Source organism: Neopsephotus bourkii, unplaced genomic scaffold (assembly GCF_033783945.1).
Source record: "Neopsephotus bourkii isolate Nb327-2 ecotype Australia unplaced genomic scaffold, CSIRO-AGI_Nbou_v1 NB_988, whole genome shotgun sequence".
Classification (NCBI taxonomy): Eukaryota; Metazoa; Chordata; class Aves; order Psittaciformes; family Psittacidae; genus Neopsephotus; species Neopsephotus bourkii.
Genome location: NW_026901480.1, coordinates 1 through 72,089, shown reverse-complemented (window position 1 = coordinate 72,089; position 72,089 = coordinate 1). Strand labels below are relative to the sequence as shown.

At 42.8% G+C, this 72,089-nt stretch overlaps 1 protein-coding gene and 1 long non-coding RNA gene across 2 annotated transcripts; one reads left to right on the top strand and one right to left on the bottom strand.

Annotated features, from left to right (window-relative positions):
* Window positions 1–13,807: 13,807 nt before the first annotated feature.
* On the bottom strand, window positions 13,808–67,495 carry LOC133215437 (terminal nucleotidyltransferase 4B-like). The gene is made up of 12 exons (XM_061359466.1): window positions 66,781–67,495; window positions 42,908–43,031; window positions 36,721–36,767; window positions 31,305–31,425; window positions 30,196–30,303; window positions 23,118–23,246; window positions 21,617–21,830; window positions 20,815–20,941; window positions 20,615–20,718; window positions 19,046–19,230; window positions 18,351–18,515; window positions 13,808–17,160 (listed from the first exon to the last, which is right to left on the bottom strand). The coding sequence occupies exons 1-12, from the start codon at window positions 67,287–67,289 to the stop codon at window positions 16,984–16,986; spliced, it is 2,010 nt and encodes a 669-aa protein (XP_061215450.1). The 5' UTR covers window positions 67,290–67,495; the 3' UTR covers window positions 13,808–16,983.
* On the top strand, window positions 36,783–69,104 carry LOC133215438 (uncharacterized). Its single transcript, XR_009726408.1, has 2 exons — window positions 36,783–36,827; window positions 68,040–69,104. It is a non-coding gene; the product is annotated as an uncharacterized LOC133215438 (long non-coding RNA).
* Window positions 69,105–72,089: the final 2,985 nt, after the last annotated feature.

The window sequence follows — 72,089 nt, the reverse complement described above, 5'->3', positions numbered from 1 at the left end:
CAAATTGATGGATGAACCACTCGGTGGATAAAGAATTGGCTGGATGGCCGCATGCAGAGTTGTGGTCAATGGCTCAATGTCCAGCTGGAGACCAGTAATGAGTGGTGTCCCTCAGGGATCAGCGTTGGGACCGGTCTTGTTTAACATCTTTGTCGCTGACATGGACAGTGGGATTCAGTGTGCCCTCAGCAATTTTGCTGATGACACCAAGCTCTGTGGCTCGGCTGAAATGCTGGAGGGAAGGGATGCCATCCAGAGGGACCTTGACACACTTGTGAGGTGGGCAGATGGCAACTTCATGGAGTTTAACTATGTCAAGTGCAAGGTCCTACACCTGGGTCAGAGCAATCCCAGGCACAGGTACAGGTTGGGCAGAGAAGAGATTCAGAGCAGCCCTGTGGAGAAGGACTTGGTGGTGCTGGTCGATGAGAAAATGAACATGAGCCAGATTCAGTGTGCACTCGCAGCCCAGAAAGCCAGCCGTATCCTGGGTTGCATCAGGAGTGTGACCAGCAGGTCAAAGAAGGTGATACTGCCCCTCTACTCTGCTCTTGTGAGACCTCGCTTAGAGTATTGTGTACAGTTCTGGTGTCCTCAGCATTAAAAGGACATGGAACTGTTGGAACAAGTCCAGAAGAGGGCCATGAGGTTGACCAGGGGAGTGGAGCACTTCCCGTATGAGGATAGGCTGAGAAAGTTGGGGCTGTTCAGCCTGGAGAAGAGAAGGGTGCGTGGAGACCTCATAGACCTTCCAGTATCTGAAGGGGGCCTATAGGGATGCTGGGGATGGACTGTTCATTATGGACTGTAGTGACAGGACAAGGGGTAAGTTTAGATTGGATATAAGGAGGAAATTCTTTCCTGTTAGGGTGGTGAGGCACTGGAATGGGTTGTCCAGGTGTCCTGGGTTCAGCAGTAGCAGTCATTTTTTCTCCTTCTTGGTAGCTGTGCAGAGCTGTGTTTTGACTTTCAGACTGGTAAAAGTGGTGGTAACAGCAATAGTTTTAGTTACTGCTCAGATGTTTTAGTCTGACCAAGGACTTTGTGAGTCTCATGCTCTGCCAGGGAGGAGGGGAAGCCGGGAGGAAGCAGAGACAGGACACCTGACCCAAACTAGCCAAAGAGGTATTCCATACCACAGCACGTCATGCCCAGGATGTAACTGAGGGTTACCTGGAAGGGATAGGGAACTGCTGGGTGGGACTAGGTATCAGTCGGTGCTCGGTTGGGCAGCATGGGGTGAGTTATCAGTAGGCGGGTGATGAGGTGTTGTACTTTCTTCCCTTGTTATTTCCTTTATCATTATTATTATTGGTGGTATCAGTAGTGATTTGTGTTTTACTTTAGTTACTAAACTGTTCTTATCTCAATCCGTGGGATTTGCATTCTTTTGATTCTCCTCCCCATCCCTCCGGGAGCAGGGGGAGGGCAAGAAACGGGGGGAGTGAGAGAGCGACTGCATGATTTATGGCTGACTGGGTTTAAACCACTATACCAGGCAAGTTGTGAATGCTCCATCCCTGGCAGTGTTCAGGGTTGGGTTGGACAGAGCTTTGGGTGACATGGTTTAATGTGAGTTATCCCTGCCCATGTGTGTCAGGGACAATAGACAGTGGTCTGTGGTGAAACATGCAAAGATAGATATGTATTGTTTGTCTGCTTTGGCTCCTCTCCACAGAGTCCTGCTTTGGCTGCTCCCTGGAAAGTCCAGCTTTTGTTCCTCCCTGGAAAGTTCCGCTTTAAAATTCCCCAGAAAAGTCCCAGCCCTTGGAGATCTTTCTAGATATTGCTGGCCACTTCTTCCAATGTAGGCTGGCCCCCTATGTCAGAATGAGTGTGTATTTTTGTCAGTATAATAGTCTGAGCCTCACGCAATGAGGGGGAAACAGAACTTCATACCACCCAGGTCAATGTTACCTCCACAGGGACGTGCACTAAGATTGAGCCTGCCACCTTGCACTGCTATGATAATTCTTGGAGTTGGTTTCCTGATTGCCTTCACAGGGCCCTTGGGTCAGTTGCAGGCAGAGCATGTGGAGGGTCTGTTGAAGCTACTTCATCCCACTTTCCTTCTCATCTCAAGAATAACATCAATTGTAACAAAATATTATACTTAATTGTGCTGTTCACTGCCACAGAAAATATATGGACCCAGTCAGAGATCAATATGATCAGACAAAAGCTGTTTATTGCAAAGCCTTAACTCCTTATATACTATTTCTTACATGCACTTACAGTGATTTGGCATATGATGATTGGATACATATCTTGAAGACCCTTAGTGACTAACATATAATTGGTTAAGCACAGGTGTGAGAACTTGACCTCGAAAGCTTGCCAACGTCAACAGTTCTCATAACTCGGTGAATTCCAGCTTCTTATCTTGCTTGCTTAAGCTTCCTCGGGCCTCTCATGGCCTTGCTGTGTCTTTCAGTATTATTCAGAGTTTATGTACCAATTATCCATTCTCCTGTGAGAACTGTCTCCACAGTTCACAGGCCACTTTTCCCCAGAATCCAGTTACTACAATGGGCACCACTGATTGCAATATTTTACCAAAGTCTCCTGAGTAATCAAACCACCCAGGGATCCACCACTTTATTCCAAAGTCTTCCAAGTGACCAAGCCACCCGGGGGTTCACCTATTTGTTTCCAGAGTGTTGCAAAATGCAACAAAGCAGGGACCTTTTCAGGACTCCCTCTTTGGAGGCAGTGGTACCCATAATCCTGACCTCCACCCATATACCAGAACCAGACTAACTTTACCTACCGTGCAGGGCATCCCCTGTGACTAATGTGGTAAGGGACCAGAAAGAATGCTTTTTTAAAGAAATAAAATCAGGGATCTTTACCAAGGTCTCAAGTTATGTTAGATGTTAGAGAATGATTGACTTATTGGTTTATTCTGCAGTTTTAGTTTCCTTGTAGACCCACAAGGGTACTGCTGTATCTGCTGTATATACTACCTAACTCATCACCTGTGACATAGGGATATAATCTAATGTCAAGTCTGTAATTTGTGGGATTTTCTAACTACTGTTTTGATATGCCCTAGCTCAGGAAGTGGGAATCTTTTCCCCTGATGAGGTGCTAACTGAAAGGAATTTGTATCTATGTCATCCTACAATTGCAAACTGCTTCTTGTCTCTTTGGTATGAAACTCAAAATCTGATGTGGGTTTTGTGGATGAATTTCTGCTATTACTCATGGTGTTAAATGTGTACACAGATCTAAGAAGGTATCTGTGCAACACTTACTTCCGTCAGTACTTATCAGTATTCAAACTCAGCCAATCTCTAGCATGATATACTCATAGTAAACCTTCAAAGTAAAACTTTGAAACTCTTTCTTTCTTTTTTTTTTTCCCTGACGTTTTTCTGTCTTCAGGCCCTGTTCACTCACTACATCTGCTGAAAACTTAGTGTTGAGGGCTCATGATCCATTGTGTGCAGTTACTGCCGATGCATTACCTGGGCAAGCTGATTTTGGTGTCAATGTTGCACAAGCCAGGATTTGCCAGGCGGGCTTGCAGCAAGTTAAACAACTGGCACTTCGTGCTTTGAAAACTGTCCCTGAAGCCAGTAAACAGCGACAGCTTTTTGTCCAAATCAAACAAGAGGCAAACGAGCCATTTATGAAGTTTTTAGACAGACTTAATGAGGCTCTGGAAAAACAGGTTGATAATGAGAAAGCACGCAAATATATTTTCAAGCAACTTGCTATTGAAAATGCTAACTCTGACTGTCAGAAATTATTGCAACCTTTATGAGATCCTAGCATAGATGATATGTTAAATGCTTGTATGAATGTCGAGTCTAGACAACACTATCTGTCTCTGACTGCAGAAGCATTTGTGGCATTGTTGGGTAAGTCACAGAAGTGCTTTCTGTGTGGTCAGTATGGCCATTTGAGAATGGACTGTCCAAAGTAAAAGCAAATAATAAAAGGGGAGCACCTAGAATTTGCTTGTGCTGTTAAAGGGTGCCCAGCCTCTAACTTTACTGGGAAACAACAAGGAGAGCATGGGGAGGGGCCACGCCATGACAACAAATTACCCCTCCAATTGGCACACTTGGGGAGCTGCCGCAGTAAGCAGCAGCACCGGAGTGGACCAGGCCACATCAGGAGAGATTATAATTAAAGACACATCAGTTGTGCTTAATCCAACTGGCACATATGGCCCCCTTGGGCATGGAAAGGCAGCATTGTTAATTAGACGATCCTCTACAGCGATAAGGGGTCTTTTCATGCTGCCAGGGGTCATAGATGCTGACTTTGAAGGAGAAATTAAAATAAGGGCATGGACTCCAGTGCCACCATGTGCCATACCAGCAGGAAGCTGAATCGCACAATTAATATATTTTTCACCCCAGTCACCAGGTGTCATCTACACTGTGTGGGGCTCAGGATGTTTTGGATATATGGGGATGCCTGAAATTTATTGGACCCAACAATGAACTATGGATTGACCCCAATTGTCCTGTACTTTAAAATCAGGAGGGACAAAAATTACTTTGTGAGGAATTGTTGATAGTGGAGCAGATGCTACAGTCAATTCTGCATCTCAGTGGCCTGATCATTGTCCTTTAATGGACGCTCAGGCTTCCTTTATTGAGCATTGGTGGTCAAACCTCTCCAAAACACAGCAAAAAACTTTTCCTTAGTTTTGGGCCAGAAGGAAGATCTGCTTTGATCAGACCCAATGTGTTACCTGGATCTCTTACCCTATGGGGCAGAGACTGTCTAGGACAATGGAGAATGCATTTAAGCACAGATTTTTCCTAGGGGTCACTGTTCTGCAGCAGGTCCCAGCTTAAACCTGGTGTCATGGTTTAAACCCAGCCAAACAGCTCGTTCACTCATGCCCCCCCTTGTTTCCCACCCCCTACTCCCGGAGGGACAGAGAGGAGAATCAAAAAGAATGCAACTCCCATGGGTTGAGATAAGAACAGTCCAGTAACTAAGGTATAATACAAAACCAATGCTGCTACCACAAATAATAATAATGATAAGGGAAATAACAAAGGAAGAGAATACAACCACTCACCACCCGTTGATCAATACCCAGCCCAACCCAAGTAGTGACAGAACCCTTCCGGCTAACTGCCCCCAGTTTATATACTGGCCATGACATGCTGTGGTATGGAAAACCTCTTGGCTAGTTTGAGTCAGGTGTCCTGTCTCTGCCCATCCTGGGCACCTGCAGTTCCCAGATACTCCTTATCCCTGTGTCCTGTTCTTCTAGACTGTTTTCCTTAAAACTATGTCAACTATAATGATTTATCTTGTGAGAATTCTCAGTATGTTCTCTAGCTGTACTCTTTTTTTTCTCTATGTATCATGCACCTCAGTAATTTTCCATTGCTACTGTTACAAAGCCATCAAACTTAACATTACTTAAAACTAATTCTAAAGGGTTCTATATTCCATTTTGTGATTTTGTGCCCCTGGAAATCATTTCTGGAAAATGATGTAATCCATACGTAGCCTCATGAATATGTATGTATGCCCAGGGACTATAAAAGGACGGCTTGTGTGGCAACTGGGGGACACAAGTTAGGAGGAGCTATCCCCTGTGTCTCCTGGCACCTTAATAAAGAATACCTGCTTGTCAGCTTGAAAACTTTGTTGGCAAGTTTGTTCCTGGAGTTTTCTCCGAATCAATACTATCTCACACACCATGTCATTCATGACTGTCCAACCTCGGGGAAAACGTCTTGGTCCTCCTATACAGTTGTTTTATACTACACAAGATCCAAACCCGACTCTGCTCAGCTTCTGAGATCAGACAAAATGGTCATGGGTAAAACACACTCTGTATGAATGCCAACATAGTAATCTGGGCAGTAGTGTCATTGTTAAATCCACCCCTTGATCATCAGCCCATCAATATGTTGCATCACTGCCTTGATGTTCTGAGGTGTCGTGGGCCCACTGGGCCAAAAATAATTCACCCTTATGTTGCAAATCTAAGTCCATCCTATAAACTTTAAGCAGCTTTATCCACTTGTTGATTGTTCTGATGTCCCTCACTGGCCTGACTCTTGGGTACATGTCCGGTGGTTTTGTGATATACCTTAGTTACTCGACTGTTTTTATCTCAGCTCGTGAGAATTACATTCTTTTGATTCTCCTCCCCATCACTCTGGGAGCAGGGGGAGGAAGTGGGGGCATTGAGGGAGAGGCTGCATGGTTCTGAGTTACTGGCTGGGCTTAAACCACAACAGTTCTTTGTGCAACATGGAGCACAATGCGTTGAGATAATGATAGATCTGACCAGAGTGTGTCAAATCATACTTGTGATAACTATTTATTGTTTCAGATTAACAGTCACTCGTCACAATGCTGATTTACTGGCTCTCAAAGTTTTTGCTCTTGAAACTCTCTCAGAGTTCCAGCATGTCATACCTTACTTACAGCCGGTATTTGTTGTTTTAGTGTTTATTGGCTGGAGGGCCTGGGCTGAGGTTCTTGTTTCACTGTACTTTACAGTAATGACTTGTAATACAATAGACTCATTGATCATGAAACTGATATGTCTTGCATCCCCAGTGTGGTCCTCACCTCTATACTTTGGGAGGTATATAATGGAAATGTTTAGCAATTACACATCTTTTTTTTCCTCCTTGGGTGGTCAACCTATGAAAGAGACATTCTTTTACACTCCCAGCTCCCCACCAGACTATTTACAGCATCATTTGAGAGTTCTGAAGGTTTTCAATGGCCTTTGGATACCCTTGAGACCTGCCTGCTGATTGTGATGGGGATCACTATGTTGGCACACATAGAATGTGTTTTTCCCACAACCATTTTGTCTGATCTCAAAAGTTAAACAAATTGGATTTGGGTCTGGTCTAGTATTAGGTGACAATATAGGGGGACCACCAAGAGATTTTCCCTGAGGCTGGACACCTATGAGTGGTAGGGTGTGTGGGACAGTATGGGCAAGTATCTAGGCCAGTGGGCCCCTCCAGTGCTTTGGAACTTCACCACTGAACAACTGCAAAATCCAGAAGAATTAATAAAACACTCAAACGAGGTGTGTTGTCATCCTGATCATACCAGAGAGGGACAAATCATGGCAACATGCTGGGGCTAGGCCTACACTTACAGAGCCCTGTTCAACACTATCCAGCACCTTCAAAGGGAAAAAAATGTCTCTGGATCTGATGGCAAAGCAACAGATAACGCAGCTACTCCTACTCCAAATACAGGAACTACACCAACCCCAATGACAAGTACAGCAGCTACTCAAACTCCAACAGCAACAGACATCGCAGCTACTCCAGCTCCAAGCACAGCAGCTACACCAGTCCCAGCGACAAGCACAGCAGCTACTCAAACTCTGACTACAAAAGACAACACAGCTAATCCAGTCCCAAGCACAGTGGCTGCACCAATCCTGACAACAGATAGTGCAGCCACTCCAACCACAGTGATATTCACTGCAGCTAAACCAGAGGACCAATTCGTGCCAATATCGGTTGCCCCTGTACGCAAGGGTAAAAGCAAACAAGAGGCACAAAGAGCAACACGTACAGTGAAGAAAGATGAAGAACCAACACACTTACTGCACGGGACTGCATCTGAACAAGATCTATTATTACGTGAATCAGAGGAAGAGGAAGAAGAAGAGGTGACTTCTCGACCCCAGACCACAACCGAGCTATGAAATATGCGAAAAGATTTTACCCGCCATCCAGGGGAGCACATAACCACCTGGTTGCTCCTATGCTGGGACAATGGGACCAACGGTCACGAACTAGAAGGTACAAAAGCCAAGCAGCTGGGATCACTTGCTAGGGAAGGGGCAATTGAAAAAGCAATGGCAAAAGAGAAATGGTCTCTCAGCCTCTGAAGGCAACTGTTGGCAGCTGTGAAAGAAAGATTTCTGTACAAGGACGATGTTATGAGCTGTTCGGCCAAGTGGACTACACTAGAGAAAAGCATCCAGTCTCTGAGGGAATCAGCCATTGTAGAGATGATCTATCACAGGCTGGATGCCGGGAATGCACCCAGAGATCCAGATGAAGTCAAATGTACATGACCCATGCGGCACAAATTTACACAAAATACACTGTCATCATATGCCCACTCATTGGCATCAATAACCTGGCATGATGTAGCACCACCAAGAGTGGATGAAGTGATTCTTCAACTCCAACAGTTCAAAGATAATCTCACCCCTTCCATCATTTCACCTGTGGAAACTGTCTCAGGAATTCAAACAATTGAGAGATGATTTATCCAATCTATCCAGCTCCCCACGTGGACCAACACATATCTCAGCTATTAACAAAAGGCATCTTAGTGCTCGAGAGAGAAGATATGAGGTACAAGTCACAGGCTACCCCATGACTGTCCAGCCTCAGGGGAAAACTCTTGGTGGTACTCCTGTATGGTCGCCTAATGCAAGACCAGACCCAAACCCCAACCTGTTTAACTTTTGAGATCAGAAGAAATGAGCCATGCCCAGCGTGCTATGGGCGTGGGTAAAACACACTCTGTATGTATGCCAATATGCTGATCCCCATCACAATCAGCAGGCAGGTCTCAAGGGTATTCAAAGGCCATCCAAAACATTTAGAACTCTCAAATGCTGCTGTAAATACTCTGGTGGGGAGCAGGGGGAGTAAGGGAATGTCTCTTTCATAGGTTGACCATCTGAGGAGAAAAAAAAAGATGTGTAATTGCTAAAAAAATTCACTAAATACTCAGGGGGAACCTTATGGCTCCTTACAACTACCTGACATTACAAGTACCTTATCATTATTACTATTGGTGGTAGCAGTAGTGATTTGTGTTATACCTTAGTTACTGGGCTGTTTTTATCTCAACCTGTGGGAGTTACATTCTTTTGAGTCTCCTCCCTATCCCTCCAGGAGTGGGGGGGTTGTGGAAGAAAGGGCAGGGGGGGTGGGGGGGTAGACTGCTTGGTTTGGATTTACGGCTTGGGCTTAAACCATGACAGGTTGGCACTGGCCCATATCACAAGTGTGTCAAGGTCAATTAAAAGCAAGGGGCTTCCTAAATCTGTTGTCCCCAAGCAGAACCGCTTTGCTGTCCTGCAGGGGGCTAATGAGAAAACACACTCGCACCAGAAACAGCTGACTGATGCACTGTTAAAGAAGACCTCTACTGGTGCTGCCAGGGAAAAGCGGTGGGTTGTAGTAGTAGGGGAATCTACTTTGAAAGGGACAGAACCACTCATCTGTCGGCCTGACCCGGTTTCAAGGAAGGTGTGTTGTCTACCAGGGGCATGGATCAGGGATGTGGCAGAGAGGCTGCCTGCTCTGGTAAGCCCCACGGACTATTACCCACTTCTGGTGATACATGTGGGTGCTAGGGATATAGATAGTAGTAGCCTGAGGAACATAAAGAAGGACTACAGAGCCCTGGGAGAGGTGGTTAGGTGCTCTGGAGCTCAGATAGTCTTTTCGTCTATTCTCCAGGATACAGGGGAGGACCTAAAAAAAGCTAGGAGGATTAGCCAGATTAATAAATGGTTAAAAGGGTGGTGTCATAGTCAGGGGTTTGGGTGTCTTGAACACGGGACCAAAGTTTGTAGGCCAGGTCTAGCGGGGGCTGGTGGAGCTGGTCAAAGAAGGGGAAGGGCAGTTTTGGTAGGACGCTTGCCAGACTGGTGAAGGAGGCTTTAAACTAGATGTGTTGGGGGAGGGGGGCATCATTCCATCCCAACACTCCCAGTCAGTTGCCAGCACCTATAATAAATGCTCGGAGCAATGCAGATATATTCCAGCCGCTCCAGCCAATGAGCCGGCTTCATTTGGAGCTCAGCTCAGATGCCTCTATACAAATGCCCGTAGCATGGGGAACAAAACAAGAGGAATTAGAGATGTGTGCACGTCTACGGTGGTATGATATTATAGGCATCGCAGAAACATGGTGGGATGGCTCCTATGACTGGAGTGTTGGAATGGAAGGTTAGAGGCTCTTTAGAAAAGACAGGCCCGGCACGTGGGGAGGGGGAGTTGCCCTTTATGTTAGGGATAGGCTGGAGAGTATGGAACTCTGTCTGGGGACAGGTGAGCAGTTAAAAGAGAGTTTGTGGGTTAGGGGTAAAGGGAAAATAGCTATGGGAGACATTACTGAGGGGATTTGCTACAGACCGCCTGACCAATAGCAATCTGTGGATGAAGCACTCTACAGACAGATAGGAACAGCCTCACACTTGCAGGGACTTCTTCTCATGGGGGACTTCAACCACCCTGACATCTGTTGGAATGATGGTACGGCCCGGCACAAGCAATCCAGGAAGTTCCTTGATTGTGTGGAAGACAACTTCCTTCTGCAAGTAATAGAGGAGCCAACAAGGAGAGGTGCCATGCTTGACCTTGTGCTCACCAACAGAGAAAGGCTCATTGGAAATGTGACGTTCCAGGGCAGCCTTGGATGCAGCAATCACGAGATGGTCGAATTCGAGATCCTCAGGACAGTGAGAAGAGCGTGCAGCAAGCTCACTACCCTGGTCTTCAAAAGAACAGACTTTGGCCTCTTCAGGAATATACTTAGTAAGGTTTCATGGGATATAGCCCCAGAGGGCAGGGGGGCCCAAGACTCTTGGCTGATCTTCAAGGATCACCTGCTACAAGCTCAGGAGTGTTGCATCTCAACTAGAAGGAAGTGCAGCAGGAGGGCCAGGAGACCTCCTTGGATGGATAAGGAGCTGCTGAGAAAAATTCAAATGAAAAAAGAGTCTTATAAAAAGTGGAAGCAAGGAGAGGCTGTCTGGGAGGAGTACAGGGATGTTGTCTGGGAAGCTAGGGACCAGGTTAGGAAAGCTAAGGCCCAGTTAGAATTAAACTTGGCTAGGGAATTTAAGGGTAACAGGAAGGGATTCTACAGGTAAATAGCAAATAAAAAACAGATTAGGGAGAACGTAGGCCCCCTCAGGAAGCTCTCGGAAGAACTAGCTACCCAGGATTTGGAGAAGGCTGAGGTTCTGAATGACTTCTTTGTCTCAGTCTTTACTGGCAAAGGCTCTGACCGGACCACCCAAGTCTTGAAAGGCAGACACAGGGACTGTGAGAATGAAGACCTTGGGCTCACCGTAGGAGAGGAACTGCTTCGAGACCATATTAAAAATCTGAATATGCACAAGCCCATGGGTCCTGATGAAATCCATCTGCAGGTCCTGAAGGAGCTGGGTAAAGAAGTTGCTAAGCTGCTGGCCTACCACTACAGTCCCTAATGAAGAGTCCACCCCCAGCATCCCTATATGCCCCCTTCAGATACTGGAAGGCTGCTATGAGGTCTCCACGCAGCCTTCTCTTCTCCAGGCTGAACAGCCCCAACATTCTCAGCCGATCTTCATATGGGAGGTGCTCCAGTCCCCTGATCATTCTCGTGGCCCTCCTCTGGACTTGTTCCAACAGATCCATATCCTTTTTATGTTGAGAACACCAGAACTGTACACAATACTCCAAGCGAGGTCTCACGAGAGCAGAATAAAGGGGCATGATCACCTCCTTCGACCTGCTGGTCACGCTCCTTTTGATGCAGCCCAGGATACGATTGGCTTTCTGGGCTGCAAGCGCATACTGCTGGCTCTCGTTCATTTTCTCATCGACCAGCACCCCCAAGTCCTTCTCCGCAGGGCTGCTGTGAATCTCTTCTCTGCCCAGCCTGTAGCTGTGCCTGAGATTGCTCTGACCCAGGTGTAGGACCTTGCACTTGGCATGGTTAAACATCATGAGGTGTGTTGGGCTGATGCTCCTCACCTGGAGTATTGTATGCAGTTCGGGTGTCCTCAACATAAAAAGGACATGGAACTCTTGGAACAAATTCAGAGGGCCACAAGGATAATCAGGGGACTGTAGCACCTCCCATATGAAGATCGGCTGAGAAAGTTGGTGCTGTTCAGCCTGGAGAAGGCTGTGTGAAGACCTCATAGCAACCTTCCAGTATCTGAAGGGGGCCTATGAGGATGCTGAGGAGGGACTCTTTGTTAGGGACTGTGGTAATCGGACAAGGGGTAATGGGTTAAAACTTAAACAGGGGAAGGTTAGATTGGATATTAAGGAAGAAATTCTTTCCTGTTAGGGTGGTGAGACACTGGAATAGGTTGTCCAGGGAGGTTGTGAATGCTCCATCCCTGGCAGCGTTCAAGGCGAGGTTGGACTAGTCTTTGGGTGACATGGTTTAGTGCGAGGTGTCACTGCCCATGGCAGGGGGGTTGGAACTAGATTATCTTAAGTTCCTTTCCAACCCTAACTATTCTATGATTCTCATTCTATTTTTATGCAGAGGATCTCCAAGATTTCTTCATCTTCCTTTACATATTTGTGTATGTAAGTGATTTTCAGGATCCTATCAGCTGTTACCCATTAATTTACAACAAACTAAAGATTCACATTTCTTCCCCCCCCCCCATTTCAGACATATCCAACTTCTCCACTGGTTTCACTACTATAGGAAAGAGCAAATGGGAACAGGTATTTTTAAGCTAGCTACTGCCTACTGAACTGTATGATCAAGGTGTCTGCCAAAGGTACCCTATTTCTGTTACAAGTTTTTGGAGTCCACGAATCAATAAAATGGTCATGGTGAGGAAATCACTAAATAGACCAATAATTAAGATAAAAGCTGTTCAAAATTGACTGAATTTTAGAGTAATCTGAAATGTGGATTAATTTGGTTTAGCACTACTGTGCTCAAATGTGCAACAGCCACTTTCCAGCTTCTTGCATTCCTATTTCCTTCTGAAGTAGATACTTGACACAAACTTTGGACTTGTAAAGAGCCAGTAAGGCCATTTGAATTGTAATTCTTGTGTTACTCAGGACATTTTCCATTAAGTAACTTAAAAAGGATTCTTGGTGTTGGTTAAGTTCTCTGGGATAACCTCAAACATCCTAACAACCAACCTTTGAAGATAAGTTAATTAGGCTCAGAGCAAATTACTATGGAGAAGAGCCTAGTAACTTTGGTACAGGAAAAATCTACAACCGTGAGGCAACTGAGCACCATGAGAACTGCAAAGCTGGTTTCAACTTACAGATGAAACCATGAATATGTATCTGTCAGCTGCTGGTAAATGACTCATGGGAATATAGTCAAGACACATTTGCATTTAAGTCACTGCACCTGGAAAACATTTCTGAGGAAACCTTACGGAAACACTACACACACATTAGGTAGAAAATTAAGCACTCAAATTTTGCATTTTCAAGACAAACAGTTTGAAGACAGTAGACCTAATTCCTCAAAAATTATTTTGCATCATTAAGCAAAAGAATCAAGTTCTAGGAGTTGGCAGAATAAATAATGGCTACGTTTTTCACTTTAACAGGAAGTAAATGTTCTTTTTTGTTACAGGCCCTCAACAGATAAATATACTCCTTTCTTGAATAAGTACATACTTTGTAACCTCCTATAGCTTTTACTCTTCAGGAAATAAAGTTGGAGTCACACATTCAGTTTTAACATCTATCATGAGCTTTAACATCCATCAAGATGTCATAGAATCATAGAATGGTTCAGGTTGGAAAGGATTATCTAGTTGCAACCCCCCTGCCATGGGCAGGGACACCTCACCCTAGACCATGTCACCCAAGGCTCTGTCCAACCTGGCCTTGAACACTGCCAGGGATGGTGCATTTACCACTTCTTTGGGGCTGGCTGCTTTTATTTGCAATACATTTTCAAGATGACACTGCTTTCCAACCAGTTGCTCACATAATACTTAGGATGCATTCATGATGACTCCAGATGTAAAATGGGAAAAGTCCTGTTGAAAGTACATAAAAAAGTTGCCACTAGCCATTGGACTACTATTTTCTAAAGATTAAGTTCTAGGAAAACAAGTTTATTATAAACATTTAAAAACATGAGCTGTAAGTTCCGAGGAAGCTGCACAGAACATGGAGGTTAGAAAACAGGATCACATCACGTCTTACAAACAGGAAGATTTCCTTACATTTCAGTTTCTTTTCTGCCACAAGGTAGAAGACTGACAATTAAAAGAAATAGTAAGTAATACACATCTTTTAACTATAAACAACCTTTGAACTGTTCTTTAAGTAAAACCCCCAAACAAACAAATAAAAAAAAATCTTTACCAAATCAAGCTAATGTCAAATGGAAGATACATAAACATTTCAGCTTATTTATGTATTTCAGATGATCTTTGGTAGACTACCAGCAGCAAGACTGCAAAGGTAGCCTGCTCTTTCCACATACAGTGCTGTGAAGGAAAAAATAGGGTAAGCATCAAGAATGGTGATAAACTGCAGTAGTTAAACGTTTATTTTTCATATATTCACAAAATCTTCACAGAATTATTGAAACTCAAAAAGGAATTAGACTTGAGTCAAATACAGAGATGAAAACTACAAGACAAATGAGCAGGCAAAGTAAAAAGTCTTGAAAGTATTTTACTTCAGATTGAAAAATGAACAGTTCAACTGTTCTGTTTAAATAAAGATTTGCAAGACATACAGTATTTTATTAATACAATGCTGGTCACTTGAGGCAATGTAAAATACCTCAATTTTTTCTTCATATTTTTTTTTTTTAGAAAGATACTGTTTACCAAAAAGAAACTTGAACAGTTCAGGAAAAGCTATTTTCCATTAAATTTATGAAAACCATAAACTGAGGCAAAGCTAAGATTCTCAATGGAATCAAGATTACCTTCCCACTACCACCACTTTAAAATTATTACATGCTTAATGGAACACTAATATCTGCACCCTAAGAGTACATTTGCTTTCAACAATGAGGGCGATTCTTTTAAAAACACTTCAGTGTGGGAAATGCAATACAGATCTTTGCAAGTTTTAGAACAGGTTTGCTAATAGCAGCTAACAATACTGGATTAATATAATTTATAAATAATTTTTCCTTAAGCAGTGAATATAAGTCTACACATTCACAAGAATCTAAAATAATACTGTGATTATGCATAATGTAGTACAACTTTTACTAGTTTCTATAAACAAAAGCTGAGCATCTTGTTGATAAAATTATATGATCAAATTAAAATATTAATCAAAAATCTTTAAAAAAACACCAAACCATTGTCAAATTAATGTCACTTATAAGCTTAGTGTTTGACTAAATGTTATGATTTTCCATTTTTTTTAATACATATATTTTCCTTTTTGAAGTAAACCACTTTAACACATTGAAAATGTTTATTAAGTGATTACATCAGTTCTGGTCTTATTTTAGCATTATTTTATTTTAAAAATCACTGCACTCATTAGTGCCCATTAAGGGTCATGTTGGTCTGTAGTATTCTGTAAATGCATAATATAAAACATTTCTAAAAGCTAATAGTAATCATCTCCAGAACAGCTGCATTAAATACAGCCACATATGCTGAGTGCACACCTTCCTCTTTAAAGAAGTATGTGAAAGTAAATGCCACTTTCCTCTACTGAAGTATCCCAACTCCTGTGCCAAGCTATCTATGCCTGTGTGTGAGGGCAATTACACACTTCACATTCATGGCATCAGTTACTGCAACCTAGACTTGTAATGCAACTGAACCAGACAAATGCAGAGCTGAAATTAAATGATAACTAGCTCAACAAGAAATACTATGAGATATAAAAGGTTTGGGTCTTTAAGGCAATACAAAACATATTTTATTATTTGAAGTAGTTTTTTTTTTTTTTAATAATTAAGTGTAAATATGAAAATGCCTCAGAAGGGAGTGAGAAAAAATACTTTAATTGTAAAATTTACTTAATGTTTCAACAGTTATCTCCTACAGGAGTTAGCAAAAATACAAAACACAAAAAGCCCCATACCTGGAAGGGGGAGTGGAAGGCACAAAGAGGAATGGGATTAAAGCAGCCCAGGAATGCAAATGTCTAACAAATCTAGTTGTCCTTTGTGGGTTTTTTTAAACAAACAAACAAGAATAAAACAATCACCACCACCAACCAAACACCACCAACCCCCCAAGTGGCTTTATATTTCTTTAAAAAAAAAGAAAGGGTTGGGGAGAGACCAGTAAGGGGCGGAAGAGAAGGATGCAACTATAAAACCCCATTGCCTGATATCATAGAATAGTTAGGGTTGGAAAGGACCTTAAGATCATCTAGTTCCAACCCCCCACTGCCATAGGCAGGGACACCACACACTAAACCATGTCACCCAAGACTCCATCCAAATGACGGCATTCTAGAAAACAAGGTGAAGGTTACTTCTCCAAGATGACAAACTCAGCGTCTTCACAAAGTACATGTACACTTTATACAAATGAAAAACATCATTTGTCACCATAAGCCTTTCTTGCAAAGGAACAGCTTTTGCAGATCAAATGTTCTATTAAATGTTTTAAATGCCAAGAAAAGAAATTCTGAGCAATATAACAAGTAATGTTTCTTTATATGGATGTTAAGATAACAATTCAGATTATTTTCCAAACTAATCCTGAGAAAAAATTGTTTACAATTTAAACAGTAATGTTATATAAAAAGTATTAACAAATCCACTATTACAAATGTCAGTTTCCCTTTATGGTTATGTATACCTACACAATAAAAGGGTAAGTATATGCAAAAATAATAAGAAAATCATGCACAAATTACTTTCACCTTTAAAGGATGGGTTTCCCTCAAAATACAACTTTTTGACTTTTTTGCCCCCTATTTTGTGTGTTTTATTTGTTTGTTACCAACCCCTAGACACACTGAGTACTACCTCTACAGGTCAGCATGAGAAATAAATTTATTTTACATTCAAGCATTTATATCTTAAATGACCCTGTTGTAGCATATGACTTATTAAATGAGTAGCTTTTTCCTCTTTTTTGTTTTTGTTTCTCTTTTTTTAACATTTTTTGCAGTGATCAATCTTCATGATCTGTTCTGTGGTGAGCTGGGAAAAAAAATTGCAGTTGCTAATCAGTAACAGTCTGAAGCTCTGGAAGAGATCCAAGGAGTCACTATCAAACTATCCTGTAGCATGAGATCATTGCACACAGAAAGGCAGTCATAATATAGGCAACTATCTACAAAGGCCTGAAAGGGCCGTATCCCTCTTGTGCTTCCTCTTTTTGCCATGGAAGAAGTGATGGTGTGATTTGCTGCCTTGATGTTTGTTTGTGACTGAGGTACTGTGGCTTGAGTTTATTGGACCCTGGAAGTCTTTGTTAGAAGAGCAAAATAACCATGCAGATCCATGCTGTGAAATAAGGAGAACATGGTAAATCAGTTCTAAAAGGAAAAAAAGCGTGGCAACTACACAGCCCTATTTCTGGATAATGAGGATGTTAACTCATGAAAGCATTACACTTGAAACAACTGATACAGCAGCAGAAGCCAGGACAGCACAGTACCACAAATCTTTCCCTTTGGTGGTTGCAAACAAATGTTAATATCTAGACCCAAATCCGTGCAGGTCAAGAAAGAAGAGCAGAGCAGTCTGAATTTTGGAAAGGATCGAACTGTTCTGTTGCTCCCATTTTGCAAAGATATGGTTTACAGAAGCAGACCACCACAATCCAAGACAACAGATGAAGACTAATCAAATCTCATCTTCTGTGTAAAATTACGACAAGATTCTTTTAAGGCCAGGACTAATTTTATACCACATCTTTTTACAGATGTAGAGTACCTCAGATCGTGCATTTGCACATTCCAGCACCAGAATTAGCTCTGTGTAGTAACACAAACACACATTCATGGTATATCCAAGGCCTAGCTTGTAAACTCAGTATTAGCTAGAGAGAGACTGTCAGCAAGTACGAGGAAAGTCTCCAGCATTACTTTTCAGGAGTACTATTCCGGAAGATTCCAAACTATTTTCCATATATTAAAGAAGTCTTAAATTCTGAAAAATTATAAAAATATAAACTGCATGTATCCAAAGTATATTCTGTATAGAGGCATATAGTATTTCCATATCACTGATTTGTCACAGAAGCACAGAAAGACATAGAAGCATAGAAGCTGAAAGACAGTTCAGCAAGTACTAACAGCTAACAGCTGCCAGTCATGTTTGAAACATACAATTTTATTAACCGTCTTTCACTAAATGTAGGCAAGTCTCTTTGGTTCTCGAATTCTGCTGTCACGACTGGACTGATATGCTTTCTATACAAAGGAAATGGTTGCAGAACATCTGTATGCTTCTGGCAACTTTAGGTTTCCCAAAATAAAGTCAATCTTATTTCATCTAGTTTAAGGCTGGGAAAGCCCCTGCTGCAAAGTCCTCTGTGTAAACTAAACAGAGAACCCGTGCTCAAAGCTTTTTAGTGGAATGAAGGGGAGGTCAAAAACAGTGTTTCCTTTCCAGAACAAGCTACTCTTCCATGAAGGATGTGCAATATTCAAATGATCTATACAGCTGTTGTCTCCAAACATTTCACAAACCTGAGATTTGTTCATGTTGCTGGAAGTATTGGCTGTTTGGCTATTTTGTGTTTTCCCACTTGACTGGGAAGATTCCAGTGACACTTCTTGTGACCCCACTCTGTTTTTGGTAGACTGATGACAACTCAACTGTTTAGACGTTTTGCAAGGTGTTCCATCAGAATCCTTCAGGAAAATGTAAAGTATTAGTAAGTGTTTCTATTAGTGAGTTTTCCAATACAGCTAGCAGTAGACAAAACTTCAAATGTGTTTATTTTATTAGATACTAAAATTCTTTCAATCTTACTGAGTAAAACAGATTTAAAAATGTATCGATGCATGATTCTGATTTTGGGATTTAGCTTTTGGTTTTAAATAAAATTCCCAAACATTTTTTAAGGCTTTTTTTTTTTAAACACAGTTTTCCCAGAGAAAAAGAGGGCTATGTAACTCTTATCTGCTACGTTCATTTTATACGCGTGTTGTGTCAAAAACACACTGCAACTTACATGTGTAGAAATTGTATAAGAGGTAACATCTTATGCAAGTTAGGATTCTGGATGAAATAACTAACTAGTATTCCAAGCTTTCAAAATGTATTCTGTGGAAGTAAAGATCAGAAAAAAAAAAACCACAACCAACCCACCCCCCCACCCCCCAAAAAAAACCAAAAAACAAACAAACAAACAAAAAATCAGAAAACCACCAGTACTTACTACATCGCTACAGCTGGACAGTGTAGAGGATGATGATGAAGGACCTGACGAAGAATTTGAAGAATGTTTACTAAGTATTTCTGAAGTTTTATTTCTAGGTTTTGATAGTGCTTCATCCTCTTCAGCAAGATTATTGTTGCATTTGTCTAGCTGCTGAGTATCTACTATCAAGGTTACTCCATTACCTATTAAAAAGCAAAATGGAAGCATCACCACACAGTAACTACTAAAATATGTTGTTTTTCTTTAATATATCCCCTCAGGTATTATATATCTATTACATCCAACAGGACATGTAGAGACATCTGCACATGTACATACTTTTAATATATGCAGACACGTTTTGTATGCATATACTGCCTGCAGCAAGCCAACAACTCACAGATGGTGCAGTGGTTTCCCAAGAAGATCCATTAAAATACACTGTGGAAACCACCAAGCATTACCAACAGTTCAAGCTGGAAATTAGAGAGATAAGAGATGGAAGAAGGTAGTAACAAAGTTCAGATGTGCTGCTTGATGAGACTGATCCATGACACACTTCAACAGCACTCAGATAGGTTTAAATTCCTTTCCTATCTGCCCAGTACTCAGCAGCTCCTTTTTCTTTTTCTACTGGAGCTGCTAAGTGTCATAAGAACTTCAAATAAGCCTGGTTGCTTATTTGAAGCAACTCTACACTGAAAATACGAGATATAGAACTCTCATATCTCACTAACTTCTACCTTAAGTATAAAAAGGAAAAATCAGAACTTAAATCTAAAATAAACCTACAAGACAACTACTGCAACTGCCACCACTATCTTCCTGATACAGGGCTATCTTATTACTGTTTTATCTTATGTAAGACTCCAAGGAGTTACCTCTGATTTACACAGCATACACTTGCTGCCTCACTAGCTGTGTTTGCATATGGAGGCTAATACATAGATCGCATCAGGTAGCCAAGTGTTACTCTGGAGCTTGTGGGACTGAACAGTGGCTGTCAGCCATGACCAGGTTGTACAGCAGTGCCACAAGGGTCTGCAGACTGATAAAACACAAATGGTCCAGGAGCACATTCAATTTACAAGGACAGTGAGGGAAATCACTAACAAAAGCTTTAAAAAATAAACAAAATCCCATCCTAGCCTAAAGACTTGGTAGTTGTGTCATCTTCTCTCCTTAACCCCTAACAAAAGAAGACTTCTAGAAGGCAACATTCTAAAATTAACCGGAGGTGTTAGAACTCATTTTACTTTTAAAACTTCCAGACAGCAGATACACCTACACCAAAAGAGGCTGGCGACTGGCTGGTGAAGTCAGAAGATGGGCAATGAAAATAAATAAAATAATATATGCTGGCCACATCTACTGCAGTAGAATAAAGATAGACATTTAAACCACGACATATGGCCTTTTTACTCTTATACAAATCTACATCATCTGGATAAGAATAATAGGAAAAGCAAAAAAGTGAATTCATATTAAAATGCATGCATTGCCTTATGTGAGGCAAAAGCAACAGCAAAATCTGATCAAAGCACGCAGGAAGCTTCCCACTATCAGCCATGCTTAGTCAAAACTTACTGTTACACGAAGACTCCGCTCTACTTTGCATTCCCCACTGCTTTGATATCCACTCTCTGTATGCAGCCACCTCTTGTGTTACTCTAATTATTCTACCTAATATACTGTAAAAGAGAGAAAAAAAAAATTAACATGATTAATTTTTAGACACACAAAAATATAAGCAAGTTCTGTCTGAGATTTAGACTCATAAAATTTACCTTTCCGTTTCGTTGTTAGGGTAATATTTAGCTATTGGGGAAACTGCATGGCTCAAAACAACATAGGCATAATCAAAAGCCTGTTTCACTTGCATGGCACCATAGGAACTCCTCCCAACATCATTACCTTAAAGTAAGAATACAATTAAATAAATAAGATTGAAACTGTGGTTATCTCCTTTCAGACAAGACACGGTGATATTTTTTAAAAATTGCCCTTACGTCCCAACTCACTGCAGTTACCTCTTGTAGAATAGGATTACTGGACCATAGATATTCAAAAGAGGTTTTTTTTTAATATAGATATTTATATGCACAGAGGTTCAAAACGGCAATTCTCTGGGTAAAAGTGCAATACGTGAATCAAAAAATAAGAAAACATAAAATCCTGCACTGCTTATATCACACATGTAACAGGACTGTCCTGGATAACATTTTTCTAGATCAAAAATACGTTAACTCTTTCAGCAGCACTTGACTCGCCATTCCAGAAGCCACCCCACTGAAGCCAACAGTCAACCTTAACATAAAGGTAATAGTACAGAATGAAGCCACTATGGATTAATGTAGCACTTACATGTAGCACTTACGTAGCACAGGCACACTCTGGGCCAACGTGGTAATTTACTAGGAACGTGCCTTAAAGAACACTGTTGTGTTCCGAGTGCATCTTGTGTTCAAACACATGAATGAGGTGTTTCTGTTTGGGTTTTGGTGGTCATTCTACTATTCTTTGATTTAACTCCTCTAGATTAAGCATTCCCATAATCTTTGTATGTTAAGTGTTGGTTTATGAGGATACCTGGCTGTAATGGATCTTCAATATACAGCATTGATGGTCTGTAGCCATCCATCATGCTTTTTTGCACTTCATCTTTGGCAACGTAAGAGCCGCCATCCTTTATTCGGATTCCAGTCTTCAGATAATTGAAGTGACGCCCATATAATTCAAAAAACTCTATTAAAAGAACACCATAGTTGGCATTGGTCATACAGGCATCTTCCCTGGGATGTAGCTATTGAGAAGAGAGAAAAAAAAACACAATCATTTTCTTAAGACTTCAAGTTTCAAGTACCTTTAAGTGCCTTTGCTTTTTCACAGCAAGCATGTCTAAATACAATGAAAAATAATAAAACAGAATATATAAAGCAAACTTGTCTAAATATATTTTCCTTGATAAAGCAGTTTTAAATCTTTAAAACAAGATGCTATCAAAACTTTTATAAACTAATTACCTCTTAAAAATAAGGCTGTCAAGTATTAATGTTTCTGTATTTGAACTTTCAGTTCAGTAAGCGACCTTCCAGGACTAATGGTAGGGTTCTGGTAAAAAAAACAACATAAATATATATCCACACTTCACAAACCTGGGTTTGGAATACAAATACAGGCTTCTAACATTCACAGCTATGTAAATGATCCCCTATGCTTTTAAGTATGCAACCTGAGAGATTATGAACAAAACCAGTTCATAATTTAAACAGATACAAAACCTAACTGCTTTTTCTGCAGAGCAAATGGAGATGCTATTAGTCAATATAAGAAAAAATTGGGGTTGGAAGAGATTGAGATTTTAGTTTCTTTCAAAAAGATATGCTTGCTGTCTCCATTTCTTTTGTGCTCAGCAAGCAACTGCACTAGCACTCAGCAAACACCAAGCTCCAGCTCAAGGTTCAGGTTTAAAAGTAACTGCAGTCTGGAAAGTACAGACATGCAAATGCAGATGCAGTTACACAATAACATTTAGTACAAGAAAAAAAATGAGTCTGATAAAGCCAAAACCTGGCTACTTCATATTTCTACAATATTTTTCTCCCCCAGGCACAACAATATAGATTTAGTTCATGCATTTTGTTCTCTTAGATTTAAGAGAAAGTTGTAAAACGTGTTCGATTTCAGCTTAAAACCCTAGACAAAATAGTAAAATTCCACTGCATTCTTTAAAGCACATCCAGGGTGTCAGACCTGGAAAACAAGTGTTATAAAGGACAGCTGCATCTAACAGTAACCTAACTAGCTTGTTCCAAATAAATTATACAATGGTCAAGTTATTTTACCATGAATGACATGTGTGCCTGGTACTGATACACTAACAGATGTTCCAAACACCTCTAATATCAAAAGCTCCAGTATCGGAAAAAGAACAGAAGACAGGTGGGATGTTGTCTGTTTTTAAATGAAAAGAGGGTGCAAAACAACAAACAGGAGCCCATTAGATGACTAAATTTAAGGGCTGATCAAATTCTTTCTTAATATAACATCCTTTTGCACCAATGGCATCAATAGATTTCATTAAGCTTACCTGAAGGAAGCTGACAGCCATTAAAAAAAGACTGTAAGAACCGATTCCACCTGTAAATACTTCATTAAGGTCCCTCTGCAACAGGAACTGCTTCAATACTAAAACTAGATATGGTAACACAGGGTATTTCTGAAAAAGAAAAGCAAAGGTGTTAGGACACTGTGATGCATATCTACAACTGATACTAAGAAAGCACAATAAAGCGATCTGTTATATTACATCTCAAAGCTAAGTATAATTCTAATTTATTACTTTTAGTACCAGGGGAGAAGCTAACTGCTCTGCCTGTGGTCAATACAGGTATTTTACTTCTTCAACTCCAGTGGCAGATATTAAAAATAGAAAAAAAGTTACTATCTCATAAAATCAGAATTATTTTGTTTGAATACATAAATACATTTGATTTTCTCATACAAGTGAAAAGGAAAAACTGTGGAGATATCCATGTCTGTAACAAAACCTTCCTGCCACAACCAAGCTGATATCCCACAGTGGGCTGAAAATTCTGTCTTGAAAATTCTTCAGATGCCCAGAGTTTAAAACAGTTCTTCAACATTACTACACCCAAATAACACTTTTGAAGGATCCAAATACTTACTTTTGGGTACCTGGTCCTTCAATAGGTTTGTCAGCATGGATTTCCTCAGAAGTGTGCATACACTACATGTGCAGAGAACAAGGATCTTTTGGACAGCAGTGGAGGCTGGGGCTACGCCTGCACCCTGAACACCCCTTCAAAGGGCAGGGGGCAAAAGAGGCTCAATAACACCAATACAGAACCAAGGCCCTTACTTTCAGACATGTGGATCATGGTATCTATGATTGCAAAGGATTAAAGGGAAATTGAGAATTTCTCTAAGAACTTTTCTGCACAAGTCTTAGTGTATCAGGAGCCCTATTTAACCTAAGATCCCAAGATCACTTTTTTGAACTATTAAGAACTTAAGAGTTACAAGCTAGAGTGTTGACTATCTGTATATACCAAAATTCAAAGATGGGATTTTTCTCAGGAAACTGCAAACCCTTAATTAAGGCTTGAGCTGCCTCAAACTTCCAAATAAATTAACAGAAATAGGCATTTTCCAAGGGTAATAATGAGCACGACACCCCCATTAGGTAATTCAAAGTTATGTGGGTCAAAATAAGACCCAAGACAATGCCCTGCAAGTGTTTCATAGAAAGATCCTCAAGAACACCATTACCAGTGTGTGCCAGGGCTGAGTGCCACCTCTGCCTGCCACACCAGGCTCAGCCACCTGCACTCAAGGCCAGCACTGGTGTGGCACAGCTGCACAGCCTTGGCTTGGGCTGCTGGGAAAACAGCCCTGTGGGAAAGCGCCATGTGGGAAGGCTTGTGGGGAATCCCTCCACCTCTCTCAAGAGCTGCTTTCATCTCCATTGTTCCCCTGGTATCTGCCTGAGCCATGCTGCTGTGCAATGATGTTGACCCTGATGCTAACCACTGACACAGCATCCTCAGCCTCAACCTCCTCACTGGGAAAAGGTCTTCCAGCTGCTGGACGGCCTGTGAGCTGACCGCAACTACTGTCACCAGACCTGCTCTGTGTGCCTCAGGTTGGAGTACCATGGGTCTGCACCCCCACCCTATGCCTGCTTGGCTGCCACTCACAGCTCCCACTCCCTCCTTAGGGGAACAGCCTGCTCTCACCATGCCCTGACCCAAGGCCAAAGGGTGCAGCTAAAGCAGTCAGTTTTCTCCTTCTTAGTAGCTGCTGCAGTGCTGTGTTTTTGACTTTCAGCCTGGGAACAATGCTGACAAAATTGATGGTTTTAGTTGTTGCTAAGTAATGCTTACTCCTATCAAGTATTATCTCAGTCTCATGCTCTGCCAGGGACAAGGGGAAGCCAGGAGGAAGCAGACATGGGACACTTGACCCAAACTAGCAAAAGGGGTATTCCATACCAAAGTATGTCATGCCCAGTATATAAACTGGGGGAAGATACCCAGAGGGCCCAGATCACGGCTCGGGTCAGGCTGGGTATTGGTTGGCAGGTGGTGAGTAATTGTGTTCCTTTCCCTTGTTATTTCCCTTATTATTATTATTGGTGATAGCACTAGTGATTTGTGTTATACCTTAGTTATTGGACTGTTCTTATCTCAACTTGTGGGAGTTACATTCTTTTGATTCTCCTACCCACCCTTCAAGGAGGGGGGGAGGAATGCGGGGGAGTGAGCGAGCGGCTGTGTATTTCGGAGTTACTAGCTGGGCTGAAACCATGACACTCTCCAACCAGTTACAGATAACCTGAGCAACAGGAGCATGCTAATACCCTTTTTTTTCTAAGCACACAAAAATGCTTTCAGGCTCTAAAGAGAAGACTACCTCCTATCCCAAAATTAGAATGAGAAAATCCTAGAATAGCTAGGGTTGGAAAGGACCTTAAGATCATCTAGCTCCAACTCCCCTGCCATTGGCAGGGACACATCACAATAAATAACGTCGCCCAAGGCCCTGTCCAAACTGGCCTTGCACAGTGCCAGGGAAGGAGCATTCACAACTTCCTTGGGCAACCTGTTCCAGTGCCTCACCACCCTCACAGTAAAGAACTTCTTCCTTATATCTAATTTAACTTCCCCTGCTTTAGTTTAAACCCATTTCCCCTTTACCTATTGCTACAGTCCCTGATGAGGAGTCCCTCCCCAGCATCCTCCTAGACCCCCTTCAGATACTGGAATGCTGCTATGAGGTCCCCATGCAGCCTTATCTTCTCCAGGCTGAATAGCCCCAACTTTCTCAGCCTGTCCTCATACAGGAGGTGCTCCTGCCCCCTGATCATCCTCGTGGCCCTCCACTGGACTTGTTCTAACTGTTCCATGTCCTCTGTATGTTGAGGACACCAGAAATGCACACAGTACTCCAAGTGGGGTCTTACAAGAGTACAACAGAGGGGCAGGACAACCTCCTTCGACCTGCTGGTCACACTCCTGATACAGCTCAGGATATGGTTGGCTTTCTGGGCTGCAAGCACACACTGAATATGGCTCATGTTCAATGTCTCATCAACCAACACGCCCAAGTCCTTCTCCACAGGGCTGCTCTGAATCTCTTCTCTGCCCAACCTGTAGCTCTGTCTGGAACTGCCCTGACCCAGGTCTAGGACCTTGCACATGTCCTCGTTAAACTTCATAAGACTGTGTCCTGGGTTCATCAGGGGCAGTCATTTTTTCTTCTTCTTAGTAGCTGGTGCAGTACTCTGTTTTTTGACTTTCAGCCTGGGAACAGCGCTGATAACACCAATGTTTTTAGTTACTGATCAAATGTTTAGTCTGACCAAGGACTTTGTGAGTCTCACGCTCTGTCAGGGAGGAGGGGAAGCTGGGAGGAAACTGAGACAGGACAACTGACCCAAACGAGCCAAAGAGGTATTCCATACCACAGCACGTCATGCCCGCAATGTAAATGGCAGTTACCCGGAAGGGCTGGCTCACTGCTCAGTCAGGCTGGTTTTCCACGGGTGGTATTGTATTCTCTTCCCTTGTTATTTCCCTTATCATTATTATTATTGCTGGTAGCAGCAGTGGTTTGTGTTATACCTTAGTTACTGCACTGTTCTTATCTGAACCCGTGGGAGTTACATTCTTTTGATTCTCCTCCCCGTCCCTCTGGAAGGGGGGGGAGGGGGGGGAGACTGCATGATTTGGATTAACGGCCTGAGCTTAAACCACAAGAGGTTGGCATTGGCCCATATCACAATTTTGACAAGGTCCCTCTGGATGGCATTCCTTCCCTCCAGCGTATCAACCGAACCACACAGCTTAGTGTCATTGGCAAACTTTCTGAGGGCGCACTCAATCCCACTGTCCATGTCAGCAACAAAGATGTTGAACAAGACCAGTCCCAATGCCAACCCCTGAGGGACATCACTCAATACTTATCTCCAGCTGGATATTGAGCCATTGACCACAACTCTTTGTGTGCAGCCATCCAGCCAGTTCTTTATCCACCAAGTGGTCCATCCATCAAATTGATGTCTCTCCAATTTAGAGACAAGAATGTCGTGTGGGACAGTGTCGAACACTTTGCACAAGTCCAGGTAGATGACATCAACTTCTCTATCCATGTCCATCAGTTCTGTAGCCCCATCATAGAAGGCCACCAAATTGGTCAGGCAGGATTTCCCCTTAGTGAAGCTGTGCTGGCTGTCACCAAGCACCTTGTTGTTTTTCATGTGCCTTAGCATGCCTTCCAGGAGAACCTGCTTCAAGATGTTGCCAGACATAGAGGTGAGACTGACTGGTTTGTAGTTCCCTGGATCATGCATTTTCCCCTTCTTGAAAATGGGGGTTATATTTCCCTTTTTTCAGTCATCGGGAACTTCATCTGACTGTCATGAGTCCATCCTGACTGCCATGATTCCATCCGTGTTCCATGGACTTGTGCACGTTCAAGTTCTTAAGATGGTCTCAAACCAGATCCTCTTCTACAGTGGGCCTAAGGTCTTCATTCTCATAGTCCCTGCATCTACCTTCCAAGGCTAGGGTGGTGTGGTCAGAGCATTTGCCAGTGAAGACTGAGCCAAAGAATTCATTAAGAACCTCAGCCTTCTCCAATCCAGGGTAGCCAGCTCTCCTGATAGCTTCCGGAGAGGGCCCACATTATCCCTAGTCTATCTTTTGTTTGCTACATACCTATAGAAGCCCTTCCTGTTATCTTTCAAATCCCTGGCCATACTCAATTCTAACTGGGCCTTAGCATTTCTAACCTGGTCCCTAGCTTCTCGGACAACATCCCTGTATTCTTCCCAGGCCACCTGTCCTTATTTCCACCTTTTATAAGCTTCTTTTTTTCCCCTCTAAGTTTTCTCAGCATCCATGGAAGTCTCCTGCCCTCCTGCCAGAACAGTTCTGAGCTTAGAGCAGATCCTTGAATATCAGCCAGTAGTCTTAGCCCCCCCTGCCCCCTAGGGCTATATCCCATGGAACCTTACTCAGCAGGTTCCTGAAGAGGCCAAAGTCTGCTCTCTTGAAGTCCAGGGCAGTGAGCTTGCTGCATGCTCTTCTCACTGTCCTAAGGATCTCAAACTTGACCATCTCATAATCGCTACAGCCAAGGCTGCCCTGGTGCATCACATTCCCTAACAGCCCCTCCCTGTTGGTGAGCACAAGGTCAAGCATGGCACCTCTCCTTATCAGCTCCTCTATTACTTGCAGAAGGAAGTTGTCTTCCACACAATCGAGGAACCTCCTCAATTTCTTGTGCCAGGCCTTACCATGCCTCCAACAGATATGGGGGTGGTTGAAGTCCCCCATGAGGACAAGGGCCTTCGAGCATGAGGCTGCTCCTATTTGTCTATAGAGTGCTTCATCCACACAGCCCTTGTGATCGGGTGGCCTGTAGCAGATCCCCACTATAATGTCCCCCATCGCAGTTCTCTCTTTGACCCTAACCCACAAGATCTCTGTTGACCCATCACTTGTCCCCAGACAGAGTTCCATACTCTCTAGCCTATCATTAACATAAATAGCTACTCCCCCCTCCTCGTCTGCCTGGCCTGTCTTTCCTAAAGAGCCTATAACCTTCCATTTCAACACTCCAGTCATAAATCAAGAAGCACATAGTCAATTTTGGGCAAGCAGGCAGGGCCTTATGGATTTACCTAAAGAGAAATGTGTATGCAGAATCTAACTGAAATACAGCCCTTGTGTTGTGGCAGAAAAGCAAATACAGATTGCCTGTCCACCACAAGACAATGTGACAATGCACAGTATGCAAAAAACTTAAGTTAGCTGCCAAATTCCAAGTATGTGTCCTGAGACAAAGAATCTGGGCATCTTCTTTCCCCAACAAGAAGCTACATAGCACAAAACTATCGGTCTTGATTTAGCAGCAAAAGGTTGGCCAACACAATCAACTTCTGTCCATCAGATAGAGACTGAGAAAAGGAAGGTTTCTGAACCCACCCCACCCTCTTACTGTGAATGCAGGTGCAGGAGGCCTCATCAGCACTAGGTTTATATATAAGCACACAGGTGAGACTATGCAGACAAGAACTCAGATTATTCTACTGAAACTAAAGACAGAAGTTTTTCTCCTGTGTCATTCTACAGGTTAAAGAAATAAGACACTGTAGAAGCAAACCGAGCTACTTTCATACCTGCTACTAAACATACATAAAGGAACTGAAGATTATCAAGGTGAAGGCCATACTTTCAACTCATCAGCAACTGAAAATCCCCCCCCAAATTTAGAAGACCTCCTGCAACTCAATGACATTATTAAAGCAGATGTACATGATTTCTAACCCTTATGACTGAAAGTGAAGTGCTTGCTTTATTCAGATTTATGGAGTTTTATGAAGGAGTTTTACATGTTTATCTATTGAAATACTTTGATTCTCCTGCTATCATTAGTTTTGTTAAAATCCCCAAGCAGTCAGTAGTAGAACAGTAATACCTACACACTTAAGTGAGACTGAACTGCACTTCATCTCCCTACACAGAACATAAAAATAGAAGAAAAATTTTCTACTGCTTCTATGAGACATTTGCTATGAGTGTCCCAATGCACTGAATAGGGGAAGGGAAGGAAAGGAAAATAGTGTAAGGATCCTTCAAAAATTTTAAATACATATTAATCCTAAAAAAATGACCCCATATACTAAACAAAACCAACTGTAATGTATCTATGATACAGGTATTGGTGAAACCCTGAACAATAACTTACTAAATTTAACTTATTTTACCTTATTAGCATTTGTATGCTGAAATAATATTCATCCTAGAACAAGATTATTCCTACTCTCTCAGCAATGTGTGGTTATTACTAATTTTAAGTTCAATGAGCCACAGTTAGAGCAGAACATTTAAGACAGGTATTAGTGCATTTTCTTTAGTACCATTAAAGTACTGTACCATTACAACTTCTCAATACTTTATACATTGCTATCTTCATGTATTTCAGGGCAAAATATCTAAAACCTAAGAATATAATGGAGTAGCAGTAGACAACAAAAATAACAGAGTGAAAGTGTATCTCTAGTCAGGATGCAGTCAAAGTAAAATATAAAATCAAGTCATCAAATATTCAGCTCTAGCTCTATTACAGTGTTGCCTAACCTTGATAAAATCTTTGATGAGCTGGGCTGCTTTAACCCCGTTCTGTACATTAAAGCTTATATCAACTTTTACTTCAGTGAAGCAATCTGTCAGTTTAATAATAGGTACCTGCAAAAGAAAGACAGGTTAAGTCAATACAGATTTCCAAGAGACATTTGGTTTCATTCATACTTATATGCACCAGTAAAACTGAAACGTTTTATGACTTTGTTGAGAGAAAACAGTACTCCTATTTATTTAAGAACACTCTCCTTGCCAATCAGTTTACATCAAGTTTGCTTTTCTAACTCTTAAATGCCATTTTCAATTTACTATCCTGTTTAACAGAACTTAACACTTAATCTTCAAAGTGATTCCTTTAAAATTGTTTTTAGTTGTCTCCTAGTGCAGCAGCACAGCTCTAGTAGGAAAAACAATCACCAGGGGGAGACAAACACTTAAGAAATTAAGATCAATGGTAATAGATACTCAAGAAAATACACACTCCTGTCATTGTGGGTCATTGATTCCTCACCAAAATTATCTTCAGACAAGAAGCACAAGATACTGAGAACACTCTGACATATCTCCACCTGAGTGGTTTCCAAATTATCTCTCTCTACTAATAACAGCCACCTGTTTAACCCCCAACAAACTTACATACTCTTACAATTAGCAGAAGATAGGAAGTTATAATGGAATTTGTCCTATCCTGTGCAAGGCATACCATTACATATTTCTATAAGGCTGTACACGTAGTACATCTATGCGAAAATGTATTATGTCTGCTTACTTACAATAAGAAAAAATTACTTATGTAAAAACTGAGTCCAGAAATTCACAAGTTTAATCACATTAATTCACAACAATGACTAGTATAATCTCACTTTAAAACAAGTGTGTTGTGTAGTATGAAAAATCAGATTATTTTCCCCAACAGAAGAAATGTTTCTGTTGTAGCATTATCAATTATTTTAGAGTAATAAAAACTGTAATAAATAAAAAGGTTCTATTGGTTCTAGCTTATCTTTATATATAGTTTCTGCTTATGAAAATTCATCCTTTTAATCAAGATATTTTATTAGACATTTAGCTTAGAACAAAGAGACACCTTCTTCCCCCAAACTTACAGTTGCTTTATCTAAAACCTTTACTGAGTTTTCATCTGTTACATTGTGCTTTCTAAGAGCTTCTTCCAGGGTCCAAAGAGGCAATGTCTCCCACTTTCCAAACACAACTAAATCAATATCACTGAAATAGAAAGAAAGCACAGATTTATTCAAATTAAAAGACCAATAAACTTAAAAGAAAAACAGCTGACATCCACACATAACCATAATAAAGCTGACAGAATATAACCAAATAATTTATTCTTAATTTTCTGAGGAAAGAGGTGGGGGATGAACTCTTACACCTGGGGAACTACAGAATATTTCAGATTACCAAGGTAGGGGACAGACACACACACACACACACACACACACACACACAAACTACTTGGGCTGCAAATCCCAAGATTAGTCTCCTCAGGCCATGCTGTCTGCAGAAATGAATCAGCTTCTCCAGAGTGATTCTGAGCAAGAAAGTAACTTGTTGTGGAGCACCACCTTTGGGCTGTATTAATCAGTAACGCTGATTTAACAGCCTGTCACTGAAAGGGAAAGTCCTGGTCTCCATCCTCTGTTCCCAGATGCATGGCCCTGTCTCCTCTGCTGTACGTCTGGTGTTTATCTAATCTACAGCAAATCAACTCAGCATATTAATGGATGTGGCAAAAACCAACTCCCCACCCCTAAAAAAAACCCCAAAACATTGTGGGGTATTTTCCTGCCTCTTTGCATTTCAAAGCTGGGTTTCTGGGTGATCAGAGCACCAGCTAGCACATGGTAAGCAGCTGGTCTGTAGCACCAAGAACAGGGAGCGGGGAAGGAGATAGGAAAATGTGGCAACTTTGACTACAGGAAGCAACAAGCTGTTAAGCAAGATCAAACTATCTAACTTCATTCATTAACTCGGCTCCTTGGAGAGGTGTCTCCATCCCTACACTTCCTCCCTATGCACGTACACATTCATCTGACTACAAAGGGATTTGACACCCTAATTCAATGCCTAAACTCAAATCCAAAAGATGACTGCTGTCCAAACCAAAGCCAGTGAGGGCTACTGTGAGATCTTGAGCTCTTTCCTATTTGCTCCCCAACATCTTTGATTTTCTCTGCTTGGTTGGGAACACAAAGGAGACAAGCATATAACCCTGCAGCTATACGAGCAGACCAGTGGCACAGAAAACTGCAACAGGTGACACCAAAAAAATTAGGAATACTTTTCCTCCCAACAGATCCTACAGCTCTGCTGTTTCACAGACAACATTACTTTAACAACCTCAAAGAAACAAAAATATCACTTGCCAACAAGCAGTGTCAGCTGCATGCCAATTAGCGGGCAAGGGTAGGCAGCAATCAGCCAGCTGCAGAAAACTATGTTAAAAACCTGCTTGGAGAGCAGGAAATGCTACTGGACACTTCTAAACTAAATTGCTGTTAAACACACTACTTATGCTAAGAGTTAACAAGACAATTTTTTTTTCTTATACACACCAAGAGAGAAAAAGCAGTTCTGTCATCACCTTGAGTATAGATATTGCCTGAAAAATGAGTGTTGCATCCCAACAAGAAGGAAGTGCAGCAGGAGGGCCAGGAGACCTCCTTGGATGGATAAGGAGCTGCTGAGGAAAATTCAAATGAAAAAAAACGCTTATAAAATGTGGAAGCAAGGACAGGCTGCCTGGGAAGAGTACAGGGATGTTGTCCGGGAAGCTAGGGACCAGGTTAGAAAAGCCAAGGCCCAGTTAGAAGTAAACTTGGCTAGGGATATTAAGGATAACAGGAAGGGATTCTACAGGTACACAGCAAATAAAAAACAGACTAGGGAGAATGTAGGCCCCCTCAGGACGCTCTCGGGAGAACCAGATACACAGAGTTTGGAGAAGGCTGAGGTTCTGAATGACTTCTTTGCCTCGGTCTTCCCTAGCAAAGGCTCTGACCGCACCACCCAAGTCTTGGAAGGCAGATGCAGGGACTGTGAGAATGAAGACCTTGGGCCCACTGTAGGAGAGGAACTGGCTCGAGACTATCTTAAAAATCTGAACGTGCACAAGTCCATGGGTCCTGATGAAATCCATCCGCGAGTTCTGAGGGAGCCGGCGAATGAAGTTGCTAAGCCGCTGGCCATCATATTTAAAAAATCATGGCAGTCAGGTGAAGTTCCCGACGACTGGAAAAAGGGAAATATAACCCCCATTTTCAAGAAAGGGAAAATGGATGACCCGGGGAATTACAGACCAGTCAGTCTCACCTCTGTGCCTGGCAAAATCCTGGAGCAGATTCTCCTGGAAGGCATGCTAAGACACATGAAAAACAACAAGGTGCTTGGTGACAGCCAGCATGGCTTCACTAAGGGGAAATCCTGCCTGACCAATTTGGTGGCCTTCTATGATGGGGCTACAGAACTGATGGACAGTGGTAGAGCAGTTGATGTCATCTACCTGGATTTGTGTAAAGCATTTGACACTGTCCCACATGACATCCTTGTCTGTAAATTGGAGAGACATCAATTTGACGGATGGACCACTTGGTGGATAAAGAACTGGCTGGATGGCTGCACACAAAGAGTTGTGGTCAATGGCTCAATGTCCAGCTGGAGACCAGTAACGAGTGGTGTCCCTCAGGTATCAGTGTTGGGACCGGTCTTGTTTAACATCTTCATCGCTGACAGGAACAGTGGGATTGAGTGCGCCCTCAGCAAGTTTGCCGATGACACCAAGCCATGTGGTTCGGTTGATACACTGGAGGGAAGGAATGCCATCCAGAGGGATCTTGACACACTTGTGAGGTGGGCTGATGCCAACCTTATGGAGTTTAACCATGCCAAGTGCAAGGTCCTACACCTGGGTCGGAGCAATCCCAGGCACAGGTACAGGTTGGACAGAAAAGAGATTCAGAGCAGCCCTGTGGAGAAGGACTTGGGGGTGTTGGTCCATGAGAAAATGAGCATGAGCCGGCTTCAGTGTGTGCTTGCAGCCCAGAAACCAACCGTATCCTGGGCTGCATCAAAAGGAGTGTGACCAGCAGGTCGAAGAAGGTGATCCTGCCCCTCTACTCTGCTCTTGTGAGACCTCGCTTAGAGTATTTTGTACAGTTCTGGTGTCTTCAGCATTAAAAGTACATGGAACTGTTGGAACAAGTGCAGAGGAGGGCCATGAGGATGGATCAGGGCACTGGAGCACCACCCATATGAAGATCGGCTGAGAAAGTTGGGGCTGTTCAGCCTGGAGAAGATAAGGCTGCAGTGGAGACCTCATAGCAGCCTTCCAGTATCTGAAGGGGGCCTATAGGGATGCTGTGGATGGACTCTTTGTTAGGGACTGTAGTGATAGGCAAAGGGGAAATGGGTTAAAACTTAAACAGGGGAAGTTTAGATTGGATATTAAAGAGGAAATCCTTTCCTGTTAGGGTGGTGAGACACTGGAATAGGTTGCCAAGGGAGGTTGGGAATGCTCCATCCCTGGCAGTGCTCAAGACCATGTTGGATGAAGCCTTGGGTGAGATGGCTTAGTGTGAGGTGTCCCTGGCCATGGCAGGGATGTTGGAACTAGATTATCTTAAGGTGCTTTCCAACTCTAACCATTCTATGATTCTATGAAAAATAACAGAGATGCACAGCAGCTAAACAACCCTCTACCCAAACCTTCAATATCAGCTTAAGTAAAATATTAGACAAAATATAACACAGAATAACAGAATAAAAAAACCCACACTGTAGGTCTTTCTGAATCCCAGAACCTGAAATTTAAATTAACTCTACAGTTACTGACAGGTAGGGAAAACTTAGAGCAAAAGGAAGCTTGGATAGAAGGCAACAGTGAATTAATTACCCCCATGCAAACTGTCATTGCTTTGAAAGTATAGCAAGTACTGCCACAGGAGGGTTTTTTGTTGGTTTATTGTCCTGGGTTTAGCAGTAGCAGTCGTTTTTTCTCCTTCTTGGTAGCTGGTGCAGTGCTATGTTTTGACTTTCGGGTTGGGAACAAAGCTGATAAAAATGATGTTTTGGTTTGGCCAAGGACTTTGTGAGCCTCATGCTCTGCCAGGGCTAGGTGGACTGCAGGGTTGGAGGAGGTATGGGTCGGTGCTTGGTCGGGCTGGGGGGGGCGAGTTATCGGTCACCTGGTGATGGGGTGTTGTATTCTCTTCCCTTGTTATTTCCTTTATCTTTACTATTATTGGTGGTAGCAGTAGTGATTTGTGTTATACCTTAGTTACTAAACTGTTCTTATCTCAACCCGTGGGAGTTGCATTTTTTTCTGATTCTCCTCTCCGTTCCCTCCAGGAGTAGGGGGAGGGCAAGAAGCGGGGGGGGGGAGTGAGTGCACAAGCTGTCTGGCTGGGGTTAAACCACGACACTTATGTACTGTTTAAAAATATCAGCATTTTTTCTCCCCCCAAACTCAGCTGAGACAAGTATGGAGAAAAGGCAGCATATGAAATCAAATAGACAACAGTAAAGTGTTTTTGTTGCATCAGTTTCAAAATAATCAGTCATGTGGATAGGTATAGCTCTCTCGCATTATCAGCAACCCATCAAGTTTAATCAAGCCTATTTAAAATCAATGAAAAAAAAGCTAAAAATGAGGCATTGTGAAAACAGTGTGTATTTGTACACCTTACTTCTGACTTTCCAAACAGAAACTGAGCAACTGAGTCTTCCTGCAACCCCTTAGACTAAAACAGGTATTAAAACATCTGTCAGATTCTTTTTTCAAAACTACATGAAATGATGACTTGGGTATCTGGCACTTGTAGTCAGTACTAAATACCAATTCCTCATGTTCCCAAAGTACAGAACCTAATTCAAGTGTTAACTTCAGGACTTATGCTATTTAAATGTTTTTGTCCCCTACAGCCATTTAAGCCTTTCATTCTATTTCTATTTAATTGTCAAAAATATTTACAATTTCTACATAGAAGATACCAATGTAACTGAAAAATTACTTTATGAAAACTAGTAATAAATTTGGAAAATGTAGATGGTGGCTATCGTACAGATCTCAGTAAAGAAGAGTGAAAGAAAAAAAGCGATTCTGTATACAATCTTGTCTCTTCAGTGCTAAGATTATCATTAAGAAGGTAAAGTTAAATGCTTCAATTTAATCACCTATGTAGATAAATTTTAGCTTTTCTTTTAAGGTCAAACTCTTATTTCTGTTCAGTCACTAAAGAAGCCAAGTCACAAAACAAGCCTTTTTGACAACATGGTATTTTCAGATCTTTTACTAATACATGCAAAAATCTATATAGCCACAGGTACTACAGTTAAGAGTCTTAATTACTAATTTTTGTATACACTTTACAGAGTACTAATAGCTTAACACTCTCTTAATATAACAAGTATACACACAAGTAACATATTAGATTAAATAAGTCACTACAAAGGTATAAACTCGAAAGGCTATCTTTTGTACAGAATTTACACTGAAAAATTACTGACCTTGTAGGTAAATATAAACCAGTTTTAAAACTTCCAAATATCTGCACCTGAAACACAAGAACAGAAGTGATTCAGAGCAGCACTGTTGAGAAGGACTTGGGGGTTTGGTTGATGAGAAACTGAACGTAAGCCAGCTTCAGTGTGAGCTCGCAGCCCAGAAAGCCAACCGTATCCTGGGCTGCATCAAAAGGAGCGTGACCAGCAGGTTGAAGGAGGTAATCCTGCCCCTCTACTTCTGCTCTCGTGAAACCCCACTTGGAGTATTGTGTGCAGTTCTGGTGTCCTCAACATAAAAAGGACATGGAACTGTTGGAGCAAATCCAAGGATGGTAAGGGGGCAGGACAGCCTGAGAAAGTTGGGGCTCTTCAGCCTGGAGAAGAGAAGGGTGCGTGGGGACCTCATAGCAGCATTCCAGTGTCTGAAGGGGGCCTAGGAGGATGCTGGAGAGTGACTCCTCATCAGGGACTGTAATAATAATACAAGGGGAAATGAGTTTAAACTAAAACAGGGTAAGTTCAAGTTAGACATAAGGAAGTTCTTTACTATGAGGGTGATTAGGCACTGGAATAGGTTGCCCAAGGACGTTGTGAGTGCTCCTTCCCTGGCACTATACAAGGCCAGTTTGGACAGGGCCTTGGGCGACGTTACTTAGTGTGATGCGTCCCTGCCCATGGCAGGGGGGTTGGAGCTAGATGATCTTAAGGTCCTTTCCAACCTTAACTATTCTATGATTCTAAATCGTCAGGATTCAGAAGACAAACAAATTCTATTAAATTGCTTGGAAAAGCCGGTTTTTGCTACCCTCCATTGGTATGTTTTGGTACTGCCAACAGGCACATTCTGAACAGAAGTACACTTTTCTGTTAAAGCATTTACATCTTTAGTGCAGTGTAAATTGCTAATCTTCAGTGTTATTACCCACAAAATATTAATAACTTTGACTTTTCTATTACAAAACCTTCTTTTTAATATAAAAAATTTCACCATGACCAAATTTAGCAAAAAACCATAACCCAAATTTAAAACACTTTAGAATGATAGAACATTAAGAAAAACCCAGTTCCGTACAATTTCTTTTCTGATTTCATATCTCAAAGTATACCCTTCACTTTTTAAAAACATTATCTAAGTTTAATATATTTCCATTGCTTTGCATACTAAAAAAGAATTGCATCACAGTTCTTTTCTGAACTACAGAGCAAGTAGCACAACTCTGTTTATTTCTGCTTAAACAAAAAGAAAAAGTTTCAGCGCTTCACATCCCCCAGTTTAATAATGCTGTATTTTTACTAGCACTGGAGGTTTAAATAGGGAAGTGTCCATTGTAAGCTGTCCAAACCCACAGTTGTTTAGTCTGGAGGAGGCTCAGGGGGGGACCTTATGGCTCTCTACAACTACCTGACAGGAGGTTGTAATGAGGTGGGGGTTGGCATCTCCCAAGTAACAAGCAGTAGGACAAGAGGCAATTACCTCAAGCTGCACCAGAGGTGGTTTACGCTGAATATTAGGAAAAAAAATTTCACAGAGAGGGTGATCAAACATTGGAATAGGTTGCCCAGGGCAGTGGTGGAATCACCATCTCTGAAAGCGTTCAAAAACTATGTAGATGAGGCCCTCAGTGATATGCTTTAGTGGTGGTCCTGGCAGTGCTGGGGTAATGGTTGGACTTTATGATCTTAAAGGTCTTTTCCAATCCAGTTGATTCTATGATTCTAACTTAGTCAAGCCTCGCAGGGAAGTTGGCCTCTTGCTAAGTCTCAAAGGGGGACTGGTGAGACTTCAAAATAAAAATATCTACACATTTGGACTAATTTTCAACCAGACAGTCTTCTGATGTGTTTCCTGGAGCCACCTTACAGACTTGTGTATTCTGCTTCAGTGAGTCTCATGCACTAGCTTGATTGCCACTTATTTGTATGTCAAGTGACCCACTTTTTATGTTTTTCCCCTTAGGGACAAGAAAAAGGGAGAAATGGGAAAAAACTATGTTTTGCAAATAAGTGTTTTGATACTTTATTAGAGTAGGAAGCTAGTTTGCATGCTTCCTCTTGATTTTTTCATATCATCTAACTCTTCTTACTCCCTCAACCCATCCCCCAAAAAAGCACATGCTGACAGTAATTTAAATGTTGAAAATTCACAGCTTCTCAAACTAGAAAAGACTGCAAGAGATGCCACAGAACTAGCATCAATATTGTACTAGATCTTGACAAAAGCATAAAGGCATCACAAAGCTAAGAATGTAATAATAACTATTATTACTATTTTCAATACAGGATAATAATAAAAGCATCCTCTGTAAAACTGTTTGGGTTTAGTCAAACCAGGATTTATTTGTCCACCAGAAATATCTGAAAAGTGCTTTTCCACAATCAAACAACCACCGATGGGTTTGGAAAAAAATAAATGTCCTTTCACATTTTCAAACAAAATTGTATGATCAGCTGAACAGCAAAGAGAGCCTTTACTGAATAAAAAATCCTGAAAATATTAATAAACTGATACAACATATGACCTTTACAGAAAGGAATGAGATCATATCTGCTGTTGTACAATAATTTGGAATATGAGAAACACTGAATTATTATAAAAGAAACCCACACTTCAATCCCTCTCTCATCAAATCTAGAAAGATGGGAGAGGAAGAGTGAGGAAATCAGAACAGACCCATTAAAGAATTTTGATTTATAGAATTGGAATTTAAACTGTTCAAGCTCCGGAGCCATGTACATATTTAAAGCATCCCAAATACAGGATGCTATCATGACTTGAGAAATCTGAGACTTAGTTTTGTAGTGTGCCAACGCTGCCACTTATGGTTTTATTCTATGTGGACAGAGATACGTATTTGCATTCATAAGATAACTTAAGACTTCACAGTACTGTAATGGACTCCTACTCCTGTATGTTATTGTTACTGTTTATCCTACATTTCTTCAAACTTACTCGTATTAAATTCCAAAGTTCCTGGATGAGCTTTAATTACAGTGTCTGTCCAAATACGTCCTCACTATGCACAACAGGACTTGGAAACCCACAAAAGCTTGGAAACTCTTTGCTACCAAAGGCTCTCCATCAAAACAAAACAAAAATCTATCTGTAGCTAGTTTAGAGTTCCCTTTCTTCTACATCATTAAGTAGAATTTTCTGAAGTTTGTCAAGCTAAATAGAGTGAATCTTTTTACTTCCATTCGCAATGACAATATTTTCATAACCTTATTGTGTGAAGTATGCCACATTACCTCTTTTCAGATTTACGAAGCCACATAATATTCAGACACGAAGCTGAGGACATTATGACAAATACATCCTAAATTCCACTGTATAACTACTTATTTGTTCGGTAGTAAAACTTTCATATTCAATTGGTAAAAAAACTTTGTCTTAAAATGCTTCCATTTAATGTTTTGGGTTGTTCAGCTTCAGCGTAATTAAAGCCTTTTTTATGGTCAGAGCCTTGCTGATGCCAAGAACAGTTCTCACTTAGTAGGAATGTTTCCTTCTAAGCACATTCCCTTGAGTAAGAGAGCAAATGACTTCTGTATATAAAGTAACAGTTTAGGATACCTAGTTTTACCCTCCCTCCATCTGCTTTTTCAGCCTTTCCCTAAGTGGAACAGGAACAGACACATTCTACACACTCTGTACATTCAGATTCATGAAGCCTGATTTTCATTTTCCTTGGTATCTGATTTTTCTAGAGTATGTCTTACGTACATGTTTAGTGAGAAATTACAAACTGAATGTGTATGTTTAACTTACAAGTTTATTTTAGCTGGATTTGCTGCATCTATGACTCAAAATGAACAGCTTAAAGATTAACTTACCATTTTACACTGCAGCTAAAGATAAGAACATTGGACCAAGTAACACTCTACCTTCTCAGAGTGTGTACTCAAAACTTAAATAAAGTAGCTAAACTGATACAGATTTCCAGAAGGTTAGTGAATGACTCAAGCAACTGAAAAATTACAACAAAAGACTGTCAAAGTTGAACACAGTTGAGTTCAGCAGTTCAGTTCCCGACCAGATCTGTAAAGTAAGTATTAGAAAAATAGCATTACAGCAATTTCCAGATTGTCACCTGGCATGCTGTGTCACTGGTTCCTCTCTAGCCTCCAGAAAATGGAAGGGCATATAAGAGGAGAATTCTTCCTCAATGTAACAACAGCACACAATGCATGTAAGCTCTGAAGAGCAGCTACTGACTTGAGAAAAATTGGCACATTCTTGCTCTCTATCATTTTCAAGAACAGCAAAGAGGGTCATAGCAGTTTTAACTAGCAATAATTGAAAAGTGAACTTCAGTTTTCAACTACATTGTGTGTGCTTCCTCTCAGTCACATTACAGCTAAGTCCAGTGGCCAGCTGTCACTTGTGGCAGGGCTTGTAATTTGTTTCCCCTTCTTAAACAGATTACAGCTACAAAAAACAGTTTCAGTAGCTTAAAGAAAGACATTTTTCTCAAGCCCCCAGTCATATATATATATATACATAAACAAACATTTTAATACAAAAGGCCTAGCTTTTACAGATCAAGTCTGTCCTACAAACAGAGTATCTCTGGATGCACTAAGTTCTTGTGCCCTGTTCAAAGTGTTAGTGGTAACAAAGAAAGATCCCCTGGTAACAAACCCATTTTCCCCATTATACTACTTAAGTCTGAAGCACACACACTTGTTTAGGAAATAGCGGCCTCTTCTTCAGGCTGAAGCAGTCAGCTGTTGTGGTGAAATCCCCTACTATAAGACTTTGGCAGGGTGTATCAGAGCAAGCACTGGTTTCTACCCACAGTGTTCCCTATACTATCACCTGTCAAACTGTCAGCCCACTAACTCCTGCTCTTGATTAGAATCTACAACACTGTTTCACTGGGTTAGAGGAGAGCTATACAACACCTGTAAGATATGCTAAAGTCTCTTACAGAGTCCCCTTGGAAAGGTTGTTTTATTCAAAGAAAAAACTACCAGATATGTGTTGTACTATCATAGCTGTACAAAGGTAGCTATCACTGAGTGAAGAGTGCTCCTTCCATATGATATGTCACTAATACGTTGACCATAATATGAACCACCTTGAAAATGTGAGTGTATTTTACATACAAAATCACACACCACATACCTATAGTTTAGAAAGAATTCATATTCTGTGATATTCTGCCAATTTCTAAAAAATACATTAAAAAAAAACAGGTGAAGAAGATCTAAAATGAACAGTGGTTTTAAGTCACTCATGTCAAAACACTATCTTTTACTGTGGCAGGATCAAAGATCATACCTTATACTAAAGATTCTGCTGTCTGAATTTGGTTTACTATTCCAGCTAACAAGTCCTTATTTTCAGTTATTGTTATCTACAGATAGATGACTACAGCTATACATCTCCATTCTGGAAATGTTAGTAGAGGGGTACAATTAAACTAGATGCAATTATGCTAAAATTCCAAATGTGTGCCCATAAAAACACCTTGAGATGCAAAAGTATCTTCTTTGGCTTCTCTTTAATCCAATCTTAATTGAAATAAAGCATAGCTCTGCACAGAAGAAACTTGTTTTGACTGAATGAAGTACTAGCAAAAACCCATCTTCAGTGGAAAGAGGCATTTCAGATTTTAGGCTCAATACACAGATCTACAGACTTGTTTGTTCCTGTACAAAAAACCTCATTCCTTTAAATTTGTAAGATGTCAATTTAGTTTAACTGGCCATTAAAAATAGCATGGTCTACGAAACATGGTATTGCTGGCATCCCACCTTAATATTCAGGATCACAGGTCTTTGGACTAGAAGCCCTGCTACTAGCGAAGTGATGACTTTCAGTAGATTTGTTTTGGGTTTTTTTTTAACACAGTACATTACAAGCATGCATGCCTGGTATGTTCTCATTAATTTTAGTAAATAAATATTCATGAGACTAAATGTTGCCATACCTTATGACCTCTCTTTGACTACAGTATATCTAGCTTGTCTTTGTTCCTATGTGTGACAGAAAATGTTGACCTGTATTATTCTAGGAAGAAAGATCATCTCTCTCATTTGACCAGAAATCCTTTTGTTGGTGTTTTGATTTATGCTTTTTTAATATGGAAAAACAAACAGTATTTTCATTATTCAATACTTCACAAAGCAAACAGGCAGAAAATGTTGCTTTCATATATTAAAAAAAACAGAACAGTGTCCTACTCACATCTGCATTAGGCCAGAGCTCTTTTATAACGTTTTCTATCCTGTTCACCACTTCCATCCGCATTCTCTCTTCTTCAGGTCTGGGAGACATATACTTATAAAAGTCAATGATTTCTTCATGAAGACTAAGAAAGAGGGAAGAAAAAAAAAAAAAACAAACAAAAAAAACCACCAGAGAGTCATGGGGGAAAAAAAAAAACAAACACAAGAGACTGAAACAGCAACTACTCTAATCAAACATGCTTTTTGAGCTCCTAGTTACCGATCTAATTATGGGGCAGTTCAAGAGTAGCATGCAACTAAAAAAGAAACCAGGTTCACAACACTTGGCAATGTTTAATTTCCTGTTAGCTTCCTGTGCCATAGGTCAACATTGCACTGCACTTGCTAAAAGTGTGGAAGCAAATCTAAATCCAAGCACCTTCAATTCACACTGAAAATCACACTCTGTATTTTACTGCCAGTGTAACAGAGAAATGGTTCAGTCTTCAAGTCTGAATGCGGCTGTAAGCTCTGAGTACAAGCTCTGCAAAAATGTAAACAGGAGGTTTTCAGCCAATGCTTCCTAGTCAGCCCTTGGCACCAGCAAGGGAGTTTCAGACATCACTCTGTGTTCAGTAAAAAGCTTTTAAAAACTTGATAGCAATTGTGCCAGTACCAGAGCTAGAAAAAAAATGCTTCTTTTACTCCTTAAAGACACAAACTATGCACTCTCCCCCCATAACAAGAAAATAAGTAGTACACATACAGCAGTGGTGGCTCAGAAGAGTAAGTGATTGACAGACAGTTAACCCATATATTTGACAGTTTACCATATAACATGTCAGTCAATAAGTTGCGTTTAGAGTACCTATGATTAGAGCTGAAACATGCCTTCATACAATGCTACAAATTTCTGTGCTTCCATAATATCATAAACACATCATCTTGACTAACAATGTATTTAGAAAAACAGACACAACCCTTTAATATCAGCCACAGAGTAACTAATCTGTTTCCTGAATTACAGTAATAGCTATTTTAAAAAAATGTACTGTTTCTAGTTACCAAGTACAACTGCATCTCCTCTTAAAGTTCTGAGGGACCATCAGAAGAGAGCAATTTATTAAGAGCAGATGAGATGGGGAATCTAATACTTCCCCACTGCATACACACTTCAATAAATCGAATGTTAATAACTGGAAGTTGAATATAGGTGGCAACAAAATATTAAAATATCTGAAAGTTGTATTTAAGTGTCAGCGTAGGGACAGAACTCAAACCATCTGCATTATATTATTCAATACTACAGCGTTATGAACAACACAAGCTTCTTTCAGAGACAAAGAAATAAGATACTTACCTTACTTTTCACTGAGCATTTATGGGAATTTTCCCCACACGTGGTTAGGGGAATAATCATAAGAGCCTAGCAACTGGTGGTGGCCATCACCACAGCTCTCTATAGCTAACACATACAGAAAAACTGAGAGTTCCTCCAAAGGGTAATCCAAACAGATATCCAATTCAGACAGCTTAATCAACCTCTGGAGAAACTTCTCTTCCTCTGACACCTACAGAAGGAGCCTTACAAACACTTAAAGTAAAAACTTAAACAAAACAAACACCAACCCCCCCAGAAGATCACCTGCAAAAATGCAAGGTGTCATCTCCCATCTCCCCCCTTACTGCCACACTAGCACCATGCCCTGTTCACACACATCACCTCAGGTACCACAAAGGTGTTCTGAACACAGCTGCAATATTCATACCAGTGAATGCTGTTTTCAGCATTTACTTTGACATTGCTAGGAAATTTCTCACCTCCTCCTACAGCTGCTTTCTTGTTTTTCTCCTGGAAGCTTACAACCTGGGGTTAATGTGCACATTCCAAACTACCACTGCCATCCCTTCCAGGGGCACTGACTCCTCTGCCTTTGGCTTTTCAGCCTTCTCCTGTTCTTCTATTCTTCACTGCTATTCAATTTGTTGGCACTTAAACCTGCTTACAGCTATCCTCCCCTTGCAAGAGCTGAATAAAGAAGTACATGACAAAGCACGTACTCCAACAACTATGTTCCCTCTCTGTCCCCACTGCCAATCACACACACAGAATTGCTAATTTAGTCCCCATGTGCTTGACCATTAAGGTAGCATTCAAAAACAGGAGCAAAAAGGAAAACAAGTAAAAAAACAAACTCTAGAAAACAAATTATTTTTCAACTGTAATTTGGTGAACCAGCTTAGAGGAAGACCTTGGCTTCCTATCATGCATAGCAAACTCTTCACTTGATTTGTGGGCTACATCATGGCGATTTGATCAAGCCCCATTTCTGCATCTGCTCCTCTGGCCTAGCTGGAACAGACTGGTAACATCCACAAGGCACAAGCTTTACCCCAGAGCAACGTTTTAGTAACATAAGACTGAGTGCACACATGCACTGCATGCCATGTGGAGTGGCACCACATTGTGTGAGGGCACTTAACAACACAAAACGTGCTGGGATGATATGGACGGGACTATCCCTGAGGAGAAGTTCATTTATGGCACAGCACAAATCCATACTGCCCATTGTTAGCAGGCCCAGCTGCTCCTGGGCTTCTGCTTTACAGGAGTTAATGTTCCCCTGTCCCATAAGGGAACTGTGAAAGAACAAGTCAATCAGCAATGAGGTCCCCAAAGTGCACAAATGTCAAGCCATACAGACGCTGCAGTTCTCAGGGCACTTCTCTTTATTAGCTCTACTGACACTCTTAATCGAGATAATTACATCAATTGGTGTATTCTTTAGAAGCACACAAAATAGTTATGTGTTGTCAGAACCAGATGGATTTCTTTTTCTAAACGTAAATAACATGTTTCTGCATCTCTTTAAAGGGGTTCCTTCTTATTCTCAGTTAGTCATATGTAAAACCTTATGGCAAAACAAAAAGTTAAGCAGCATGGAAAACCACAAAAACATTACACATGCAATGAGCATTATTAAACAATGCAGATGTAGAAAAAATGAACTTTGCACTTTTTCAATTACAGAAAAAAGGCTTAAAGACTACTAGGAAAAGTTCCCATCAGCACACCAGCTGGAAATACTACAGACATATCTGTGTTTCATCTGCTGCTAGGACTGCCTGTGCTGCACAGACCACAGCATGCAGAAAGCAGGCAGAAGCCATGAAGACTCAGCACTGTGCCTGGAACTGTATCTCCCTGCCCAATAATGGCTGCTGAAAAGAAATAAGGGAATGATTAATTAAAGCCAAGACAAACAGAAGTAGCCACATGCAGAGCCCAGAGCAGTACAACAGGACTCAGAGGCATGACTCCAATTAACATGAAGTTAACTCCAGCTGTACTGAAAATTAAAACTTGAGGACATTCACTGTCTTATTCTATTACAGTTGCTCTTAAAAGAAAATAAAAATAAATAAATTGTTTGGATTAATGGAGTCTGTTTACAAAAGCCTCTAGTGGAATTTTATACCTTTAGCCAAAATGAAGATCAAAGAGAATGAGGAATTATTTTTGGCATCATAACAGTCTTTTATTATTTAATGCCATTACATTAATATGTTATTTTAGATAAAAGTCCTTAAAAGAAGACTTGATTTTAGAAAGAAAATTACACTGTAATAAACCAAATTTCACTATGGAGAGATATTTTATTTGTCTTTATAGTGCATATACTGAATAGCATATAGTATATACTGAATACAGTGCATACACTATATAGTAGTATACTGAAGCATACCAACACTCAAGACCTACTTAGGATGCATGGAGATAGCTCTCTGCAATACGTAAGAGCATTAGTTTACTGTGTTTATTACAGGAAATAGCAGTACAAGTGGGTCTTTGCTTTGTACTTCGGGAAATTTTAACACATGAGGAAAAGAAAAATTAGTCTCTTACACTTCTTGAGTATGTTTTAAAACAAAGTATTAACTGCATTACACCCTGTTTTCAAGCCTAGATGATTCCATCAGAATTTCACAGACAGAACAGGATTATACAGAGGCCACTAAAGTTAGTAGATTACAGTGTCTGTTATGTTTACCTGACAGAGATAGTGATGCCTCATTACAAAATAAATTATGGCTGCAAAAGCTGTAATCAGAAGAACTTCCCACCGTAACATCACCAAATAGCACCACAAGGAAGATAGGTCTGACACAACTTGTGAGCTCTAAATGTGCAACTTAGGATTCTCAAGTGAGTTTACCTATACCGAATTGTTATTCTGGAGTATGGATCTTACTGCACCACAAGAAATCAAAAAATAATCACATACAAACAAAATGTTATTTCTGTTTTATATGCACAGCACACAGACAGATATGTGGACAAGCACATACAATTGTCAGTTACCTGACACATAAAACAGCACAACTTGCTACTGTTACAAGTCCAGAACTGGAACCAAGAGTGATACTGGGAGGTACATCGCTTTATGAAATGTAATTCAAAATGATACAAGTTTCACTCCTCTGCACTAGGATCCATGCCACAAACCTTCCCTGCCTGCCCCAAGCAGCTGAGCAGCAGAGCAGAGTCCTGCTAATCACAGCAGCCAGCCAAAGATAATACTGACTGCTTTTGCTTAATCACAGGCTAGTAGTGAAGTGTTACCTTTGCATGCCACTATGCAGTATTACACTAACTAAAGCAGTAAGTTTTAATTGAAAAATTTCCTGCTTTTGTCATTCTGGAACTGTGCTATGCTTACACTCTCCTCTGGCTCTTCTTCACTCTTCATTTCACAGGAGAAATTATGCAGGCACGCATGTTCTAATTTCATCAGGGTGTTACCCATAGCTTCTGCTCCAGTGGTTTAAAATGACTCGGTAATGACTTCTGCCTTCAAATTCCATACTTTAAGATGAATCACAGAATCCCAAGGGTTGGAAGGGACCTCAAGAGATCATCTAGTCCAACCCCCCTGCAAGAGCAGGGTAACCTAGAGGACATCACACAGGAACTTGTCCAGGCGGGCCTTGAATATCTCCAACGCGGGAGACTCCACAACCCCCCTGGGCAACCTGTTCCAGTGCTCTGTCACTCTCACAGTAAAGAAGTTTTTCCTGATGTTCACATGGAACCTCCTATGCTGCAGTTTACACCCATTGCCCCTTGTCCTATCACTGAACATCACTGAAAAAAAATAGCTACATCATCCTGACACTCACCCTTTACATATTTGTAAACACTGATGAGGTCACCCCTCAGTCTCCTCCAAGCTAAAGAGATCCAGCTCCCTCAGCCTCTCCTCATAAGGGAGGTGTTCCACTCCCTTAATCATCTTTGTGGCTCTGCGCTGGACTCTTTCAAGCATTTCCCTGTCCTTCTTGAACTGAGGGGCCCAGAACTGGATGCAATATTCCAGATGCGGCCTCACCAAGGCAGAATAGAGGGGGAGGAGAACCTCTCTTGACCTACTAACCACACCCTTTCTAATGCACCCTAGGCTGCCATTGGCCTTCTTGGCCACAAGGGCACATTGCTGGCTCATGGTCATCCTCCTATCCACCAGGACCCCCAGGTCCCTTTCCCCTTCGCTACTTTCCAGCAGGTCAGTCCCCAACCTGTACTGGTACATGGGGTTGTTCTTCCCCAGATGCAAGACGCTACACTTGCCCTTGTTGAATTTCATCAAGTTTCTCCCCGCCCAACTCTCCAGCCTGTCCAGGTCTCACTGAATGGCAACACAGCCTTCTGGTGTGTCAGCCACTCCTCCAAGTTTAGTAGCATCAGCAAACTTGCTGAGGGTACGCTCAGTTCCCTCATCCAGGTCGTTGATGAAAATATTAAACAGCACTGGTCCCAGCACCGACCTCTGAGGGACTCCACTAGTCACAGACCTCCAGCTATATTCTGTCCCATTGACCACAACTCTCTGCCTTCTTCCTTTCAACCAGCTCTTGATCCACCTCACTACCATCAAGCCCACACTTCCTTAGCTTATCTATGAGGATGCTGTTGGAGACAGTATCAAATGCCTTACTGAAATCAAGAAAAACCACATCTACCGCTCTACCATCATCCATCCACCTAGTTACTTCCTCATAGAAGGCTATAAGGTTGGTCAAACATGACTTACCCCTCATAAAACCATGTTGGATGCTCTTAATGACACCCTCATCCTTAATATGATTCTGATTTAAGAGTTTATTAATTTTACATCCACATTTATTGATTTTACATCCACATTTGTATGGGATATTTGCAACATACTCCTGTAGCACTAAATTAGCCTTTTGTATCTGAATTTTCTTTGGATGAATAATTCCTATATGACAGTGTTTAGTTGCCCCTACCATTTTAAGTTTCTGTCATGGTTTAAGTTCAGCCGTAAATCACACAGTTGCTCTCTCACTCCCCCCCTTTCCTTCCCCCACTCCCGGGGGGAAGAAGTTCACCCATCTGAAACACAGCTTCACAGATCATCTTTTCACAATTTACCTAAAACCAGACATGCAGAAAAAAATATTTTCCACTGCCATATGATTACTAAACATCGCTAAAAATCAGGATATCTACTGTATAAGCAGTTTCCTACGATGGAAATGGAGCATTTCACTTGGTGGAGTGACAGGCAAATAAGATTTATTTCCATCCCCTTCCACTATAGCCCAGGTGTTTGTTACCACTCCCCAGCTTCCCAGATACAAGGTGTATTACAACAGAATTACACATGCCTCACTGATCCATCCAAGGCAAAGTTAGCCAAGTTGATTCCCACCACCTTCAGCTATAGCAGCCAAGTTCTCCTAAATGTAGTGGGAAGCCTGAAAAGACCCTGAAGATTGCAGCAGCAGCAGTCATGTCCACCCAGGCAGTGAGCAGTGAAAAGACACCAGTGTAAGAAACACCTTCACCTGGTATACCTACATCCAGACAACCACCTCTGGCAACCCCACAGTATTTTAGTAGCTTTCGGTATTTATCCAAGAACAGCTTGACCTTTCTGACTAGTATTAGTCATCTGCTGAGTAATTCACAGAATTGCCTTGTAGAACTGAGAGAGAGCATTCATTTCAGCAATTTATGGTGGCGTGATTATGAACACTTCTTCAAATGCTGTGGAGTGAAAAGAAAAAAAAAGCCACAAAATCTACATTTCAAGACCTATCCTACGCAAATACTTGAAAGTATATAGGATGGTTTCCTCTTTCTTCCTCACAATCAGACCCCATCATCCCAACCAAATATTGTCAAATCCTGACCTTGTTGAACAGAAGAGAAAATCCAACATAAGCTTCAGGTGAAAAAGCTCCTTGTAGAGAAACACTAGGTGGCTAAGACTTTTCGTTGTTTTCTTTTTTTTTTTTGTCTTCAAACTCTCGGAGTTGACAACTCACTTCATCCATTGCTGGTGGTGCTGCCACACTCCGGGTTGTTGATGCCAATGTGTGGGCATATGATGATGGCTCACTCCATGTAAGTGTCTGCCACGCGGGTTGTGCACATTCATCTATGGATGCATTCCCAGCATCTGGCCTATGACAGATCATCTCTAGAATGGCTGATTCCCTAACGTACTGGATGCCTCTCTCTATCATGGTCCAGTTGGCTGAGTGACACATAAGATCGTCCTTGTAGGGATACATTTCCTTCACAGCTGCCAAGAGACGCCTCCAAAGGCTGAGGGACCATTCTTCTTTTGCAATCGCTTTATCAATTCCCCCTTCCCTAGCAAGTGATCCCAGATGCTTGGCTTCCCTAATTTTTAGTTTGTGACTGTCAGCCCCATGGTCCCAGCATCGGATCAACCAGGTGACGATGTGCTCCCCTGGAAGACGGCTGAAATATTTTTGGATATTCCACAGCTCAGTTGAGGTCCAGAATCAAGAAGGATCTCTTCTTCCTCCTTATCATCCAATTCCTGTACTAATAACTCTTGTGCAGATGCTGTCCCCTGTAGTATGTGCATTGGGTCTTCATCTTTACTCACTGCATGAGTTGCTCTTTGTTACTCTTGTTTGCTTTTCCCCTTGCTTATAGGGGCAACTGATATTTAGCATGGATTGGAACAGGTTCAGCTGCAGTGGCTATCAATGTGGTTGGAGTGGCTGCACTGTCTGTCACCGGGGTTGGAGTCACTACAGTGTCTGTTGGCAGAGTTGGTTTAGCTCCTGTGGTTGGGGATTGAGTAGATGTGTTGTCTATTCCTTTGCCATCACGTTCAGAGACATCTTTTTCCAGAGATGCTACACAGGCGTAGGCCGAGCCCCAGCATGTTGCCATTGTCTTTCTCTGGTATTGTCAGGACAACAGTACACCTCATTTAAGTGTTAACCACCAAGTATATCCAGGTCCCTGAGCAAAAGCAGTCCCACAAGTGGGTTTGCCTTTACCTGAAGCAGGAATAACCCAGATTGACTTCCTCAAAAAATTCCTTATGTGCACCACAGGAACTTTATCCCCTTCTACAGTATGTAAAAGTTCTGACTGGGCTGGGCCAGCCCTGTTGGCAGGTCCTGTGGGGTGACCAACCAGGTGGCTTCTGGTAAATATCTATCCGAATGTTTGAAAGTCCCACCACCCATTGCTCTCAGTGCAGTTTTTAACAGCCCATTGTACTGTTCGATTTTCCCAGAGACTGGTGCATGATAGGGGATGTCAAACAGACAATCTGCCAGGCCTGCTCATATTTGTACTTCAGCCATCATCCTCCATACCAGAGAGGCTTTAACTGCTTGGCTTGCTTAACTGAAGCACGTTTCACATTCGTGAATAACCTGGGCAATAGTGTTCACTGTTAAGTCCACCCCTCAGCCACAAGCCCTTGATCTATATGTTGCATCTCTGCCTCGATGGCCTGAGATGTCACGGCACCACCAGGCTAAAAATAATTCACCCTAATGGTCCTAATCTGAATCTATCTGAGCCACTTCAATCTTAGCAGCTTGATCCACCTGCTGGTTGTTCTGATATTCCTTAGTGGCCCCACTCTCGGGTATATGGCTTCACTAAGGGGAAATCCTGCCTGACCAATTTGATGGCCTTCTATGACGGGGCTACGGAACTGTGGACGGGGGTAGAGCAGTTGATGTCATCTACCTGGACTTGTGCAAAGCATTTGACACTGTCCCACAGGACATCCTTGTCTGTAAATTAGAGAGACATCAGTTTGATGGATGGACCACTCAGTGGATAAAGAACTGGCTGGATGGCCTCATGCAAAGAGTTGTGGTCAATGGCTCAATGTCCAGCTGGAGACCAGTAACGAGTGGTGTCCCTCAGGGACCGGTGCTCGGAACGGTCTTCAACATCTTTATCGGTGACACGGACAGTGGGATTGAGTGTGCCCTCAGCAAATTTGCCAATGACACCAAGCTGTGTGGTTCGGTTGATACGCTGGAGGGAAGGAATGGCATCCAGAGGGACCTTGACAAGCTTGTGAGGTGACTGATGCCAACCTCATGAAGTTTAACCATGCCAAGTGCAAGGTCCTACACCTGGGTCGGAGCAATCCCAGGCACAGCTACAGGTTGGGTGGAGAAGTGATTCAGAGCAGCCCTGTGGAGAAGGACTTGGGGGCGTTGGTTGATGAGAAAATGAACATGACCTGATTCAGTGTGCGCTCACAGCCCAGAAAGCCAACCGTATCCTGGGCTGCATCAAAAGGAGAGTGACCAGCAGGTCAAAGGAGGTGATCCTGCCCCTCTACTCTGCTCTCGTGAGACCTCACTTGGAGTATTGCGTGCAGTTCTGGTGTCCTCAACATAAAAAGGACATGGAACTGTTGGAACAAGTGCAGAGGAGGGCCACAAGGATGATCGGGGCTGGAGCACCTCCCGTATGAAGATAGGCTGAGAAAGTTGGGTCTGTTCAGCCTGGAGAAGAGAAGTCTGCATGGAGACCTCATAGCAGCCTTCCAGTATCTGAAGGGGGCCTATAAGGATGCTGGGGAGGGACTCTTCATTATGTACTGTAGTGAAAGGACAAGGGATAACAGGTTAAGACTTCAACAGGGGAAGTTTAGATTAGATATAAGGAAGAAGTTCTTTACTGTGAGGGTGGTGAGGCACTGGAATGGATCGCCCAAAGAAGTTGTGAATGCTCCATCCTTGGCGGTGTTCAAGGCCAGGCTAGACAGAGCCTTGGGTGACATGGTTTACTGTGAGGTGTCCCTGCCCATGGCAGGGAGGTTGGAACTAGATGATCAAGTTCCTTTCCAACACCAACTATTCTATGGTTCTATATTCAACACCAGGTTCTGCACCCAGGCCACCACTTAAGAGTAACTTAAGACTTTCTCGAAGATACAATTTTATGATTACACTTAAAATCAATGAGAGCAAACAATTACAAATTATTTTTACCACTTCCCAAGTTTCCTTTAATAGTCTTTGTACACAGGTCATGCCCTGCCCTTGCCAACCTCCCATCCCACCCCAAGAGCACCACAGTTCCTTGTGGCTACTTTTGGAGAATGGCAGCACAGAACTCTTACTGGACCACAAAATACCAGTTCAGCCTCTGGTATGGGTTAGCTGGAAACAGATGGCAGTGCAGGCAGTTTTGGTCCCTAGAGAGCTCACTAATCAAGTCACACTAACTCAATGCTTCCCTGTAGGTAGAACAGCAGCTCGGTACCTCTGTATCCTGGCTGTGACTGCAGGAGACAGGAGTACATGTCACGGCATCATGATGACAGCTGACCTCTGTACGTCCAACCGGACAATTGTAACCTTTAAAGCCTTTAAGCACTATTTCGGATGTCACCACCTTCCAGGCAATAGCTGCCACTGAGGTACGGCAGTGCAGCAGAGGCCACACCGACACGCCGCTGCCACTGTCACATCTAATGGACATCCCTCTGGTGCCACAGGGTCATCGCTTCAGGAAAATCCAGTGTCGTGGTTTAAGCCCAGCCAGCAACCCAGAACCATGCAGCCGCTCGCTCACTACCCCGTTCTTCCTCCTCCCTCTCCCAGAGGGATGGGGAGGAGAATCGAAAGAATGCAACTCTCATGGGTTGAGATAAGAACAGTCCAGTAACTAAAGTATAAGAAAAAACTACTACAAATACCACCAATAAGGGAAATAACAAGGGAAAAGAACACAATTGGTCACCACCTGCCAACCAACATCTAGCCCAACCCGAGCAGTGATGTAGCCCTTCTGGGTAACTGCCTCCAGTTTATATACTGGCCATGACGTGCTGTGGTATGGAATACCTCTTTGGCTAGTTTGGGTCAGGTGTCCTGTCTCTGCTTCCTCCCGGCTTCCCCTCCTCCCTGGGAGAGCATAAGACTCAGAAAGTCCTTGGTCAGAGTAAACATCACTTAGCAACAACTAAAAATATCGGTGTTATCAGCGCTTTTCCCAGGCTGAAAGTCAAAACCACAGCACTGGACCAGCTACTAGGAAGAAAAATGACTGCTACTGATGAACCCAGGACAGTATACACCCCTTATTCCATGCCATTCACGTCACGCTCAGATCCCACATTTTTCAGTATACCATCACTCTTGTCTCATATATATATATATATATATATATATATCTCCACACGCACACAAAGAGAGAGATATTATTCTGTAGTGCATGGACCAGTCCCTATAAAGCTGCTGAGTTCATCCGGTCCATGATATTGGGCTCCATCTTTTGTAACAGTCTTTCAGAGCAGGAGAGACAGTGTGCAGTGTTGGACTGCTACTGCTGATGGCACCGTGGAACTCGTCTGGTCACTGCTGAGCTCGTCTGGTTTCATCACAGTTCATTCTTTGTTGGAATGATGGTCAGAGGGAAGTCAGGGCCAGTCGCTGGTGACCCGAAGACATATAGTTGGTGGGCTATAAAAGTGCTACATAGCAGGCAACAGCATACAATTGAGTTCATTGTCTGTTTTACCCTAAAATCAAATCCCCTTGAGGTAAATACAGGCTGCCACTGCCCTCAAATGGCTGGGGCCATGCCTGAGCCACGCCCCTTCCCTCTCCATGACCAATGTGAGCCACGATTGCTTAGGGGTGAGTGGTGAAAAGGAAACTGGCCAGTAGAGTGTGGTCTTGTTACGGGCTTGGGTGGTGGGCAGCAGCGTGGCAGTGAGTGGCTCGTTATGAATTCCCTGGACAAGGCTGAGGGCGAGTGTGATGATACAAAATGGTTTTGGAGCTGACACTCTGGTGTGCTGGCCTCTTCCGTCCTCGCGCCTGGGTAGCCTGAGCGTGCTGTCTCGTTTTCCACTGTGAGTTTTACCATTGTGCAAAGAGGGGAGAAGCTGCCGCGGGAGTCCTTGGCTGTTATTGCTCTTTCTGTACTGCACTTCTAGGGCTGGTGCTTCTTCTCGGCAAATACTGTCAAATACTGACCTTGTTGAACAGAAGAGAAAATCCAACATAAGCTTCAGGTGAAAAAGCTCCTTGTAGAGAAACACTAGGTGGCTAAGATTTTTCTTTTTCTTTTTTTTTTTTTTTTAAAGAAATTAAGAGTATGCACTTGAAATGCTGCCTGGCATTTAACAGCAATTTCAATGGAAAGACCATGGGAGAATGATGGCAATAAGAAGAAAGATCTATTTAAAGGAGAAACAAAAATTCTAGTGTTTGCTGTGAGTTTTTTACATATGTGTGTGTATATATCAAGGCACTAAAAGTTTCGACAAAACAAAAGTCATCAAAGCTGTGCTGCCACAAATAATCAGCTAGCAAAGGGTGATTTTTTTTTTATTATGATTATATAGATAATAGAACTTAATGGTTTACTGATGGACTTAATACTCCAAACTGTGATACTTCTGTGTGGAGGGGCTATTTAAGCTATTCTGAATCTATTTCTCAGTATTTTTAAAGATGTCTAAAATACTCTGAATTCTCAGCTGTTATTGATTTTCTTTTCTGTCTCTTGCATTTGGTATAACTCCATCATTGTACTTTTTAGCTAAAGATGTACAAAGCTACTTTGACTGTTCTTTTATTGAATCTAAATGACCATTGCATTGATTGTCTCTGCCTAAGAAGTGGGTATGCAGAGGGGAAAAGTGAATTTCTTATGTTTTACATTAAAATTTGACTAAATAGATGAAGTTCTAATTATGCTTGATATACATCCTCCCCAGATCTCAAAGCTTTTGAAAGAAGACTTACTGAATATATTGCATGTTTGCAACTAGATGCAGGATGTTGGAAAAGTAAGTTTGATGTTCCAGGGAATAAATAGGATTCTCTCTTTAAAGATTTACCAGTGTGTATCTTCGATTAGTGTTTGCCCAAACAAAAAACTCTGCTTAAACTCTTTAAAATTTCTGTGGCATACATTCAAACACTCTGCAGCAAGATAATTGTAGAAGACAATGACCATCTGGCTCAAGGCTGAATTATTCTGGAAATAGTTGGGACAATAAGTCGTTGTAGTTCCTATTTTGGTGGGTTGTTGTTTTGAAGGCTCAGACTTCCCTGACAGTCACTATAATTACTTTAACTAAATATGGCTGAGATAGTCCTTCTATTCTCTCTTCTGAACTGAAAGTGAAAAAGTTACAGCAGTATACCATAAGGGCAGAATATGTCCCCATCTCATTTCTAACAGGAAAGTCTGAAGGTGGGGGGAAGGCAAGAAGTACCACAGACATGCTGCCAACTGGGCTCAGTACTTGTGGTGGTTTTCTTGGGGTGCTTTTTTTTTAGGGTGCATGGGTGTGTTTTTTGTGGGTGTTTTGGGGGTTTGTTTGTTTGTTTAGAATGTATAAAACAGCATCTTTTTTCCTGAGAGTCCAAGAGGTTAATATCATGGAGGAATGACTGCTTAAGGAGCAAAAATCACAGAAAATACACCCCACCCCAAAACACAACAAACCAAACCCTAACACCACAATCAACCCCATTGTTTCAGAGTAGCTGGGAGGGAAGTAGATATTTCTGAGTAGGTCTGACCAACTTAGTAGACCTACTGTGGGAATGCATTTGGCTTCCAAAATTGCTATTTGCTGTCAGATATAATTATAAAAAAAAAAAAAAAAAAGGAGAAAAATTACTGGAAGCTTCTAAGCATATTTAACTGAGGTTTGCATAACTAGTATTGTTTTCACTATTTTTTTTCCTACTGCTTGTTTTCCTAGTTTTGCAATTCACATAAAAGAGGTACATTTTACTTTCTGTACAACGGGGGATTTAAATCGACTTTAACTTTTCCTTCTATTATCCTAGGAAAAAAAGTATTTATACAGAGAAGCACCTCTATGCTTCTGTGAAGTATGTACATATCATCCCTCCTTTGCATATCTGTAAGCAGGTGCTATGAGAGTCTGCTACTTCTCCCAGGCAAAGTGTTTTACTTAAGAGAGAAGTGAAAAAGAAAAATAACTAGAGAAACGGCTACCTCAACTGAGCTGAAAGAAAAAGTACTAACAAAAGAACAGGACGAAGCAGAAGGAAAAGGTTTCATGCAGGAAAAACAAAGTGGGAAGAGCAGAGATGGCAAATCACAGAATCACACAGAATCACAGAATCCCAAGGGTTGGAAGGGACCTCAAGAGATCATCTAGTCCAACCCCCCTGCAAGAGCAGGGTAACCTAGAGTACATCACACAGGAACTTGTCCAGGCGGGCCTTGAATATCTCCAACGTAGGAGACTCCACAACCCCCCTGGGCAACCTGTTCCAGTGCTCTGTCACTCTCACAGTAAAGAAGTTCTTCCTGATGTTAACGTGGAACCTTCTATGCTCCAGTTTACACCCATTGCCCCTTGTCCTATCACTGGATATCACTGAAAAAAGCCTAGCTCCATCATCCTGACACCCACCCGTTACATATTTGTAAACACTGATGAGGTCACCCCTCAGTCTCCTCTTCTCCAAGCTGAAGAGACCCAGCTCCTTCAGCCTCTCCTCATAAGGGAGGTGTTCCACTCCCTTAGTCATCTTTGTGGCTCTGCGCTGGACTCTTTCAAGCAATTCCCTGTCCTTCTTGAACTGAGGGGCCCAGAACTGGACGCAATATTCCAGATGTGGCCTCACCAAGGCAGAATAGAGGGGGAGGAGAACCTCTCTTGACCTACTAACCACACCCTTTCTAATGCACCCTAGGCTGCCATTGGCCTTCTTGGCCACAAGGGCACATTGCTGGCTCATGGTCATCCTCCTATCCACCAGGACCCCCAGGTCCCTTTCCCCTTCGCTACTTTCCAGCAGGTCATTCCCCAACCTGTACTGGTACATGGGGTTGTTCTTCCCCAGATGCAAGACTCTACACTTGCCCTTGTTGAATTTCATCAAGTTTCTCCCCGCCCAACTCTCCAGCCTGTCCAGGTCTCGCTGAATGGCAACACAGCCTTCTGGTGTGTCAGCCATTCCTCCAAGTTTAGTGTCATCAGCGAACTTGCTGAGAGTTTTATTTCATAATGACAAAAAGGCTTCAACTCTAGCAATATCTAATTATTTTGAAACACACCAATAATTCCAACATCTCTTATAAAATACTACCACAAGGTTTGTTCTTTAGCTCAACTTTAGAAAACTATTAGTCTGTTGGAACAGTTACACATACACAGTATCACAGTATGTTAGAGATTGGAAGGGACCTCAAAAGATCATCTAGTCCAATCCCCCTGCCGGAGCAGGAACACCTAGATAAGGTTACACAGGAATGTGTCCAGGCAGGTTTTGAATGTCTCCAGAGAAGGAGACTCCACAACCTCCCTGGGCAGCCTGTTCCAGTGTTCTGTCACCCTCACTGAGAAAAGTGACAGCTATGCAGTTTTCAACCTCATAATTTATACATACATTTAAGTTTAAAGAGTAATTATTAGCATGTACTTCATATATTCTGTAATTACAATTTGAAGTAAATTTCCAACAGCTAAAACCACAAAGAAGTTAAAGGTATCTATTTCCTATAGTGGGAAATTAATAATTCCTCGGCCTGCCAATTCCCCTTGCTTAAAAAGCTCTCACTCAAGATGACCAAACAACAATTTTTACTTCTTTTTCTTAAACAAGAGCTTAACAAGAAGTAACTATCAATATCAGTAGCAGTGTTACTATTAAAACAGAACAAAGGGATACATCAGGTCAGCTAATACACCTTTCTGTTTGTCTTCATAAAGTCAGGCAAGCAGGACAGTTCTTTATACATCACTAGTATATTGCTACTATTTTCTTAATGTAGCAAATATCATCACATAAACAATCTGCGACCTGCCAATCAGTGATACCACATGCTATCTGGGCAGGAGCAAGACCAACATGCTCCTGGCAGGCTGATGAGCAATTCCGATGAATAATGTGTGCTCTAAAGAAAGTCTCCATCAGAAGACTCAGATCAGAGATAAAAAACTCACAGCACAGCCCTCTGTTACCATGTCAAATCTGCACGTACATCAGGTCACTCAGCATGAGTCAGGCAAGCCTGGCGTGGGGCTCAAACCAGGGCTTTCAGGTTGGGCAGAGAAGAGATTCAGAGCAGCCCTGTGGAGAAGGATTTGGGGGTGTAGGTCGATGAGCAACTGAACATGAGCTGGCTTCAGTGCACACTCACAGCCCAGAAGGCCAACATTATCCTGGGCTGCATCAAAAGGCGTGTGACCAGAAGGTTGAAGGAGGTGATCCTGCCCTTCTGCTCTGCTCTTCTGAGACCCCACTTGGAGTACTGTGTGCAGTTCTGGTGTCCTCAACATAAGAAGGACATGGAGCTGTTCGAGCAAGTCCAGAGGAGGGCTACGAGGATGATCAGGGGGCAGGAGCACCTCCCATATGAAGATAGGCTGAGAAAGTTGGGGCTGTTCAGCCTGGAGAAGAGGAGGCTGCATGAAGACCTCATAGCAGCCTTCCAGTATCTGAAGGGGGCCTGTAAGGATGCTGGGGAGTCACTTTTCATCAGGGACCGTAGTGAAAGGACAAGGGGTAACGGGTTAAGACTTCAACAGAGGAAGTTTAGATTAGATATAAGGAAGAAGTTCTTTACTGTGAGGGTGGTGAGGCACTGGAATGGGTTGCCCAAGGCACTGCTCAAGGCCGGATTGGACAGAGCCTTGGGCAACACGGCCTGGTGCGTGGTGTCCCTGGCCATGACAGTGGGGTAGGAGCTAGATGATCTTAAGGTCCTTTCCAACCCTAACTACTATGATTCTATGCACGGGTAGCAGAAAAACCATGGGCCAGGAGCACTAGCATGCAACCTGCAAAATATCCCGGAGAGTCCCCAGACTCCTTTTGCTCTGCTTAACACTCTAGGCTAGAAAGCTACAAACAGTAACTGTCAATAAAGGATGGTGACTAAGCAGATAACAAAGTTTTCCTGAGATCACCTCTATCAGCTCAGTGACACACATGCTCAAGAGCATCAATTGCAGGAACTGGAAGAATACTTCCTCCCCCCATGTAGGTGACTGGTCTCACCCTTCAAAGTATCTGGAAAGGCCGGTCTCTGACTAGGCGTGAGGATCAAGCCATGGTTTTTATCTTATTTGCTCTGAAGCTTCAGCTAGTATATCTGTCAGGAAACCAATATAAACCTAGAAAATATTTCACTGAAATACTTTCCATGAGTCCAAAAACCTTAAAATTAAGAGACACCAATACATGCTGAAAGATATCTGAAAATTTTCATGCAACGACCTCAGTTGCTGAGTTCTGCTCGGATATAAGGACAAAAGAATCAGCACATTGGGGGGGGGAAGGGATTTCTAATAGTTCGAGGGTTAAAACCTCACAACTGACCCGGCCCTAATATCACACAGCGGGAAGCCACCCTAGAATGGAACATCCCCACCACAGCACACATCCTCACACCATCTACATGTTGTGCATTAATACATTTGTCTGCACTCTTGCAACAAAAGCAGTAAAGGGAGAGCAAGAGGCTGTGTAGAACCCTCAGAAACGCACTCAAGATTCATCCAACTCACTTACTGAAACCACCCACTCAAAATAATTTCAAAATGTGAAAATTAAGCAAGTGCGCCCAGTCTACCAAAAAGCGCGTAGAAGACTGTCACAGCTTAAGCCCAGCTGGAAACTCAAAACCACGCAGCCGCTAGCTCACTCCCCCGCTTCTTCCCCCACCCAGTCCTGGCAGGATGGGGAGAAGAACCGAAGAAATGTAAATCCCACAGGCTGAGAAAAAAACAGTCAGATGATCCAAACCATAAAGTGGGGGAGTGAGTGAGTAGCTGCATGGTTCTGAGTTACTGGCCGTGCTCAAAACAGGACAAACATATAGATGGGCTCGTGATTAAGGGGTAGACTTAACAATGGACACTATTGCCCAGGTTATTCATGACTGTGAAATGTGCTGTAATTAAGCAAGGCAAGTGGTTAAAACCTCTCTGGTATGGAGGACGATGGCTGAAGTACAAATATGGGCAGGCCTGGCAGACTGACTGTATCACACTCCCACCAAGGCAAGTGCCATTTGCTTACCATGGTGGAAGCAACCACCGGATGGCTCGAACCACACGCTGCTTCCCACACCACTGCCCGGAGCACTATCCTAGGCCTTGAGAAACAAATCTTGTGGCAACATAGCAACCCAAAAAGAACTGAGTCGGACAATGGGACTGATTTCCAGAATAGACACTTGCAAACCTGAAAGTAATATTTCATGAATATGTGAGGTTTGTTTTCAGGTTCTTCCCTATGACCCCAAAGGCTGGTAACTCTGGCTCTTACTTTTTTGTGTTGCTTTTTGTTTTCTCCCCCCTTTCCCCCATAAAAGACTTTATTTGCATCAGAACTTCAGCCTCCACAGAAAACATTCAACTTCCAAATGTCCAATGAAAGCTGCAAGGCTTCATGGCTGTATAGTACAATAGGAGCTTTCTCTATAGCTGTTCTGTTTTCTTTTTCCATCAACCCCTACTTTTGTAGTCTTTCAAAATCAGTCTAGTATCTTGTGTTACTCTAGTATGTATCTAGCACTATCCATTTACAGCAAATTGATTATTCTTCCTAAGCCACTCTGGATGCGTACAGGTTTTTGTTAATCTTCATGTGCTAATGCTATCATGCTTTCTGACTCCTGTTTAAATTTTGTGTGTTTGGGGTTTTTTTTTCCTCTGTGTTGGCTTTCCTTGCTTGTAATTGCGTTGATTGTGGTAAAGAGCATAATGCAACTCAGATGTCACTGAAACTGCTGTTGCTAATGCCTCAGGCTTTTCTGATGCACAAGCGCTAGTGGGATAGATGCTTTAGTTCTGCTCTGGTGCTGCATTTCTGTTGCCCAGACTGCATAAGCTCAAAGAGCATACAGAAAGTTTGGTACAACTCTTACTCCAGTCTTCCAACTCATATTTTTGCTAATTGTGTTATTTTAGAAACTTTTGTTTCCTCAAAGCATCAGGATGTTTTCACTTGACAAAATTTATATTTTTGTTACCTACTTGTCCTGTCCAGGAAACTGGTACAGAATCTTTATGGTGTCACATAATAAGTTTCTTTGTCTAGTCTCATTTCTACCTTCCAACTAGAAACTTCTCCTCCTTGAGAAGTGGGAAAAGAAATGTGTAAGAGCTGCTGATGAAAAAGAAATGCTCGTTGATAGAAGGTATACTATTTATGACTCTTGTTCTTTATCAGTGATTCTAATAGTGGTGTCAGTCTGTACAGCAAGTGGTGCCTGGAACTGGTTAATAGACCCAGAGACACAAAAGGTAAAGATCAGGCTAATCCCAAACGTAGTGTGTGGCAGTCAAGTGGTATAGTATTGAAAACTGAAAGGCCAAATATGGTTCTCCTCTGAAACTGGGAGATAATTTTCAGTTAGGCTCTCGAGCTGTCTAGAATTTTTCTGGAATATGTCCTGGGACAATAATGCCTACCAATATGTGTACCTTGAATGCATATCTAAAGAACAGTTCACAAGTACTCAAATGGTTAGGAGCAGTATACATATGTGTATATATATTTTTATTATTATTTTATATATTTTTTTTAAGTAAAAGTATGCAGTGGGACTAATCTAATTTCTTTCCTAGGTGTCATTCTTCATATCATTTCGGAATCACACACTTTTTACAATTAGGTGTATTACCCTAATAAGCTTGTTCTTTGCTGGAATACATAGAAGAGTGGTAGCACCATCAATGTATCCTTCAATTGTGTTTGTCAGATTAAAGGTGTTGCAGTTACTACAATTATTGATGCCTATGCTAATACTGCTTTTTTTTTGGTTTTTACTTGTTCTGTGTACCAGCGTTAGCTCCTTTCCTTGACACAGTCCACACAGTATAGCAGCCTGAGGTCGAACTGTTTTGGCAGAATATAACATGTCCTGTGACGATGCAAGTATTAGTCATTGCCTAAATTTTGGTGGGTTTTTTTGTGGCTTGCTTTGTTTTGGGTTTTTTTGGGGGTTTGTTTTTTTTTTTTTTTTTTTGTCTTTTTGGGTTGTTTTTTTTTTCCCAAACAGCACTTGCCATAAAGTCATGTAGTGATAGGACAAAGGGAAATGTCTTTAAGATGAAAGGGGGGCAGACTTAGATATTAGGAAGAAATTCTTTCCTATGAGGATGGTGAGGTGCTGGCACAGGGTGCCCAGAGAAGCTCTGGCTGCCTCACCCCAGCAGTGTTCAAGGTCAGGTTGGATGGGGCTTGGAGCAACCAGGTCTAGTGGAAGGTGTCCCTGCCTGTGGCAGGGGGTTGGAACTGTGAATGAGCTTTAAGGTCCCTCCCAACCTAAACAATTCTATAAATACACCTTAATGAATTCTGTGTGTCTGTAAAACTAGAATGTAGAATACTTAGTATTGTTCTGTGTGTCATTCTAAACTTAGCCTGTAAAATGGAAGTTGGGCTCAACTTTCAGTGTCTAAACTTATCCCCTCCCCCTTCTTGCAGACTGAAAAATTAATTTTGAAACCCAGACCTCATGTTCAATAAGGGCTGTCTTCCTTCAGTTTGTTGGGTTGTTTTTCCACTGCCATGGAAACCAAAAATGACCTTTTTGAGGTAGTGTGACAAGGAAAAAAACAAACCAAACAGGACTGGTTGTCACTGCCTGGGAGCGAAAGTCTTAAGCAGTTGACAGTGAAAGTGTGCAATATTACTTCCTATTTATCCAAATTATTTGTTATCATATCAGTGCTTTTGCTACTTCTGATTACCTCTTTTTTTTCAGTATTAGTGTTACTTTACTCCAGCTAGAAGAGAATATATAGGTGAATTATGTTAATCGGTTATGAAGTCGAACTTGAAAAATCAAACCTTTTGCGTTGTGTGTCTTTATAAGCTTTTGTAAATAAGATGGATGCCAATGTTCAGGAAAAGAAGTAATACTTGCTGTATGGATTTTTTTCATTCTCATAAACAGTACTGAAAGGAACTTTTACCATTCCCATGATGTTTTATCAGCACACTTGCTCATTACAGCTGTCCTTGTCTCCTGATCATTCTTTTTGGAATTGGTTAAAGGCTTGCAGAAAGACTGTCTGTCTGGGAGAAAAGTGGTCTTGCTTTTTAAGAAATGCAACTACATCAAGGATCACATTTGTCAGACTGCATATATAGTGCACCAGCCACTTCCATTGTGGGAATACATAGCTCCTAGTGTCATCTGGTTCACAACACTGCTCTTTCCAGATTTTAATATTTAACAATTTGTCTTAAATATACTTGTATCTTACCAACTAAGGCTGTACTGTATCTGAAGTCCCGATATTGCTAGACTGTGCAGAACCTGGTGGCGAAGGTACACCATGTAGATACTCACGTACCCAAGAGTCAGGCCACTGAGGAACACTAGAACAACCAACAGGTGGATAAAGCTTCTAAGACTGAAGTGGTTCAGATAGATTTAGGTTGGCAACATAAGGGGGAATTATTTTTAGCCTGATGGGCGCATGACACCTCAGGCCACCAAGGCAGAGATGCAACATACACATGGGCTTGTGACTGAGGGGGGTGGACTTGACAATGGACAATATTGCCCAGGTTATTCATGACTGTGAAACGTGCTGCAATTAAGCAAGCCAAGTGGTTAAAGCCTCTCTGGAATGGAGGACGATGGATGAAGTACAAATATGGGCAGACCTAGCAGATTGACTATATCACACTCCCACCAACCTGCCAAGGCGAGTGCCATGTGCTTACCATGGTGGAAGCAACCACCAGATGACTGGAAACATGGGCTGTGCCTCACATCACTGCCTGGAACGCTATCCTGCACCTTGAAAAACAGATCTTGTGGTGACACGGCACCCCAGAGAGAATTGAGTCAGACTACACTGAGAGCAGTGGGTGGTGGGACTTTCAAACTTTGGGAAACACATTTACCAAAAGCCACCTGGTTGGTCAACACTAGGGGATCTGCCAACAGGGCTGGCCCAGCCCAATCAGAACTTTTACATACTGTAGAAGGGGATAAAGTTCCTGTGCTTCACATAAAGAATTTGCTGGGGAAGACAGCCTGGGTTATTCCTGCTTCAGGTAAAGGCAAACCCACTTGTGGGACTGCTTTTGCTCAGGGACCTGGATATACTTGGTGGGTAACATGGTGTCCTGGGTTCAGCTGTAGCAATCACTTTTCTCCTTAGTAGCTGGTGCAGTGCTGTGGTTTCGACCGTAGTCTGAGAACAACGCTGATAACACACCGATGTTTTTAGTTGTTGCTAACTAATGTTTACCACAGTCAAGGACTTTTCAGTCTCATGCTCTTCCAGGGAGGAGGGGCATGAGAAGTCAGGAGGGAGCAGTCAGGACACCTGACCCAATCTAGCCAAAGGGGTATTCCATACCACAGCACTTCATGCCCAGTATATAAACCGGAGAGTTACCTAGAAGGCCCAGATCACTGCTCGGGTCGAGCTGGGTATCAGTCAACGGGTGGTCAGCAACTGTGTTGTGCATCACTTGTATTTATCCCCCACACACACCTTTCCACTTTTAGTTTTATGTTCTCTCCCCTTGTTATTTCCCTTATTATCATTATTGACAGTAATAGTAGTTTTTTAGCTTTTTATTATACCTTAGTTACTGGACTATTCTTATCTCAACCTGTGGGATTTACATTCTTTTAATTTTCCTCCCCATCCCTCTCAGAGCAGAGTGAAGCGGGGGGGGGGGGGGGAAGTGAGCGAGTAGCTGCATTGTTCTGAGTCACCGGCTGGGCTTAAACCACGACATAATCCGTAACACTATATAATTATGTGTGCCTAGTTTCTCTGTTCGGTCTTCGAAAAAACACACTCCCCATCTTATTTCCTAGACTATGCACTCTTTTAACAGCAGCAGATTATTATTCTTCTAAGTTATAACTCCTATTATGCATTAGTTCTACATATAGCACAAAGCTTCAGAAGCGTGCCTGGCAGCGGCTGCCAAGAGCAGGACTTGCACCTCTGATAGCTGGCTGTCTGCTGTCCTCCCCAGCTCAGCCACCTCACCCAGCCCCGCAGCATGCACGTGAGCAGCAATGGCATCAGACCCCTCACCGACACCACCACCGCAATACATGTACCGCATGCGGTACAATAACCGCAAAAAGAGGAACGGAACACCCTTGCCCGGGCAGCAAGGCGTGATACCGGGCGATGAGCGCCTAACAGCCCCACGTACACACGCAGTGACAACAGGAAAGCCTACAGACAGGCTTGCCCACCCCATCAGCACGCACCTGGGCATCCGCTACCCCCTCCACGAAGAGTCACTGCCCAGCCGGGCTCGGGGGCTGCACGACAGGCATCAGCGGGGCCCGTTGACGCAGCGCACGGGCGGGCCGGGCAGCGGCCCGGCACACGTGGCCCCTACCTGCCCCTGCCGGCGGCGACCTATGGGCCCGATCCAGATACCTCGCGACACCCGCCGTTCCTGTGGCCACGCCCCACCGCCGCGACCCAGCGGCCATCCCGTGCTGGGAGGGCCTCAGCTCGCACCTCTTCAAGAGGCCTGGCCAGGTTCAAGCCTGGCGCTGGCAGTTGCCCGGCACCCCCTCGCCTGCTTGGCGCTCCGGCCGCTCACCCCATGACTCCTTGGCTGTAGTTCCTCTTCTTCCAAGGGGTGCCGATGTAGAGCGACTCGGCCAGGCCGGCCTGGGCCCGGGCGGCCGGCTCATTTCCTAGGGCGAGGGCCCGGCCCTGCCCAGGAGGCCTCAGCAGGAGGCTGTAGTTAAGGCCGAAGGTGCTGGCCTTGTTGTCGCGTTTCCTCTTGTTGCTGGCGGCCGTGGCGGCAGACGGCTCGACCTGTGCGGGCCGGGCCCAGGCAGCAGCCCCCAGGGACAGCGAGGTCCGGTGCTGACTCCGGTTCTGCTGGTTGTTGGCGCCCTCGAGCTGCAGGAAGTCGGGCTGGGGATCAGCGCGGTACATGCTGGGCGGGGAGACCGGGCCGGCCCCAGCGGGGGCGCTCTGCTGCTGCTGCTGCTGATGGAAGTAGAGATTGCGGACCCCCTGCGTAGTTTCCCAGATCTGCATCCACAGGCGGTTCGAGGGACCAAGCTGCTCTGGCTGGAACCAGGCTATCCGGGGATCCATCAAACGGGGATCCACCCCGGCTACCTTCACTCCCCGTCAGCCGCCTAAACTGAGACCCTGTCACGGGGTCCCACAGCTAATGGCGGCTCTTATGGAAGGGCAGCTCCGCGCCTGCCTGCCCGCTGTCGTCGCTCCACAGCTCCCGCCCCTCCTGGCGAGCGCGGCGAGGCGGGGCCCGGCTGGGCCGTCGGCACACGGGCCGCGCGCAGGCAAGGGGGTGGTGGCTGGGCCCGGGCGGAGCCCCAGGCGGGCGCCGGCTCTGCCCCGGCCTGGCACCTGCCGGGCGGGACTGGGCGGCTCTCGGGCCACAGCGGTGGCATCTCTTCCGGCGGAATCGTCCTAGTTCGATGGATGGACCATCCGATAAAAAATTGGCTGGCTGGCTGGCTGCACGCAGATAGTTGTGGTTAACGGTCCAATGTCCAGCTGGCGACGGGTAATGAGTGGTGTCCCTCATGGGTCGGTGTTCAACATTTTTGTCTGCAACATGGACAGCAGGATTGATGCACCCTCAGCAAGTTTGCTGATAACACTAAGCTGTGTGGTTTGGTTGATGTGCTGGAGGGAAGGGGATGCCATCCAGAGAGACCATGACACATTTGAGAGGTGGGCCAATGCCAACCTCATGTGAAATTCAGCAATAGAAAGCGTAAGGTCCTACACCTGGGTTGAAGCAATCCCAGACACAGCTACAGGTTGGGCAGAGAACAGATTCAGAGCAGCCTTGCAGAGAAGGATTTGGGGGTGTAGGTCGATGAGAAAATGAACATGAGCTGGCTTCAGTGTGCCATCTCATAGCCCAGAAAGCCAACCGTATCCTGGGCTGCATCAAAAGAAGTGTGACCAGCAGGTTGAAGGAGGTGATCCTGCCCCTCTGCTTTGCTCTTGTGAGACCCCACACAATACTCTTGTGAGTATTGTGTGCAGTTCTGGTGTCCTCAACACAAGAAGGGCATGGAGCTGTTGGAGCAAGTCCAGAGGAGGGCCACAAGGATGATCAGGGGGCTGGAGCACCTCCCATATGAAGACAGGCTGAGAAAGTTGGGTCTGTTCAGCCTGGAGAAGAGAAGGCTGCATGGAGACCTCAGAGCAGCCTTCCAGTATCTGAAGAGGGCTACAAGGATGCTGGAGAGGGACTCCTCATCAGAGACTGTAGTGATAGGACAAGGGGTAACAGGTTCAAACTTAAACAGGGGAAGTTCAAGTTGGATATAAGGAAGAAGTTCTTTACTGTGGGAGTGGTGAGGCACTGGAACAGGTTGCCCAAAGAAGTGGTAAATGCTCCATCCCTGACAGTGCTCAAGGCCAGGTTAGACAGAGCCTTGAGTGACATGGTCTGGGGTGAGGCAGGGGGGTTTTGAGATGAAGAACTCTTGACAAGATTAAGGATAGCCCATTGTAAATAGAATGTAACTAAGAGACTTGGACCCCAGGTGGACTTTGTAACAGTGATAAGGAAGAAGGCTTTTCAGTTATTTTTTAAGGAGACCAGTTAGAACCAACTAAGGAGCTGGCAAACAGACAACGAGACCGTCCAGCTCCAAAGTTCACCCAAAGGATGAAGCGATGAAGAAGATGATGAAGAAACAGCCACCAGGGGTCCCAAAGAGCACTACCACATTACTCTGTGCATGCAGGAAGAATTTTCTAGAAGTATGACATAATGTACCTGTAGCTTTATGAATATGCATATAATGTAATTAATATGTTTAGTGACAATATAATCACTGCCTGTTTGGTGCTTGAGTGAGACACGCTAGGAGGAGCTATCCCCCGTATCTCCCAGTGCCGCAATAAAGAATACCTGCTTGTCAACTTAAACTTTGTTGGCGAGTTCCTGGAGTTTTTTTCTACAAATCAATCTGGCGACTGATTCGGAGAAAACTCCAGGAACAAACTTGCCAACAAAGTTTTCAAGCTGACAAGCAGGTGTTCTTTATTACGGCGCCGGGAAACACGGGGGATAGCTCCACCTAGCATGTATCTCCCCAGTTGCCACACAAGCCGTCCTTTTATAGCCCCTGGGCATACATACATATTCATGAGGTTACATATGGATTACATCACTTTTCAGAAAGTTCCCCGCATGCGTACAGAATTGTGGTGGTGGTCTCTGAGGGTCGTTTACTTCTTCCAACAATCTTCATCCCTTCTGGCAGCCTTTGAAGCACGTGCAGTAGATGCTCATACCAGTTTAATTGGTTCGTTAGCACCAGAGACATAATAATCCTCCCATCCTCCTACTTATCAGTTATTTCAACTGTAGCCCATCCTGGACACCTGCAGTTTCCAGATACTCCTTATCCCTGTGTCCTGTTTTTCTAGGCTGTTTTTTCTTAAAGCTATGTCAACTATAACGATTTATCTTGTGAGAATTCTCAGTATGTTCTCTAGCTGCACTCTCTTTATATATTTTTCTCTATGTACCCTGCACCTCAGTAATTTTCCATTGCTACTGTTACAAAGCCATCAAACTTAACACTACTTAGAGCTACTTCTAAAGATTTCTATATCCCATTTTGTAATTTCGTGCCCCCCCTTGTCTCACGACCCAGGTGGGACCCTCTCTGCTCGGCTGCAGGAACCGTTGAGGAAAGGGCTCCCTAGGGCCCTCAGGAATATTTCCCGGAGGGACCCCTCGACTCATTTGGATCACTGCGGGAACAGACAAGGACCATCTTCTATAAGGTATTCTTTATGAATTAAGTTATTTGGGTGTAATGGTATTAAAGAGCTCTTCTGGGAGGTTAGCTGTGGTGGGGGTATTCCGTAATAGAGTACCACTATATAAACTGGGTGGAGTTACCCGGAAGGCCCAGATCGCTGCTCAGGTTGGGCTGGGTATTGGTTGGCAGGTGGTGAGCAATAGTATGCTCTCACCTTGTTATTTCCCTTATCATTATTATTATTGGTGGTGGTAGTAGTGGTTTTGTATTATACCTCAGTTACTGGACTGTTCTTATCTCAACCCATGGGAGTTACATTCTTTTGATTCTGCTCCCCATCCCTCTGGGAGTGGGGGGAGGACGAAGTGGGGGAGTGAGCGAGCAGTTGCGTGGTTCTGAGTTACCAGCTGTGCTTAAACCACGGCATACAGAATACTTGATCTATTTTAATTAACCAATATCAGAACAAAAATGTCCACCAGTAACTACAGCAAGTTAAAACCAAAAGATGTAACTTCAGAAGGGACTTCTCTCCCACCAATTTAGCTGTTCTCCTCCAGAGACATTTGCAGGAGTTTTTTCACAAGGGTTTCAGAACAATACAGTGATTTGGACATCAGTAATACAGATGTTGCAATGCAGATGCTGTGCTGTTATCTTGATGGTTCCATGAACTTCAGGTGTATTTGCTTTCCTCTAAAGAGAAATATCAGGAATTCAGTTATTTGGGGTCACTGTTTGGTCTTTTTGTTTTGGTCATCCTATAAAGCCATACATTACTGCTTAAAGCTTTAACCCACACTGTGTGTTGAGACACTGAGCTGGCTGCATTTGATGCCTACCCTCATTTTGAACACTGACTGAAGTTCTTTCAGTGCTGGAAGCAACTTGATCTGTACCACCACCTTTTCTGGTTCTTTGCCATCTGCAAGTACATAAAAAAGCGCATCCAAAGCTTCCCCTGCTACCACAAGAGAAGACTGCTTCATAGTACCATCAGGAAGATTTTTTCCAATCATCTGAAATAAGAAAGAAAAACCTGTTTTTCCAGCAATGCTTAAGAAAATTGAAAGAAGTATCAAAATTGGTTGTTGTGGTTTAAGGTAACACAGAACCACACAGCCGCTCGCTCACTCCCCCCCCCCCCAACCCCCCCCCCCCGCTCCTGGAGGGATGGGGAACAGAATCAGAAGAATGTAACTCCCACGGGTTGAGATAAGAACAGTCCAGTAACTAAGGCATAACACAAAACCACTACTGCTACCACAAAAAATAATAATGATGAGGGAAATAACAAGAGAATACAGCTGCTCACAACCTGCCATTGAATACCCAGCCCAACCTGAGCAGCGATCTGGGCCTTCCGGGTAACTTCACCCAGTTTCTATACTGGTCATGACGTGCTGTGGTATGGAATACCTCTTTGGTCAGTTTGGGTCAGGTGTCCTGTCTCTGCTTCCTCCCGGCTTCACCTCCTCCCTGGGAGAGCATGAGACTCAGAAAGTCCTTAGTCAGAGTAAACATTACTTAGCAACAACTAAAAACATTGGTATTATCACCATTGTTCCCAGGCTGAAAGTCAAAACCACAGCACTGCACCAGCTACTAAGAAGGAGAAAAATGACTGCTGTAGCTGAACCCAGGACACTGGTTTAAGCTTGCAATGCCAGTTTTGCTTTTTCACTTTTAGTGTTTCAGCTGTATCTTGTCCTTTTGTCAGGATGCTGCCAGAAATTCAAAGGATTCACTCTAACACTGGCATTGCTGCTTTGAATACCAGCTTCACATAAAGCCAATAGCTGCTCGGGGGGGGGGGGGGGGGGAAGGAGACAGACACATTTACATTTCCATGGAAGTTTTCAAATATGGCAGATCATTTGCAGAGAGTCCTGTATTATGGAAACTACAGGAATTCTGAAAATGTAATTAGCAACAAAACAAACTCTGCCTTTCAAGTTCTTAAGGTGTTTCTTGCAGAACATAATCAAGGCTGTCATGAAGCTGAAGGAAAAAGTACTGAGCCTAAAGGGATTTTCACAAATTTACGTAGCTCAATACTTATTTTCCAACTGATTCGGAGAAACCTCCAGGAACTCCCCAACAAAGTTTAAGTTGACAAGTGGGTATTCTTTAT

Coding starts and splice junctions, on each gene's coding strand:
- LOC133215437 (XM_061359466.1), bottom strand. CDS start 67,289: ATGGATCCCCGGATAGCCTGGTTCCAGCCAGAGCAGCTTGGTCCCTCG. Junction 20,719..20,814: donor CCTAACAACGAAACGGAAAG/GTAAATTTTATG, acceptor TCTCTTTTACAG/TATATTAGGTAGAATAATTA. Junction 18,516..19,045: donor TGTCCAGCTGTAGCGATGTA/GTAAGTACTGGT, acceptor ATTTTCCTGAAG/GATTCTGATGGAACACCTTG.